Source organism: Anabrus simplex, chromosome 4, assembly GCF_040414725.1.
Source record: "Anabrus simplex isolate iqAnaSimp1 chromosome 4, ASM4041472v1, whole genome shotgun sequence".
NCBI classification, from domain to species: Eukaryota; Metazoa; Arthropoda; class Insecta; order Orthoptera; family Tettigoniidae; genus Anabrus; species Anabrus simplex.
In genome coordinates this window covers 33,204,458-33,276,546 of record NC_090268.1, presented here as the reverse complement: position 1 = coordinate 33,276,546, position 72,089 = coordinate 33,204,458, and the positions used below count along the sequence as shown (strand labels likewise).

General features: G+C 42.4%; 1 protein-coding gene across 1 annotated transcript; it reads right to left on the bottom strand.

The window, feature by feature from the left end:
- Nucleotides 1-29,620: 29,620 nt before the first annotated feature.
- On the bottom strand, nucleotides 29,621-69,860 carry LOC136872372 (hemolymph lipopolysaccharide-binding protein). Its single transcript, XM_067146183.2, has 5 exons — nucleotides 69,746-69,860; nucleotides 59,802-59,943; nucleotides 55,885-56,035; nucleotides 46,363-46,626; nucleotides 29,621-29,995 (listed from the first exon to the last, which is right to left on the bottom strand). The coding sequence occupies exons 2-5, from the start codon at nucleotides 59,931-59,933 to the stop codon at nucleotides 29,817-29,819; spliced, it is 726 nt and encodes a 241-aa protein (XP_067002284.2). The 5' UTR covers nucleotides 59,934-59,943; nucleotides 69,746-69,860; the 3' UTR covers nucleotides 29,621-29,816.
- Nucleotides 69,861-72,089: the final 2,229 nt, after the last annotated feature.

Genomic DNA, 72,089 nt, shown 5'->3' with positions numbered 1-72,089 from the left:
AGTACAACTAGGCAGCCATCCTCTATATAGCACTAATTAGAGGGGAAAATGGAAGGGATCCGACACTTCGAAAAATGAAGACATCGGTCAAAGAAAGACAAGGGCCACGAAGGGCGTGAAAATGAAAGACTCCCTAGCCCTCGCAAACCTAATAGCGTCGGGGTCGGAAAAGAACAAGAGTTGACCAAGGTAGGTCGGATAGGATAGATGAAAGTGAGGAGACTGGCACAAGTAAGTGGAAGCAATGCCAGTACTCAGCTGAGGGCCCCGTGGTCGCCAACCCACGCTCCAAAGTTCAGAGCCCCTGGGGCGGTAATCAGGTTGAATAAGAGCGGAGTAATCGGGTCACCCTGTAGAATACCCCTCGTCTGGATGATAGGTCGTAATGGTTGAAGATTTTTCTTACAGTGATTGTATTATCCTATAAGATGTTTGCCGGTATCTTTGTTCAATAATTTCCTTGTCCTAACAATTGCTCAAGTTCGTAAGAATCTGGCGATCCAGCAGGTCGAAAGCCTTCTTGTAGTATATAAAAATGACATCGTATTTGCCTCCTTTATGTCTCAGAGCTTCTCCGACGTCTTCCAGTAAGTCCTGTATCGCGTGTAAAGTTGATCTGCCTTTCCTGAAACTGTATTGTTGATCGGGGATGATTTCGGTAATTAGCGAGGTGAGTCTGTCCATTAGGATTTCAAAAAAAGTCTTTGAAGGTCGTATTTTCTAAAGTGATGCCACTATACGAATCCGGAGAGTCTGGGTTTCCTTTACCTTTATATAGTATCTTCAGTAAGTAGGTTTTCCAGCTATATGGTATTTCGGTCATCTCTAGACACTTGTTGAAGTGTGCAGCCCATATTTTTTTCAACAATGGAAAGGTGCTTTTCAGGTGTTCGTTATAGACACTTTAGATGTTTTTGGCCCAGTGGCTGTTTTGATAAATAAAATAAAATAAAATAAAATAAAATAAAATAAAATAAAATAAAATAAAATAAGAAATCAAAGAAGCACCATTTGTAGCTGTGATATAGATGATGAGGCCACAAATATCCCAGCTTTCTTCTGTGCTTCGTTTTTTAAGATACGATGATATTCAGGAGAGAACTATTAGGTTCATTGATGTGAATACTGATCGCGCTGTTGTTTCTACGGCTGGACATGTTTTAAATTTAATCAATGAATTCCAATATTTTGACAAATTAGTTGCTCAAACGTACAATGGGTGTTCTGTTATGGCTGGAGCACATAACGGTCTACAACACATTATTCTTGCCAAATATCAGTCACTCTCATTTGTGCACTGCTATGCACACAAGCTAAACTTAGTACTAAAACAGTCTGTTACAGGCATGAAGGAATGTAAAGTATTCTTTTTTCTCTAGACCTTCAAAGAGAAAAGCTGCATTCGAGGCGTTTACTACTTAACATTTTCCATCAGTTGCCCGACCCACTGGATACATACAGAGCGTTTGGTTTAAGTAACCTTCTTCTTCTTTAGCGTTTGTCCCGTCTGGTGGCAGGGCCCGCCGTGTGGATTCGTTGTCTCCATTTAATTCCACCATTGCCGGTCCTAAATCCGGGGTCTCATCTCGCAACTGATGGGGAAGGAAGAGATGGAGGAGTAACACCTCGTTAAAAAACCTGGGTCCATCAGGCTGCAGATGGCAGTACCCTGTAAGGGCCCCTGGGTAGGATTACGAGGTGAAACTTGGTCAACGGTCTCAAAGGCGGAAGAGAAGTTTTAGATTCCCAACGGCGGAGAGAGCGGAAGAGCTGCCTCCAGGACTCACAATCTTGGTTGTATTTTCGTGGTATTCGGGCCACTCTAGAAATAACTTTCATCAGTCATGGAACTGTATCAAAGTTCTTAATGTCAACTTTGGCGGAGATAGAAACCATCGGTACGGTGCAGTCGGCAGATGACGCACTCTATCTTTCTGGGAGTTAATGCAGAGTGGAATGTAGCGTTTGTTCTCCGGAGGAGCGGCTAAAAAAGGCGTCTGTTCTCCAGGTCAGGAGCGGCCTAACTACCAGCTGGCAGCAGCTCTAAAATGCTTGGCGACAGGCTTCGTGACAAGCCGGCCGTAAAGTCATACCGTCACATCTTTATGGAAATGTTTGGTTTAAGTAATATCGGAACTAAAAGAGTAAATGAAGAAATTCTTCAAGTCAGTCAGAAGAAGCACCAAAGAATGGGACGATGAAACGAGGATCTATACAAGAGGTTTCCTTGCTACTGAACAAGATTTTGATTTAAAAATTTTTATTCTCATCTGTACTGCCTCAAGGAAAAATCTTGTTCAACAAACCAAAATTAATTATATAAGATATCGTGCTGTTGAGGATGATGAATTCAAGAGATTTCTGAATGGCAAACATGATACATTTTATTTGTTTTGGAAGCAGTGCACAGACTAGCATGCATCAGTTTCATCAAATGAAAATGAAGTTACAGTTAAAAGGCAGCGAATTGGTGATGTGAAAATCGACAAAAATAAATTATACTGCAGACTCTATTGTGAAGTGCTTGATACTGTGCTTTCCTCACACAAAAAGATAATCACCCAGAGGAGGAGGAGGAAATGAAATGAAACTTCACGTGTTGAGAGGGTATGTATGTTCAGTCTTCAGCCCTAATGTTGGTTGGATGCTCAACAGCTCCGCCATCAGCTGTCATAGATGGCCTAGGCATCTCTGGTGAGGCGTAATAGGGAAATGAGGAGTGGGGTAGTTTCCCGTTGCTTTCCTCACCGAGCCATAAGCCTGCCTCGCCCACTGAAATGCATGCACAAACCGAGCTTCTAAGCAACATTTTCACACCATTCATAGCAGGGACTGGCTGCATAACGGATGGCATTACTAGCATCGCTCATAGCTCACTCACTTTCATATTGTCAAAGCCAAGGATAGGACAGAGACAGATCAATGAAAGTAACAAAATTGCTCTAGCCCATACCAGAAAACATAGCGCACTGTTAACACTTGGTCCTGCCAGCAAAGTCCATGGTGTTATTTCACTGATTACAAAATTGAGTCAAATTTACAAAGAACTTGACAGATTGAGCCCACTTATCGGTTTGACGTTGCATCCAATCTGGCCTGGATGCATGCTCTGATTCGATCGGGAAGGGTATCATAAATCCGTTGTATCCTCTCCTGAGGCAAGCTAGTCCACACCTGTTGTAACTGCTCCTTGATACCCTGGATACTGGCACTGAGACGGAGTTGACTTCCGAGCTGGTCCCACACATATTCTATCGGGGATAGATTTGGTATCTTGCTGGCCGCGGTAGTATTTCAACATCACGCAGACAGTTCATAGCCTGCGTGTGTGGACAAACATTGCCCTGATGAAAATGGCAGTACGATACTGTCGCTTAAGAGGTAACATATGAGGACGCAGGATGTCCGTGACGTACCGTTATGCAGTCAGAGTTCCCTCAATCACTATCAGCCGTGACCTGAACCCACACCATGACGTCAGGAGTAACACCGTTGTGCCTCTCCAAAACATGGGACCTCTCCCAAGGTCTCCCCTATACTCGCAGAGGATGGGCACCCAGGGTACCGCAGATCGGCGATTCATCGCTGACCACAATGCAGCAGTCCATGCTTCCCGGTCACGACACCACTTCAAACGCAGCAATTTGTGTTGTGGAGTTAACGGCAGCCTATATATCAATCAATACTGATCTGCATTTAGGGCAGTCGCCCAGGTGGCAGATTCCCTATCTGTTGCTTTCCTAGCCTTTTCCGAAATGATTTCAAAGAAATTGGAAATTTATTGAACGTCTCCCATGGTAAGTTATTCCAATCCCTAACTCCCCTTCCTATAAATGAATATTTGCCCCAGTTTGTCCTCTTGAATTCCAAATTTATCTTCATATCGTGATCTTTCCTACTTTTATAAACGCCATTCAAACCTATTCGTCTACTAATGTCATTCCACGCCATCTCTCCGCTGACAGCTCGGAACATACCACTTAGTCGAGCAGCTCTTCTCCTTTCACTCAATTCTTCCCAACCCAAACATTGCAACATTTTTGTAACGCTCTTTTGTCGGAAATCACCCAGAACAAATCGAGCTGCTTTTCTTTGGATTTTTCCAGTTCTTGAATCAGGTAATCCTGGTGAGGGTCCCATACACTGGAACCATACTCTAGTTGGGGTCTTACCAGAGACTTATATGCACTCTCCTTTACATCCTTACTACAACCCCTAAACACCCTCATAACCATGTGTAGAGATCGGTACCCTTTATTTACAATCCCATTTATGTGATTACCCCAGTGAAGATCTTTCCTTATATTAACACCTAGATACTTACAATGATCCCCAAAAGGAACTTTCACCCCATCAACGCAGTAATTAAAACTGAGAGGACTTTTCCTATTTGTGAAACTCACAACCTGACTTTTAGCCCCGTTTATCAACATACCATTGCCTGCTGTCCATCTCACAACATTTTCGAAGTCACGTTGCAGTTGCTCACAATCTTGTAACTTATTTATCACTGTATAGAGAATAACATCATAATTCCCAAGTATGGCTGCTGCTCTAGTCTCCGACTAATGGTGCGGGATAACACGGAATGTTGCAGGAAGTCCGTTACTTGTTCTCAGATGGTAGGCGCAGATGTGCTTGGTGCACAGTACGGCGATCCTCCCTTGTGGTGGTCAGATAAGGGTCGATCGGAACCTTGACGAAGAGTATGCCTGCCCTCACATTCCCATACAATCCACCATCGGGCTATTTATCACATCCCAATGTCCCACAAATCTGGATATTCCACGATGCAACCAGCCGGCCAAATGGAGACCCACAATGTGGCAGGCCTCTTTCAAACTCTGTCAGATGCTGTCTCGCACGAGTAGGCGGCATCTCCGTATCCTTCACAATGATCACTCTAGTGATGGCTGGTAAATAACTTAACGAGCATTTTTAACCAGCACGCCCTTGTGGTTACAGCATGTAACGATTAAAAGAGATATCAAGTTACTGAAATAACAGCAGCTCAGCAATACTCAGGTGAACTCGGTTAACAGGGGCAGCGTAACCACCTTTATTAATCAGTATTTTACCAGTCTGTACTGTATTGATTTGTTATCGTGTGTTTATATCGTCACATATGTCATGAAGAGGGCAAAGAGGAGCTCTATGTGGTCATATATTTCCGTGGTAGATAGTGAGTTCGCAAAATATTCTACGTGTGGGAAGAAGTACTCTTACGAATCTTCCACATCAAATTTTTAAGAAAAAGCTCGAAGAAAGGGTTCACCCAATAATCATTTTAAAAGTAGCAGTGCCGGCACTCGAGATAAGAATTATTTGTATTATAAGTAAACATATTTCATGTGAATAAATAATTTTGTGTAATATTTTGTGTTCATACTCCTTAATGTAAGCAAGCAAGGTACAGGGGAGCATTTACATAAATGTCCTGAGTTTTGTCTCTCATTCGCTCTCTTTGCTCATTGTTGCGGGATCCAATCCAGCAGCAGTTATTTGGCATTTAAGAGACTCATGTCGATTCATTAAAGAACCTCTTTTCAGGACGAAATACCGCCATTTCGGCGTCTATCAGAAACCTATAAGAGTTGAATTATTATTATTATTATTATTATTATTATTATTATTATTATTATTATTATTATTATTATTATTATTATTATCATTATTATTATTATTATTATTATTATTATTATTATTATTATTATTATTGTTCCGAGGTATCTGTGGAACAGCAGAGGTGAAAGAAGGTGCGGGCTGGAATAGGTCTCAACTACCAAATTAAAGTTAATTTAAAACTTTAACAAAGGTTATATATTCTCTTCAAAATCAACAAATAACAACAACAGAGAAACAGGTACCAAGTAGCAGGAAAACAAGTTAATAAATTACATTTGCTGGGGTTCAAGCCCCGGGTAAATAATTAATGAGCTCCAAGCTCCACTTTACCAATATTCAACCAGACCTCCTGGAGCAGAATTCGCCTGAAATCAAAGAGCACTTGCTCTCACCAAATACATTCCGGCTTTCAAGAGGCACTCAAAACCTAATTTGAAACAAGCGAACCGGCTCCCAGTTACTCGAGCCTATTTAAGGCACCCTCGACTTTTACAATCACTTGCCTGCAGGCACAACTTACAAATTTACACTGGGGTATCATGTACCCAACGTACTGGGCCTACTCAGAAAAGAAACAGGTTAATTACATGGCCCAAAATACCAAATTGACTGGAGGCGTAGTTTGCACTCCTAATACACTTTTTAAAACCTAAGTGGCTCTAGGCCGATATACAGGGGCTAATCCCAAGCTAGGGAGGTGACACGTATGAGAAAACTTTAATGCATAAGGAAGAGAAGAAACGGTTATGAAAATATAGTCACCTCAATTTCAAAATGAAGGGGAGTTCGAGAGGGTGAAGCACTCTCTATTCCCGCTTTACAGTAAAAGAGATATGAAGTTTTTACATACACAGAAAAGTTAATTTACGTTTTAAAGGAACTGGTTACATATTAAAGGTTTCGAACCATCCCCGAGAGTAGACTGCTGAGCTAGCAAGAAATGAAGATGTTAACAGGCCATTACCTTGTAGATGAGTTGCTGCTTGAAGAAAGAGGCGTTTCCGCCCCCTGCTATATATTCACACACTGAGAAAGATGTTACTGAAGTGGCACCGAGACAAGAAAATCAGCAGTTTATATACCCTCGTGGAACATTCGAGACCTTTCATGAATGATAACAACCCGCCCACAAACTTTTATTGGCTACCAGCAAAAACTAATACACAAGACGATGAAGAAAAACCTTATTGGTGGGAAATTAATTACAGAAATTTATGATTGGCTAATTTCAAAACTGGCGGAAGGAAAGGATTTATATTGCCAACCCACAAACCACAGAACAAAATTGAGTACAAATAAAACTTAGGAATACAATATTTCTTCAAGAAAGTTCATTCCATTGCACCAGAGTGTGTTACCATAGTTTTGGGTAGCGACATCTGTTAGAGAATATAGAAACTTCTTGATATGGAGCAAACAAACACAAATCAAAATAGACACAGTTCAGAACACTTCAAGATTACCAAATTTACAGTAGTGACATCTTCCGAGAAACCGTTGAGTTAATACAGTTTGTTAAAGTTCAGGCTTTCTCCTGTAGAGAGGTTTCAACTGGCGCAATATTTGAATTCGCGGCGTGGAGGTGTACCGCCCGGTACAGTCCTCCCCCCACAAAAGTCGTTCCAAGGGGTGACACAGAAGAAAACAAAAAAAAGTCCAAGTTTTTGCTGAGGAGTTGAAGAATTTAGAAGAGAAAAATATAACATTTCAGTAGTCGAAGGTCACAGAAGTTAGTTTGATGTAAGTGGGATTAAATAAAATCCAGTTTTGGAATTTCTTTGTAGTAGTGTTTGATGAAAGGTCTCTATGGTTGTAGTAGTTGAATTCCAAAGAAAACTTTAATACTTGGAAGAAGAATTTTTTTTTTGCCCACCAGATGTTGAATCCAAAAACGTAGTAATTGTGGATATGGGAAGTCCATGTAGCTGAATAAGTACATTAGTTGTCGATTAAGTTTGACGGCCAGACCAGCCGCCGCGGGTAGTGTCCAGAGGAGGCCGCTCGGAAACCTCAAGTACTCTGAGATATACCTCTCCCGCTACTATGAGAGGGGTAGTGGTGGTGAAGCACGCGACGATTCTTTACAGTCCGCGAGCAGTTTGCAGGTGGTGCGCCGCACATCAGCCTTGGCCGGAAGGAGGACTCCGACTCTCCGTACACCGGCTGCGGGGGGCACTGAAACATTAAGATCTCGGCGGCAGAATTTGTTAGACCATAATGGTTTTAGGGTACAATCTTTGTGGTGAGGCTGAGGGTCCAGCGGCGTGGAGGTTTTTCTTTCATTTAAATTAGCCAGTGGTGTGGTTTAGCAGGAGACGGGAGCGAGGTAATGGCCGTATGGAGAGGACAGCAGAGTAACCTCAAGGAGGGTTTCACAATATTTATACAAAGCAGATTCAACCAAATGTAAAACTATAAGAGGCAGAAAGCCTTAAAATGAAACTAAAAATATAAACTTTAGGAGTCTTACAAAGTTATAAAGACAACGTTAGCACGGAAATTATACAGGTTTCACCTGCGACAGGTGAACCCTAAATATCCTCTCGGTGGCTGGATTGCTTAGCAACAACGTCACCGGGGTTAGGAAATCTAAAATGATGCACGGCCCATTAAATCTGGGGGCAAGCTTGCCCGCGGGAACAAAATTCTTGACCATAACTTGGTCTCCTACCTTTAAGTTGGTGGGCCTCCGTCCACGATCATACCTTTCCCTAACCTTTTCATGATAAATTTTCAGATTGGCCTTGGCCTTCTTCCCAAGATCTCTAATATTATCTGGATCTATTGTCTCAGGTAGAATTTCGTTAAGAGACCAAAGGTTAGAGAGCGGCGTATTGGAAACAAATTTAAACATCAAAGAAGCTGGAGTACACTTATGAGATTCATGAACCGCCGAATTCAAAGAAAACGCTAACCAGTGCAGGGACGTGTCCCACCTAGAATGATCGTCGTGATGATAGGCAATAAGAGCCGACCTCAGGTTACGATTGACCCGTTCAGCTAAAGATGGTTGAGGATAATAAGCAGAAGTAGTCACATGAGAGATGGACAAATCAAAACAAAATTTACGAAAGAGATTGGATGTGAAAGCTTTCGCATTATCTTACCTCGGTGACGTTGTTGCTAAGCAATCCAGCCACCGAGAGGATATTTAGGGTTCACCTGTCGCAGGTGAAACCTGTATAATTTCCGTGCTAACCTTGTCTTTATAACTTTGTAAGACTCCTAAAGTTTATATTTTTAGTTTCATTTTAAGGCTTTCTGAGTCTTATAGTTTTACATTTGGTTGAATCTGCTTTGTATAAATATTGTGAAACCCTCCTTGAGGTTACTCTGCTGTCCTCTCCATACGGCCATTACCACGCTCCCGTCTCCTGCTAAACCACACCAGTGGCTAATTTAAATGAAAGAAAAACCTCCACGCCGCTGGACCCTCAGCCTCACCACAAAGATTGTACCCTAAAACCATTATGGTCCAACAAATTCTGCCGCCGAGATCTTAATGTTTCAGTGCCCCCGCAGCCGTGCGGCGCCGTACCGCCACTGAGGTAGGGTACGGGCCGGCTCCACTCCAGTGAGGTCAACCAGTGTACGGCGAGTCGGAGTCCTCCTTCCGGCCAAGGCTGATGTGCGGCGCACCACCTGCAAACTACCCGCGGACTGTAAAAAATCGTCGCGTGTGCGGCGTGCTTCACCACCACTACCCCTCTCATAGTAGCGGGAGAGGTATATCTCAGAGTACTTGAGGGGTCCGAGCGGCCTCCTCTGGACACTAGCCGCGGTGGCTGGTCTGGCCGTCAAACTTAATCAACAACTAACGTACTTATTCAGCTACATGGACTTTCCATATCCACAATTACGGCGTTTTTGGATTCAACATCAACATCTGGTGCACAATTTTTTTTTCTTCTTCCAAGAATTAAAGTCTTCCTTTGGAATTCAACTACTACAACCATAGAGTCCTTTCATCAAAAACTACTACAAAGAAATTCCAAAACTGGATTTTATTTAATCCCACTTATATCAAACTAGCTTCCGTGACCTTCGACTACTGAAAAGTCATATTTTTCTGTTCTAAATTCTTCAACTCCTCAGCAAAACTTGGACTTTTTTTTTGTTTTCTTCTGTGTCACCCCTTGGAAGGACTTTTGTGGGGGGAGGCCTGTACCGGGCGGTACACCTCCACGCCACGAATTCAAATATTGCGCCAGTTGAAACCTCTCTACAGGAGAAAGCCTGAACTTTAACAAACTGTATTAACTCAACGGTTTCTCGGAAGATGTCAATACTGTAAATTTGGTAATCTTGAAGTGTTCTGAACTGTGTCTGTTTTGATTTGTGTTTGTTTGCTCCGTATCAAGAACTTTGAATATTCTCTAACAGATGTCGCTACCCAAAACTATGGTAACACACTCTGGTGCAATGGAATGAACTTTCTTGAAGAAATATTGTATTCCTAAGTTTTATTTGTACTCAATTTTGTTCTGTGGTTTGTGGGTTGGCAATATAAATCCTTTCCTTCCGCCAGTTTTGAAATAAGCCAATCATAAATTTCTGTAATTAATTTCCCACCAATAAGGTGTTTCTTCATCGTCTTGTGCATTAGTTTTTGCTGGTAGCCAATAAAAGTTTGTGGGCGGGTTGTTATCATTCATGAAAGGTCTCGAATGTTCCACGAGGGTATATAAACTGCTGATTTTCTTGTCTCGGTGCCGCTTCAGTAACATCTTTCTCAGTGTGTGAATATATAGCAGGGGGTGGGAAGCGCCTCTTTCTTCAAGCAGCAACTCATCTACAAGGTAATGGCCTGTTAACATCTTCATTTCTTGCTAGCTCAGCAGTCTACTCTCGGGGAGGGTTCGAAACCTTTAATATGTAACCAATTCCTTTAAAATGTAAATTAACTTTTCTGTGTATGTAAAAACTTCATATCTCTTTTACTGTAAAGCGGGGATAGAGAGTGCTTCACCCTCTCGAACTCCCCTTCATTTTGAAATTGAAGTGACTACGTTTTCATAACCGTTTCTTCTCTTCCTTATGCATTAAAGTTTTCTCATACGTGTCACCTCCCTAGCTTGGGATTAGCCCCTGTATATCGGCCTAGAGCCACTTAGGTTTTAAAAAGTGTATTAGGAGTGCAAACTACGCCTCCAGTCAATTTGGTATTGTGGGCCATGTAATTAACCTGTTTCTTTTCTGAGTAGGCCCAGTACGTTGGGTACATGATACCCCAGTGTAAATTTGTAAGTTGTGCCTGCAGGCAAGTGATTGTAAAAGTCGAGGATGCCTTAAATAGGCTCGAGTAACTGGGAGCCTGTTCGCTTGTTTCAAATTAGGTTTTGAGTGCCTCTTGAAAGCCGGAATGTATTTGGTGAGAGCAAGTGTTCTTTGATTTCAGGGGAATTCTGCTCCAGGTGGTCTGGTTGAATATTGGTAAAGTGGAGCTTGGAGCTCATTAATTATTTACCCGGGGCTTGAACCCCAGCAAATGTAATTTATTAACTTGTTTTCCTGCTACTTGGTACCTGTTTCTCTGTTGTTGTTATTTGTTGATTTTGAAGAGAATATATAACCTTTGTTAAAGTTTTAAATTAACTTTAATTTGGTAGTTGAGACCTATTCCAGCCCGTAACTTCTTTCACCTCTGCTGTTCCATAGATACCTCGGAACATTAATAATAATAATTAATTATTTGCGTATGGACCCTGTTGGATCACGCATTACATTTATGATTCGCCTTTCTAACAGACCATATTGCTTTCATTCTTTCGCTGTCTGCCTGTTTTCTTTCTTCTGACCACTTAGTCCCCGATGTTTTAGGGACTTCATTCTCTGGCTTTACTACCCATCTATGTATCTTGTGACGGTAAATGTTTCTGTCCACTATTTCTGATGGTTCTATCTGGGCCTTTTCCAGATCATTTTTGACATCTTGTATCCATGGTACATTCTTCAGTTTTTCGGTGTAAGTCAATATCTTGTGGGTTAGCCTTGAAGACGATAGTCTATGAACGTGTCCATAGAATTTCAGTCTTCGTTTCCTGACGTCTGCGGCAAGATTGGACAGTCTTTCCGTAGCTTTGCGTGATTTGTGCCTATACCCTTCTTCCTTTTGTGACCGGGCGCGTTGGCCTTGCGCGTAGAGGCGCGCGGCTGTGAGCTTGCATCCGGGAGATAGTAGGTTCGAATCCCACTATCGGCAGCCCTGAAGATGGTTTTCCGTGGTTTCCCATTTTCACACCAGGAAAATGCTGGGGCTGTACCTTAATTAAGGCCACGGCCGCTTCCTTCCAACTCCTAGGCCTTTCCTATCCCATAGTCGCCATAAGACCTATCTGTGTCGGTGCGACGTAAAGCCCTTAGCAAAAAAAAATCTTCCTTTTGATCTGGGCCCAGAATTTTCCTCAAGATCTTCCTTTCCTCCTTGAAGATGTTTTCCAGATCACCTTTATTATTAAGAACCAAGATTTCACTTGCATACAGCACTTCAGGTTTAATCACCGTATTATAATGTTTGATTTTTGTATGTATAATAATAATAATAATAATAATAATAATAATAATAATAATAATAATAATAATAATAATAATAATAATAATAACTCGTCCGCCTCTGTGGTGTAGTGGTTAGTGTGATTAGCTGCCACCCCCGGAGGCCCGGGTTCGATTCCCGGCTCGGCCACGAAATTTGAAAAGTTGTATGAGGGCTGGAACGGGGTCCACTCAACCTCGGGAGGTCAACTGAGTAGAGGTGGGTTCGATTCCCACTTCAGCCATCCTGGAAGTGGTTTTCCGTGGTTTCCCACTTCTCCTCCAGGCGAATGCCGGGATGGTACCTAACATAAGGCCACGGCCGCTTCCTTCCCTCTTCCTTGCCTATCCCTTCCAATCTTCCCATCCCTCCACAAGGCCCCTGTTCAGCATAGCAGGTGAGGCGGCCTGGGCGAGGTACTGGTCATTCTCCCCAGTTGTACCCCCGACCAAGAGTCTGAAGCTCCGGGACACTGCCCTTGAGGCGGTAGAGGTGGGATCCCTCGCTGTGTCCGTGGGAAAAGCCGACCCTGGAGGGTAAATAGATGATGATGATGATGATGATGATAATAATAATAATAATAATAATAATAACTCAACTGTTATAGGTTTCTAATAGACGCCGAAATGGCGGTATTTCGTCCTGAAAAGAGGTTCATTAATTTATTCTCCCTAGTAGCTACAGCGAATACGAGGGTCGAGTCGTAAGTCATGGAACCTATTTCTTTTTCTCGCGAACAGGAGACAACACTGAAAATCTAAGATGTGCATTTGGAAATATAGAACAAAGTGCCTGAAGAGAAATTCTGACTTCAGGAGATTCTCGTAGGAAAGTGGGAGAACACAGGCCATTGGTGATTGTTTTATTATGGTATAGACAGCAAATACACAAGACTACGTACAAAGGACAGTTCTCCACTGCCTATAGACCTTCGAAATAATCACCCAAGGTTTCCACTGTGCGTTGCCAGCGCTATATCTTTGTCCATGGACACTATACGGCCTGGGTGAGGCAAATTTGCAGTTGATACTCTACTCCGTTTGAACGTCTTCATCCACCTTGCCACTGTTCTATAGGGCATGCACACGTAATGCTTCCTGCAGCTCTGCATGGCATTGGCGTGCATTTCTGCCGCGGAGAACTGCTATTTTAATATACGATTGTTGCTCCTGCTTGTTGATTTCCATTTTGTGACGCTCTCACTCACACACTGAAATTGGGGGCATGCTTAGACCCACACTGTTGTTTACATACACCATCTAGTGGCATCATACGCAAGAACATAACGTACGTTTCCAAATGCATATCTTAGATTTTCCGTGTTGCCTCCTGTTCGCAAGAAAAAAAAATGCCGTACTTATGACTCGACCTACGTATTAGAAACCTTTAATAACGGACCGCTCTTGTAATAGAGATTAGTTTTAGCCGTTAACGTGTATTTTTGGGTAACCGCTAGAGTTATAACTGTTAACCAAAAATAACTACTAAGCCCACCCCTACATCTGACGTTGTTCACGCTCCTTATATACCCTACCAGGCCTGAACAAAACTAACGTCATGTCATGTTAACTAACGAGACACGTGAGGGCCTCGAACAACAAGTACGAGAGTGGAAGATACGTCTTGAAGAACTTGGTATGAAATTAAATCTGAAGAAGACGAGTACCTGGAATGTGGTGATCAAACTGATGGCACGATCACTGTGGGTGGGATTCAGCTTAATGAAGTGACCCAGTTCAAATACCTTGGGTCATGCATCACCTCAGACTTCAGTACGATTCCTGATGTCAAGACAAGAGTCAGCGCCACATGGATAAAATGGCGGCAATTTACTGGAGTTCTGTGTGATAAGAAAATTCCATTGCATCTAAAATCTACAGCAAAGTGCTTAGACCGGTGGCCGTTTAGGTATCTGAATGCTGGCCTACAACATCGAAGCACGAACAGGCACTTCATGCAATGGAAATGAATATGCTGCGCTGGTCCAATGGCTTGACTCGACTAGACCATATCAGGAACGATGCTGTCCGGAAGAAATCAAAGATTACCGGGTGAGTTGGCCGTGTGGTTAGGAGCGCGCAGGTGTGAGCTTGCATCCGGGGGACAGTGGATTCGAATGCCACTGTCGGCAGCCCTGAAGATGGTTTTGCGCGGTTTCCATTTTCACACCAGGCAAATGCTGGGGATGTACGTTGATTAAGGCCATGGCCACTTCCCTCCCACTCCTAGCCCTTTCCTATCCCATCGTCGCCATAAGACCTGTCTGTGTCGGTGCGACGTAAAACCACTAGCAATAGAAATTCAAGATTGGCCCAATCACAGAGAAAATGCGTGAATCACGTCTGCGATGGTATGAGTATGTACTCCGTAGCAGTACTCCGTAGCAGTGAAACCTCAGTTGCAAAGACTGCCCTTCAACTAAACGTGGAGGGTCGCCGACCTCGAGGGCGACCTCAAACACGCTGGCTAAATAGGTTTTGAGATAACATGCGGCTCACCAAACTCAGCCCTCTGGACGCTATGGATTGATTGAAGTGGAGGAAACATTTCAAGAAGGCAGACCCCACATGAATGGAAAAATGCAGAGAAGATGGTGATGAAAACTAATGCACTCTGGTGGCCGTTCTGCCTGCCACAGATAATTGCAGCTCTAATAATTTGCATACCCGCCGATGGTGTGTACGTGCACGTAGTGACATTGACATAAAGACCATTCCTTCTGGGTGCTTCAGTTTTTTTTTTTTTTTTTATCAGGCCGTTTTTCCCGAACTGAATAAGTTGGAGTTTCTTGCTCTTTTGGATTTTGAGTTACAGTATTTGAAACATTCAAAGACTCTTTCCCTACTCGGCTATTCGAGTCTCTCGTTAAATCATATGGTAACTACTTCACGTCCTCGTACTCTAAACCGAGTTGTCAGCCCTCTGTGCATCAGCAGAATTTGAAAAGGTATGCATCATCATCTTCTTTGCACTTTCCCATTCATTTGGAATCTACCTTCTTGCAATGTTTCCTCCACTTCATTCATTCCATAGCGTCCCGAGGGCTCACTTTGGTGAGCCGCATGTCATCTCTCACCCTATCCAGCCAGCGTGTTTGAGGTCGCCCTCGAGGTCGGCGACCCTCCACGTTTAGTTGAAGAGTCTTTGCAACTGACGTTTCACTGCTACGGAGTACATACCCATACCATCGCAGACGTGATTCGTGCATTTTCTCTGTGATTGGGGCAATCTTGAATTTCTTCCGCACAGCATCGTTCCTGATAAGTTCTAGTCTAATTAAGCCATGGTACCACCGCAGATCTCAATTTCCATCGCGTGAAGTGCCTCTTCGTGTTTCGATGTTGTAGGCCAGCATTCATATCCCTCAACGGCCACCGGTCTAAGCACTTTGCTGTAGATTTTAGATGCAATGGAATTTTCTTACCACACAGGACGCCAGTAACTTGGCCCCCTTTCATCCATGCGGCGCTGACTCTTGTCTTAACATCAGGAATCGTACTGCAGTCCAAGGTATTTGAGCTGGGTCACTTTATTAAGTCGAACCCCACGCACAGTGATCGTGCCATCAGTTTGATCACAACATTCCAGGTACTCCATCTTCTTCAGATTTAATTTCATACCAAATTCTTCAAGACACATTTTCCACTCTTGTACTTGTTGTTCGAGGCCCTCACGTGTCTCGTTAGCTAACATGACCTCGTCCGCATATAATAAAGTCCTGCATAACTATTTTACATGTTCCGGATTAAATGTGGCACCATCTGAAGTAACCAAACTCTATTCTTTAATTTTGACTATACCTGCAACCAGTGCCTCTGTCGACCGATCTTTCTCGGCATTGAAGGGAATAAAAACGTATTTAAGAAGTACGCAAACACAAGAAAAATGATTAAAACTGCCATCAATTTCAGTTGAGAAGAACCTCCTGGAAGCTGTAAGAAGAATTCGGGGGTCCATGATTCTGTTATAGACATTTTTTCTGCCAAAAATCGCCGGATAGAGCTGTGTTACAAGATGTAATATCTGCAGATGTACAGAGAGGATTGACTTGTGTAAGTTTAAAAGCATGCTTCTTTTTAAGCTGTAATCTCATAAATTGTTTTTTTCAAGTTTCTACAAACTTTGATTGATTGATTGATTGATTGATTGATTGATTGATTGATTGATTGATTGATTGATTTTAGAGGGGCCTAACATCTAGGTCATCGGCCCCTATGGTATGAAATGAGACGAAATGCGATTACAATTTAAAAGTACAAAATTCATCCACTGACCAGAATTCAAAACGTGATGATAAGGAATAAATTGATGAATATTAATTTAAAACTATCAGTGGATAAGACGCGCAATGTCTCACATTCCCAGAAACAATATTACTGACCAAGGGACTGCTTCCAAAGCCCAATCCTGAATCGATGATGCTTGTCTAAATGGATCAATGTCTATGTCAACGATTCCGCTAATGGCACTTATCGCTAGTAAAGGAGAACCATGGTATTTCTCAAGTTGCGGTACTAATCAAAGGTAGCGTAAACTCACGGTGTTCCAAACATTAAGGTACTACTCACAAGTATTGTACCTCGTACAGGTAACGCAGACCTATGGTGGTTCTCACACAATGGCGCCATTAATAGCCAACGCAAACCGATGATGTTCCTCACCTAGGTGTACTAGTCATGGGTGCCGGTATTCCCGTGGTGTTCCTCACATAGTGGGTACTAATCACAGGCAACGCAGACCCACGGTGTCGCTCATATAGTGCTACAACTCACAGGCAACGCCCAGACCCGTGGTGTTGCTCACATGGGTACGACTCTCGGGTACTGGAAACCCACAGTCCACACACACTGCTGCTACTAATCACAAACCTATTGTGTACCTAACATAGTGGTACTACTCGCAAGTAAAGGCGACCCATGGTGTTCCCCGCGTGATGGTACTAATCAAAAGTAGTTTCATGGTTCTAAGACAATCATTCCTTGGTCGCCCCTTTTAGTCGCCTCTCACGACAGGCAGGGGATACCGTGGATGTATTTTTCGTCTGCGTCCCCCACCCACAGGGGGTAGAGACAGAGAAAAAGAAGAAAGAAGGGATCCGTCACTTCGAAAAATGAAGTAACGGACGAAGAAAGCGCGGGGCACGAAGGGCGTGAAAATGAAAGACTCCCTAGGCCTCGAATGCTCTAATACCGTCGGGGTCGGAAAAGAACTAGAGTTGACCAAGGGAGGTGGGACGGGATAGACGAAAGTGAGGAGCCTGGCACAAGTAAGTGGAAGCAATGCCAGGACTCAGCTAAGAGCCCGGTGGTCGCCAATCCACCCTCCCAAGTTGAGAGCCCCTTGGGCCCCATTTAGTCGCCTCTTACGATTTGCAGGGGATACCGCGTATCGTGAAATTGGAAGAGCAGTCAGGAAGACATAACTAGTACCTAACTCGTTTCTTTTCTTATTTTATTGTTGTTATCAAAAAATCTAAAAACCTAAGGTATAACACTTATGACACAATGATATTAAATAAAGGTATAAAACATAGAACAGTCCAAAGAATGATCTCGAGTAGTGTCTATCAATTCCCAACATTATCCCCATCCTGGTCAACCTCTACGGGGATGACCAGCTGAATTGGTCGGGCTATTTTGTGTCCCTGTGGGGTTCGAAGAACCACAGTCCTTATCTTCTGGTCCCTTCCTTCTAGTAACCTCTCTATTCTTACTCTTTTCCATAATTGGCGTGGTCGTCCATCTTCTTGAATCAACGCCAGATCTCCGGGTCGGAACTCAATGGATCTCCCAGCCACACCTCGAGCTTCATGAAAGCTCTTGAGTTCTAAGAGGTACTCGTTGGTCCATCTTCTCCAGAAGTCGTCTGACAGATTTTGTCTCAGTCTGAATTCTCTTGTCAAGGCAAGTCTGGTAGTCGGTTCTGGCCCTGTTGGCACGGTCATGAGTCCTTCACCAACAAGAAAGTGTGCCGGCGTCAGGGGTTCAGCGTCATCTCCATGGGAGATCGGTCTTGAATTTACCGCAGCTTCAATGTCGACTAGAGTGGTGTTAAGCTGCTCTTCTGTAAGTCTTGATAGTCCCAGCACCTTTCTTAGGCATCGCTTAACTGTGCCTACCATTCTCTCCACCAAGCTGCCCGTGGGGCGATGAACTTCCAAGTTACACCGTCTTTGGCGAGGAATCGACGGTTCTCCGAAGATGACAGTGCCTTCCAAAGTTCCGACAGTTCTGCATTGGTGGCCTGAAATGTCCTTGCGTTGTCTGTATATATGGTATGGCAGTCCACGCCTACCAGCAAACCTTTGAAGGGCCATAAGGAATGGGTCAGTGGTCATACTGGAGCATAACTCTAAATGCACCGCACGTGTAACAGCACAAGTGAATAGCGCTATGTAAGCCTTTTCCATCGTCATGCCTATTTTGATATAGAGGGGACCGGCTAAGTCTATCCCGGTAATTGCAAAGGGTTTCGACGGTCTCACCCTATCCGCAGGTAGTGGAGCTTCGATTTGCTGCCCTCTAGGGTTCTTCATGATTCTGCATGGTCGGCAGGCGTGCAAGACCCTCTTAACAGTTTGACGAGCTCTAAGGATCCAGAACTCTTTCCGGAGCTCCGACAGTATTACCCGAACTCCAAAATGATGGAATCTGATATGTATTTGCCGAATGAGTAGATACGTGAATCGATGAGAGCCGTCTAGAAATATTGGGTGCCGTCGCTCCTTAACGAGGCCGCACAGTGCAATCGACCCACGAGACGGAGGAGTCCGCCTTCAATGAAGGGGTTGAAGGGTCCTATTTTGGATTCTTTAGGAAGTGGTCGACCGTTTTGGAGTGCTTGAAGTTCTAGTGCAAAACATTCTCGTTGAACAGCTCCTATCCAGTATGTACGTGCCTTTGCGAACTCCACCGCTGTTAGTTCTCCTGTAAGCTTCTCTCGATTGCGAGTGTTGTGTGTAAAGCGAAGAATCCAACCAGTAATACGCATCAGTTTCCAGTAGGAACTGAACTTAGAACTGTCGATGACGCTGGAATATCTGGTCGTTGTCATTACATGTTTTATGTTTCTCTTCTTCTCCTCGGGAAGTTGCTCGCTTGGAGTTTGAGCACCAGATGGCCAACATTCCTCACGATGTGCAAGCCATGTGGGTCCATTCCACCACTTGCTCTCATTCCGTATCTGGTCACCACGAAGTCCTCGTATAAGGTGGTCAGCCGGGTTCTCATGTCCAGGGCAATGCCTCCACTGACTTGGAGTTAAGTACTATTGAATCTCCGTTACTCTGTTGCAGACGAAGGATTTCCATCTGTTTGTGTCACTGTGTATCCAACCCAAGGTGACAGTAGAATCCGTCCATATTATTGCCTGAGTGATATCGTGGCCTGTAACTGCGCAGAAATAGGACAGCAATCGCGCTCCCACTAGCGCTGCTAGTAGTTCGAGCCTTGGCAAGGTTACCTTCTTGATCGGGGTGAGCCTGTTCTTGCTGCAGGCCAGATGGACGAGTACGTTGCTTCCCTCGTTCGTGCGAATGTACAAAACCGCGTCATATGCCCTTTCTGAAGCATCACAAAATACGTGGATCTGAACTTTGCCCGCCGTTGAAGTAGCTAGCCACCGCGGAATTTGTACCCGTGAAAGAGAGGATAAGGAGGGCGCCCAAGTGTTCCATGATGCTCCGATATCAAGAGGTAGCAACTCGTCCCAGTCAATTCCCCTGTTCCACGTATCTTGTGCTGCAATAGGAAATGTCGTCTTGTATCTGTCGGCGAGATCCTTCAGTGTTGCTGAAAGCAAGAACGGACTGCAAGCCAGGCCGAATGAAAGCCTAGTGAAGCGATAGGACACTACCTCGTCCGTCGTGTGATAACTTCCGTTACTGTCCTGGGTGACCCTGTACCACAAGAATCTAGTCAAGCTCCTGTCATCCTCGTGCAAGCCCAGCTGGAGAAATGCCTGTGTAATATCAGTAATGATGGCTATGGGATGTAGCCTGAATCGTAGTAGAATAGCCAGTATCTCCGGCAGCAAATTTGGACCCACCTCTAAAGCAGCGTTGAGAGACGGAGAGTTGGTTTCGTGAGAAGATGCATCACAAACTATTCTTCATTTTGTTATTCCCAGTTTCTCCTTCTTTACAGCTTGGTGGGGGAGATAAAATGTGGTGTTCTTTGGATCTCCAGTCGGTGTGACTTCATTTGTCCTTTCATGATATGATCCAGCATTTGATTGTAGTACACCTCCTTTAGAGTGCTATTGTTTTGAAGTCTTTTGATCAAGGTATCAAATCGAAGTTCCGCGTTTATCTTCTTACTTGAAGGAAGAACATCCTGCTTTCTTGGTAGACAGACCACTCTCCGGCGACCTTCAACGCGACAGGTTGCCTTGAAATCTTGAAGAATAGCAGAGTCTTTCTCAGTTAGGTCTCGATTTTGATTTGCAACTATTCCCATTGTCTCTAGATCCCAGAATTTTGTTAGTTCATCATCCGAAGATGAGCTAGCTTGTCGAATGAAGTTCACAACAGTAGAATTCACACAAGTTCCTAATCTGCTTCCATTTAAGATCCATCCAAAAATTGTCGGAATCAGAACGATCGATTCAGACATTCGAATCGGTGAACCCTCCTTCACTATTTTCCAATATTGGTCACTGCCAATTAAGATCTCGACGGGCAGGTTTTCTTTCGAATCAGACCTAGGGTCTGCTAACTGCAATTTGCGTACGTGCGCCCAAGTTTTGATGTCTTGTGGAGCTGCTGGTTGAGGTGAGAGTGAGTGTGCACTTTCGTAAGCATTCATGGAAACCGTAAAGTTGGTGTAAACTCCCTTCATACTGAATCTGACGACTCTGCGCTGACATGATGGGTTAGTCTGGGACTCAAATGTGTAAACAGTCAGTTCTCTTTTGTTGGTGGTTAGTAGCTGTAGGTCGTCTATCAGTGAACTTGATATAAATGTTACCGAGCTCGATAGCTGCAGTCGCTTAAACGCGGCCAGTATCCAGTATACGGGAGACAGTATGTTCGAATCCCATTGTCGGCAGCCCTGAAGATGGTTTTCCGTGGTTTCCCATTTTCACACCAGGCAAATGCTGGGGCTGTACCTTAATTAAGGCCACGGCCACTTCCTTCATATTCCTAGGCCTTTTCTGTCCCATCGTCGCCATAAGGCCTATCTGTGTCGGCGCGACGTAAAGCAACTAACAATATATACACACACTGACTGACAGAGCAAATGCAACACCAAAAAGGAGTGGTCAGAACTTTATGCCAATTGCAGGGTAGACTGACGTCACTGAGGTATGCTCATGATGTGAAATGCGCCGCTGTGCTGCGCACGTAGCGAACGATAAATGGGACGCGGCGTTCGCGAATGGCCCACTTTGTACCGTGATTTCTCAGCCGACAGTCATTGTAGAACGTATTGTCGTGTGCCACAGGACACGTGTATAGCTAAGAATGCCAGGCAGCCGTCAACGGAGGCATTTCCAGCAGACAGACGACTTTACGAGTGGTATGGTGATCGGGCTGAGAAGGGCAGGTTGGTCGCTTCGTCAAATCGCAGCCGATACCCATAGGGATGTGTCCACGGTGCAGCGCCTGTGGCGAAGATGTTTGGCGCAGGGACATGTGGCACGTGCGAGGGGTCCAGGCGCAGCCCGAGTGACGTCAGCACGCGAGGATCGGCGCATCCGCCGCCAAGCGGTGGCAGCCCCGCACGCCACGTCAACCGCCATTCTTCAGCATGTGCAAGACACCCTGGCTGTTCCAATATCGACCAAAACAATTTCCCGTCGATTAGTTGAAGGAGGCCTGCACTCCCGGCGTCCGCTCAGAAGCCTACCATTGACTCCACAGCATAGACGTGCACGCCTGGCATGGTGCCGGGCTAGAGCGACTTGGATGAGGGAATGGCGGAACGTCGTGTTCTCCGATGAGTCACGCTTCTGTTCTGTCAGTGATAGTCACCGCAGACGAGTTTGGCGTCGGCGTGGAGAAAGGTCAAATCCGGCAGTAACTGTGGAGCGCCCTACCGCTAGACAACGCGGCATCATGGTTTGGGGCGCTATTGCGTATGATTCCACGTCACCTCTAGTGCGTATTCAAGGCACGTTAAATGCCCACCGCTACGTGCAGCATGTGCTGCGGCCGGTGGCACTCCCGTACCTTCAGGGGCTGCCCAATGCTCTGTTTCAGCAGGATAATGCCCGCCCACACACTGCTCGCATCTCCCAACAGGCTCTACGAGGTTTACAGATGCGTCCATGGCCAGCGTACTCTCCGGATCTCTCACCAATCGAACACGTGTGGGATCTCATTGGACGCCGTTTGCAAACTCTGCCCCAGCCTCGTACGGACGACCAACTGTGGCAAATGGTTGACAGAGAATGGAGAACCAACCCTCAGGACACCATCCGCACTCTTATTGACTCTGTACCTCGACGTGTTTCTGCGTGCATCGCCGCTCGCGGTGGTCCTACATCCTACTGGGTCGATGCCGTGCGCATTGTGTAACCTGCATATCGGTTTGAAATAAACATCAATTATTCGTCCGTGCCGTCTCTGTTTTTTCCCAAACTTTCATCCCTTTCGAACCACTCCTTCTTGGTGTTGCATTTGCTCTGTCAGTCAGTGTATATGTTGCCTGACTTCCACTCTAGTAGGCCTATACATCGAGTAAGTAGGCTTAGCCCTGTAGGTCCAGTGATTCTTACTTGAGCTGAGCCCAGTGTCCTCTTGATTCACAAAAGACGCAAAATGGTTCTGACCCCTTAACCACTTTTTCTGCTAAGCCTTTTGGATCGGCACGGACGTGAAAAGCTGCCACCATAGGGGGGTAGCTTGATGATATGGAGGTTTCACCACGAATCTTGTGTGTAGTAAGCGCTCAGTCAACTTCCTCACCGAGAAACTCCATTAGTTTTGGATGTTACCCTCCGAAAGGTCTTTTCGCTTTGGGTGAATGATCCAGCGACGGCATATATCGTCTGGAAATGCTCGGAGGGACTTCGGTGCAAGTACTCGGCCATAGGCGTTCACATCTTCCCCGAGAGCGCGCAGAGCTTGAGGCGGTGATTGCAGTCAATAAACGTAGAATTAAGTGCGTTCGGTGTGGCAAACTGGATGGGCTTAATACATTCTATATAGTCTAAGTGGGCCTGTATGGTTCTATTCTTGTCGCCGTAGCGAGCTTCAAGAATTTTCTTAGTATCTTCATAAGGCTCGGCCGTCACTGCGATGCCCTCAATCTAGTGCTTCGGTTCCCCCTCTAAATAACCCCTCAGAAATATATGTTTATTAATAGTAGAGAGTAACGTGTCCTTATCGATTGACTGTTCGAACTGTTCCCAGAAACGTGTCCATGTTTCTATATTACCTGAGAAGGGTTCTAGTCTTATTGGGGGGAGTCTTAACGTGGTTGAGGGAACAGCTGAAGCAAGTGTTGGTACCGTCTGTGTGTTCGTGAGTCTAAGATTCGACATCGCGCTTTCAAGTGTTTTCTCCATCCCATGTGAAATGCGGATGATAGCGCGTTTGGCGTTCTCTATGTATTCCTCACATGTTCTTATGTCATCAGCGTACGCGGTGTCATCCGAGAGGTCGTGAACCTCATCGACCAGGGCTCTTAATTTATCCAAAGTCTCTTGTAACCTATCCTTACAGTACTCGTAATCCTTGGGAGAGGTAGACTCAGTAGACTCTCGTGCTTTCTCCACGAGACATGTGACGTTTGCCCTTTCTCTAGCACGTCTTCTTTTCAATTGGTGTAGTCGTGTGTTCGCGTTACCGCCTTCCATACTGGGCCTCTAGACGTGAACTTGCTATAGTAAAATAGTGTTATTGATAGGGACTTCCAATAGCGTGGGAAATATTTCATTCCTGGATCTATTATTAATCGTACTGGGAGGCCTAAGATTCACCGCCATCTAGCACCACGTGTGACGTCACGCAAAGCCGAACATAGCCGACTCCGCTCCGCTCTTACTGCAGCACCCGACAGGGGCCAGCGGCTGCGCGCGCCCTGGTACTCGCATTAATATAATAATTTAAGACAATTCTGAAATATACACTATCACTGTAGTACGCATGATGCCATGAGATCATCCCCAGTAGTCATTATTAAAAGTAACTTGAAGTATACTTTAAAATTCGAAGTTCTTTTTCTTTTCAGAAATATAAATACAAAGTACACAATAAATTTGTTATTAAATATCACTTTGTCATAAACATAATGCTGAACTTCAGCGGGACAAGAATATATCATAAAATAATTTTATTCAGAACTGTTCTGTTAGTTTTGTGTCTTCAGTTAGAATCCTTGGAAAACTCTCTGTAAATAAAGAATAGTCCGCCTCTGTGGTGTAGTGGTTAGCGTGATTAGCTGCCACCCCCGGAGGCCCGGGTTCGATTCCCGGCTCTGCCACGAAATTTGAAAAGTGGTACGAGGGCTGGAACGGGGTCCACTCAGCCTCGGGAGGTCAACTGAGTAGAGGTGGGTTCGATTCCCACCTCAGCCATCCTGGAAGTGGTTTTCCGTGGTTTCCCACTTCTCCTCCAGACGAATGCCGGGATGGTACCTAACTTAAGACCACGGCCGCTTCCTTCCCTCTTCCTTGCCTATCCCTTCCAATCTTCCCATCCTTCCACAAGGCCCCTGTTCAGCATAGCAGGTGAGGCCGCCTGGGCGAAGTACTGGTCATACTCCCCAGTTGTATTCCCCGACCATGAGTCTGAAGCTCCAGGACACTGCCCTTGAGGCGGTAGAGGTGGGATCCCTCGCTAAGTCCGAGGGAAAAACCGAACCTGGAGGGTAAACAGATGATGATGATGATGAAATAAAGAATAGTTGTTCACTGTTTCAAAAAGAATATTTTCATGGCAGCAAACGATACGTTTAAAATTCAGTGTAACTTTATTATTAATGTAAAACGAAGAGTCGTTTAGATACCAGTTCTCAAGAAATAATAAAATTGTACAATAAAATACAGTTTTTAATCGTGAATAGCTAGTTATCTCCCTAGAAATGATGTCTTTAGTTAATCTCCGTTTCAACCCAAACCTCGTAATTATCTCTATTTCTGTTTATAACTCCACGACAGTGAGAAGGTGGTGGTGATTAGTGTGAAAATGAAAGACTCCGTAGCATTCGCAGATGTAATACCGCCGGGGTCGGAAGTGAGCAAGTGTTAACTAAGAGAGGTTCGACGGAACTGATGAAAGTGTGGAGCCTGGCACAACTAAGTGGAAGCAATGCCAGGACTCAGCTATGGGCCTCGTGGTCGCAACCACGCCCCCAAGTTGAAAACCCCAGATACCCCTTTTAGCCTCCTCTTACTAGCAAGGGATGCCGTGGATATTATGTTCTACAGACCCTGCAACCTCAGAGGGTACCGGGCGAGTTAGCCGTGCGGTTACGGGCGCGCAGCTGTGAGCTTGCATCCGGGAGATAATGGGTTCAGCCCCACTGTCGGCACACCTGAAGATGGTTTTCCGTGGTTTCTCATTTTCATATTAGGCTGTACCTTAATTAAGGCCACGGCCGCTTCCTTCCCATTCCTAGGTGTTTTCTATCCCATCGTCGCCATAAGACCTATCTGTGTCGGTGCGACGTAAAGCAAGTTGTAAAAAACCTCAGAGGGCTTCGTGAAAACGTTACATATTACCAACAATAAGCCTATACAGTACTTCAGTGAAAATTTAATATTAAAGATTTCTACATTGGATATATAATTTTGAATTTTTAAAAATAATGTGCATAGCTATAACACATAAAAATGTTTATTTAACACGTATTATTCTACGCTGTTATTAGCTCCGTAGCTTAATGGTCAGCGTCAAGGCCTCCATATCAGAACGTCATAGGTTCGATTCCCGGTCGCTTTTTAACTGCGTCTAGTTAATTTAATTCGGGGACTGGGTGGATTATTTTGCTAGTGGTTTAACGTCTTATTACGCAATTTCAGGGTTGTCGACGGTGGGCTTCAAACCCACCATCCGCCGCATGCAAGCTAACAGCTGCGCGAACCTAACCGCATGGCCAACTAACTCGGTACTCGTAATATTGAATACATCCCTCCACATATATTTGGCGTTAGGAAGGGCATCCGGTCGTAAAGCAGCTCCAGTCCACATGTGTTACACAGTTGGCACCCGACTTCACAAGATGTGGGTAAAACGGAAGAAGAATAGAAAAATTCTATGGCACTATTGGTTTCCTATTGCATCTGTTATAGCTATGCACATTATATTAAAAAATTCAGAAATATTTGTTTGTTTCTTTGTTGTTTAAAGGGGCCCAACAGCTAGGTCATCGGTCAAATTCAGAATTAGTATCCAATCTAGAAATCATTAATATTAAATTTTCGCTGAAGTACTGTATAGGCTTATTGTTGGTAATATGTAACAGCTTTCATGGAGTCCTCTGAGATTTTGGGGTCTGTAGAATATAATATCCACGGTATCTCCTGCTTGTCGTAGGAGGTGGCTAAAAGGGGTCCCTGGGGCTTTCATCTTTGAAGAGTGGGTTGGCGACCACGAGGCCCTTAGCTGAGTCCTGGCATTGCTTCCACTTAGTTGTGCCAGACTCCAAAATTTCATCAGTCCCGTCCAACCTCTCTTGATCAACTCTTGTTCATTTCCGACCCCGGCGGATTACATCTGCGAATGCTACGGAGTATTTCATTTTCACGCCCTTTGTGACCCTTGTCTTTCTTTGATCGATTCCTTCATTTGTTGAAGTGTCGGACCTCTTGCTGTAATCCGTTTGTTAGGCGTTGATGGTTGCCCAGTTGTATTTTCTCTTAAAGCAATGATCACCACCACCTTCTCACTGTCATGGAGATATAAACAGAAATAGAGATAATTACGAGGTTTGGGTTGAAACCGAGATTAACTAAAGACATCATTTCTAGGGAGATAACTAGCTATTCACGAATAAAAACTGTGTAAATGTTATTTGTACAATTTTATTATTTACTGAGAACTGATATCTAATCGAATATTCGTTTTATTTTAACAATAAAGTTACACAGAATTTTAAACATATCGTTTGCATATTCTTTATTTACAGAGATGACTGAAGACACAAAACTAACAGAACAGTTCTCAATACAATTATTTTATGGCATATTCCTATCCCGCTGAAGTTGAGCATTGTGTTTATGACAAAGTGATATTTACAGTAATATCAAAATATTGTGTAGGCGTACTTTATATTTATAGGTATTTCTGAAGAAAAAACTTCGAATGTTAAAATATACTTCCAGTCATTTTCAACCATTTTCAATAATTATTACTACTGGGGATGATCTAATTTCATCATTTGTAAAATGCATACTATAGTGAAAGTGCACATGTCAGTATTTTCGTAAATTATGACATTAATGCGAGTCCCATTGTGCGCGCATCTTCTGGCCTCTATCGGGTGCTGGTGATGGAGTGAGATATTATTTCTTGTCGGAGCGGACTCGGCTATGTTCGGCTTTGCGTGACGTCACGCGTGGTGCTAGATGGCGGTGAATCTTAAGGGCCCCATACACGCGCAGACTTCTGGAATACTTACCTGCACGGACTTGCCTCCGGGAGGTAAGTCGGAAGTATGCAGTTGCCCACACACGCTCAGACTAAATGACTATTTACCGAGGAAGTTGAATACGGTACGTCACGCTCAGCTGTTTTCTGTTTAAGATTATGGGCTTCGGATGGTTGAAAAATGTATGCGGATCGAAATTAATTAGATACCGGTAGTCGGTATAAAAGATGAGTTGTTATCTGGACACAATTTAGCGCTCTGCACGAAAAAGACGCGCAAAAATAAATTTCAGTTTTCATATTTGTAGGTTACCACATTTAGATTTTCTGCCGCAACTCTGAGATGGCGCTTTCGTCGCAAAGTCTCCGGCTGAATTCAAGCAGCGCTAGAATGTCAGAGACTTGCCTGCAGACTTTTTGTCGGCAGACTTGTCGGCCATACACACAGAGACATGTCTGAAGAGACTGGTTTGTGCAGACTTACCTCCGACTAAGTCTGCGCGTGTATGGGGCCCTTTAGGCCTCCCTAATCGTACTCAGACGTATTGTGACGTAGTTCAAGGAAAGCCAGGAGATGGCAGCATTGGTCACTCAGTCGTGCGTGAAGTCTCCTCCAAGTGACGTAAATAAACAATATGGCTACCCTTCCAGCTTAACCAATAAACTATCTATCTATGCGCTTCTTCTACAAATACTATCTATGTGCTCTTTTTATCTTACTATGCCTTATGCGGTATTTGGAAGTTCCTTAAGTATTTCAGATATTAACAGGAACAAAAATACACATCTGAGAAATGTTACCGTACGTTTGATGGCTTGGCGTGATAGGTTTTATTTCCACGGCAGCAATTTTCTCGTAGTCTCTGTACGGAACGTGTAGTAAACCAATGATTACCTATTTAGACTTTAGTATATTGCCCATTCGCGGTGGAGTGTAGTTCTTCCCGTGTTTCCGGCACCAAAATGATATCGTGATATTGGAAGAGCAGTCAAGAAGACATAACTAGTAACTCGTTTCTTTTCTTATTTTATTGTTGTTATCAAAAAATCTAAAAACCTAAGATATATCACTTATGACACAATTATATTAAATAAAGATATAAAACATAGCACAGTCCAAAGAATGATCTCGAGTAGTGTCTATCAATTCCCAACACCACGGGTGTATTCTACATGTGCGTCCTCCACCCGCAGGGGGTCTACAAACTTTGACTATTCCTGCTACCAGTGCCTCTGTCGAACGAACTGTCCTTAACTTTGATAAGGGTCACGCACCGCCACTGAACTCTAGGAACCTATACTTGTGCTGCTTTTTTCTGCTGAGGAATTCACTAGATGTCAGAGTGGTTTTACTTTAGAATGTTTATGTATCTTGGTTGGGAAAAATGGGTGGTATATTTTATCTACCACCATGTTTGTACCATGTAAATGTCGACATTGGGGATTATAAGCTGTTTTTCTTTATTCCCTTGTGATGGATGTTATTTCAGTCAATTTTTGTACAAAACAATCAGCTAGAAATGAAGTTCAGGTAAAGAAACATAGCCTAAGCCACTTGTTCTACAGGATGTACGAATGCAGAGTTCAACAGCACGGCACTGTGCCAAATGCAGCAAATTCGCACCATGTAGATGTACTCCGAATGTACTCCGTTGTAAAAGTTGAGTAAAAATGAAACATGAATTCAAAATTTTTGCAAATATTAGGGTAGTGTTACTCGTAATTTGACATTGCATTAGACATTAGAGATTGCATTGCAATACTTTTTATAAATAATGTATTTCTGTGTTTGATTTATTTTATTTGTGTAATCTTTCGCTGTTAACCTTTTTTCCATAAATGAATATAATTCAATCAAATTTATTACTGCATTAGGCCTAATGTTCACTTAGGGTATAGAACGAGGAAAATAATAGTAAAACGCGACATATTTCTAATCTTTAGCCTATATTGGTTGAAAATGACACAGACCAACTGGCACGGTGGTATGTTATATATACCACCTTATACCAGCCACAGCAAGACACTAAAAAGTTCAAAATCACTATTATGATATTCTGATAAATGCACATAGAGGAAATAAACATGTCCTGGACAATTTCATAATAAATACACATATTTTGCTTAAGGCTTTCTTGCTCGACAGCACTGGGCTGGAAATTCACAGATGTAAGCCATCCTCCAATTACACACGTCGTCAAAGAGTTCTGCTCTGGTGTTAATAGTCGCACAGTTCTGGTTTCTGTTGGCATTAGGTTGACCAGATGCCCAGCGAGTATAGCCCGAAGATGAAAGAGTTTCACCTGAAAATACGAAAATATATCTAATTAATCTTATGTTTTATTTACTTCAACGAGGAACATGATTGGGGTAACTACAACGATTGGTATAAGATAGTTTTGGGAGTCATATTTTTATATGAAACATTATGGCACAAGATTACAAGTATAAGCACGATAGAAAGGAAGGAGTACATTATCATAGAGTTTTCTTGGATCGTTCATACACGGGCTGAAATTCATGTACAAGTATAAGCACGATAGAAAGGAAGGAGTACATTATCATAGAGTTTTCTTGGATCGTTCATACACGGGCTGAAATTCATGTACAAGTATAAGCACGATAGAAAGGAAGGAGTACATTATCATAGAGTTTTCTTGGAACGTTCATACACTGGCTAAAATTCACGTACAAGTAAAAGCACGAGAGAAAGGAAGGAGTACATTATCATAGAGTTTTCTTGGATCGTTCACACACGGGATGAAATTCATGTACAAGTATAAGCACGATAGAAAGGAAGGAGTACATTATCATAGAGTTTTCTTGGATCGTTCACACACGGGATGAAATTCATGTACAAGTATAAGCACGATAGAAAGGAAGGAGTACATTATCATAGAGTTTTCTTGGATCGTTCATACACGAGCTAAAATTCATGTGCTGTAAGGATGGATGATCTGTATTTAGGGGTGGTGAATTTTCGCAATAGCGATACTGCGCGAAATGCTCATAAGGTCTTGTACTTATGTATTTTCATTTTTCACAACCTGTAAACAATTTTTTATGTGTTTAGAAAACGCGATTAAATGCAAAATTTACTCAAAATTAGATACTTAAATTGAAATTTCCGGGGAGTCCACGCCTTTGGTTCAGAGGATTCCGGGTTCGATTCCCGATGGGTCGGAAATTTTAATCGCCTCTGATAAATTCCTCTGTCCCGGAGACTGGATGTTCGTGTTCGTCTCAATACTCTCCTCTTCATACGCTCGCAACAAATTAAACTACTAAGTTCCACCACAGAAAACACGCAGTAGTGGACACGTCCCTGCACATACGGTTGGGATGGTTACGTGCCAGAAGCGATCGTGCCGGATGCGACCAGTCATTATCGTGCCAATAGCGATCGAGTGGATTTGGCATCGTGCCGCATGCGACCCATCAATCACAATTGATCTGCATTTAGGGCTGTCATCAAGTGACAGATTGCTTATCAGTTACTAACTTAGTCTTTACTAAAATAAAGGTCTGACGCCGTGGTTAGCCGGTTCGAGTGTCGTTGGACGAAAACAATAATTGTAAAAATGTTGCTAGCTTTACGTCCCAGTAACTATGTTTCTGGTTTAAGAAGACGCCGAGGTGCCGGAATTGAGTCCCGCAGGAGTTATTTTACGTGCCAGTGAATCCACCGACACGAAGCTGACGTATTTGAGCACCTTCTAACATCAACCGGACTGAGTCAGGATCGAACCTGCCAAGTTGGATTCGGAAGACCAGGAACTCAACCGTCTGAACCACGTAACCTAAATGAAAAAAAAATTCACCATCTGAATGTAGGCCGGCAGGGTAAGAAAGTTGGTGGTATACAATTTGTAATCACTAGATTGCGTGCCAAAAGTCTGCATTCAAGTCCAAACCTCTTCGCATTGTTCAAATGGAATGAGGGAGTATGATGCTGTTGATGGTGATTCGTCCGTCGGATGGAGACGTAAAACTTTGAACAGACCCCTTGGTGTTATTCGAGAGGAGTAGGCTACGTGCCGACACCGGGTTTCACCCTCTCCCTACCTCATTATCATAATCTCACAGCCAGAAGCGCAGGCCGCCCATGGGTGTCAGGTAGAAAGACCTGCACCAGGCGAGCCGAACACGACTTCGGACACTCCCGGCACTAATAGAATATGATAAGTAAGTAGGCCTAAGTCATAAATAATTTCAGAGAATTAGGAAATTAATTGAACATCTCCCTTGATAAATTATTCCAATCCCTAACTCATCGTCCTATACACGAATATTTGCCCCCATTTGTCGCCTTGAATTCTAACTTTATCTTCATATTGTAATCTTTCCCACTTTTAAAAACACAACTCAAACTTATTCGTCTACTAATGCCATTCTACGCCATCTCTTTACTGACAGCTCGGAACAAACCGCTTAGTCGAGCGGCTCGTCTTCTTCTAAGTCTTCCCAGCCCAAGATTTGCAACATTTTCATAACGCTACTCGTGTGTTTTGTTATCAAACTTTATCGATTGTTTTCTGAAAGGGTTTCAACCTTAATTTCGGAGTCCCCGACGCAGCGTAATTAGATTCTGAAAAATATTTAGATATGACTAGTTGATGTGCCCGTACTTCTCTACGGAATCCTACATTGTATTCAGAATTCGAGATTAAGTACTCTACACGTTGTGAGTAAGATTATATTAAATTGCATAGTTCTTAAAGTTACCCAGAAAAGCAACGGAAAAGTCTTTTGTCATGTGACGACTGGGTTAGGGAATTATAATGGCAGGTCTTCTTGCCTACTATCAGTCACAATGAACTTGGGAGGTTTTCATTATGATGGCAGGCTCACTTCCTACTGCCAGTCAGTCGAGTTGGACAGTTTGATGATAAAGGCAGACAATCACTCACCACCTGCCTTTTTACATCCTCAGGAAGGCTGTCTTTGTGGTGTTCCCAACTGAAATCGTCAGTAGGAATGTCACAATTACAAGCAATATTATCATCTGAAATACTCAATCAAATAGAAAACCGCAATTTTCTCATTTTTAACGAACAGTGTTATGCTGCCGATCTAACAATCAAAGTTCCCGACCTGGAATGACCAGGCCGCAGGCGGCCGTGAACACTCCTCTGCCATTATTCCTTTAAGTGTGCACACTACTTATTCCAATCAGCGCCTCAGAGTAGGGATCAAATGAGTGGAATACTATGATAAACCAGTGCGTTACGTACCAGTAGTATCAGACAATTGATGAACCAGAGGAATGTCATGCTAAAGAATAAAGTTATCTAACTCCACATCCCTCTGTGGGTGGGGGCAGTAGAATAACATCCAGGGTATTCCCTGTCTGTCGTAAGAGGCTCTCAACTATGGAGCGTGGGTTGGAGACCACGGGGCACGGAGCTGAGTCCTGGCACTGCTCCCACTTACTTGTACCAGGCTCCTCACTTTCATCTATCCTATCCCATCTCCCTTGGTCAACTCTTGTTCTTTTCCGACCACAGCGGTATTACGACTTTCTAGGCCTAGGGAGTCTTTCACTTTCACGCCTTTCGTGGCCCTTGTCTTTCTTTCGCTGATATTTTCATTTTTCGCAGTGTCGGATGCCTTCCAGGTTTTCTCTCTGATAATCACCACCATCACATTAACACATCTCATTTCTCCTCTAATGGATGGCGTCAAGAAAAACATCCAGCTGTAACAGTCTGCCAAATATGCTACAAACCCTGACCCGCAGTAAAAACCGGATAAAGTGGGGAGTAATAGAAACGAGCCCGGTGGTATCACAGCTCGCTTCTCACCAAGGCAGTCCAGGTTTGATTCCCGGCCAATACGTGTGGGATTTACGAAATGAAATGCCACGTCCTTTGGGTCGGATTTTACATAAGAATGGAGGTCCTGTGGCTTATGATCACAAAAGTAAAAGTCACGTAAAACTAAGCGTATTTACTTTTTAATAGAAAAAAATTAAAACAACATACAAAGCGTTTATGTACCACACTTGATCAGATTGGCCGTGGGAAATTATTTTCATTGTTACAGCAGTGTTCGAAATCACCATTGGCGGTAATACATGCTCGGCACCTTCGGAGAAAATTCTCTTGAATCCGCCTCAGTACCTCGTTGTTTTTGATTGATGTCTTGAGCAGCTTCCAAGACACATTCCCGGAACTCTTGCAGAGTGTTAAACCTTAGATTTCATGAACCCCCAAAAGAAGTAATCTAAGGGGTTTTGATCGGGACTTCTTGTCGGCCGATCCATCGCTGCGGATAGGCGGCGTCCAGGTGACGGCGCACTGCGTTGGTAAAGTGCGAGGGTGCTCCATCATGTTGCAACCACAGATGCCGACGCGTATGGAGTGTAACATCCTCTAGTAGTAGCAGTGGTAGAGTGCCTTCGAGAAACTGTAGATAAGATACCCTAGCCATTCTGAAATAATATCTCAGATCCTCTGATAATGCTCCCCAAGATCACTGTTCAAACATTAATGGGAAAACCGAACCTGGTTGTGTGAACCTCTCATTACATGGGGCTTGTTCTCCGACTACACATGCGTGTTGTCAAAACTGAAGCTGCCATTTCTCGTAAACGAGACCTCAATTGTGAACAAAATATGATTCATGAAGTCTTTGGGTTGAGGATGGACCTTTTCGCAGAAGGCTATCTGCGGTACATAATTTCTTTCCAATAGTACTGAACACTCTGCAAATGATACTGATGTTGCCGGTCTTCCCGTTATGTTTTAGGACGGTCCACTCCTACAACTGCCGCGATTTGGCGAGTATTGCTGCTGGGAGTCCTCTGCAGTAAATTCTAATATGCGGTCCTCTGTACGAAGATCAGGCTTCACGCATGGGCATGGCGTTTCCAATGTCAGCTATTCCCTGTAGGTCCTATACCTGCTACAACACTCCTCACTAGAAGACACAACAAATCATTGACTGATAAACATTTTATTTTTTAGCATCTGGCTTTTAGTGCCTGGAGTGTCCGAGGATTTATGCTGTGTGAGGGTGTTGCCTGTTAGTGTAATTGCACGATCTAGAAATTGGAGAAGGTGCCATCGAGGCATTTTCCTGAAGATTAAAATGGGAAACCATAAGAAATCATTTTCGAGGATAGCCAACCGGGTATTCGAACCCAGCAGCCTACCGAAGTAGCTGTAACTAGTCGTGCTGAAACGCACTGACCTAACCTGCTTGGTACCTTCTTCCAGACATGGAAACGCAGCTCCATATATGGACATAGTTTAGGAAAATACGTAAACGCATCACCATATTTCATGTTGTAAGACAACGAGTTTCCCCCCGAAGTGTTACATAAAGTAGGGGCAGCAGCTGCTTATAGGACTTGTTGAAATGATATTGCACTCCGTACTGATACTTCGCAGGAAAGTTCTTGAAAAGCAACTGGAGAAGATGCTGCTCTGTCATATTGTACCGTACCCAGGGGTAAATACCCTCTAGGACGATGCCTCCATTCCTGTATGAACATGCGACTAACTCAGGGTTGGGCAGAGTGTGGGTTGGTTGTCGATTGGGTGAGGATAAAAAGTCGAAGTTCTACTCTAAATAGCAATCAATGACAGGAAATGGAGGTATAACACGAATGAGAAACAATCATAGGGGGTAAGATGGATTTATTAATAAATATCCCCGATCAAATCACACGAAAACAAATTGAATCAAGAAAAATAAAAATTTGTAAAAAAATAAACTCAAAGTATAGAAATAAGTTGAAATTAAAAACGTTAATTGAATGATTGTACAAATTTGACATTAAAAAAACAAGTTCAACAAAGAACATTTATATAAATCAAGACTGATTTTCTTCTTATAGTCCAATGTTTATGTTGTATGGCAACAAGTGTACGCAAACACTGCCATGTGGTATTTCCGTATGGAGTTTCACACTATCGCATCCCAACGATACGGTTTCAAAGTTAAGTTACTCCCGAGAGTCGTCAAACTATTTCCGTAAAATAAAAGTTACATAATAAGAAAAATTACGACGGAAAGAAAAATAATTAAGACGCACCGGACGCTATGTAAGTTATGCAAAATACTAGGGGCAAATCCTACACTATATTTACAGCAATTCAAATAATCAAACTAAACATATATATATACATCGGATATCGAGTAAAGTCTTAAATGCTACACTGCTTCTAATGTGAATCCCGGTTCACTACAAAAGATCTAGACAGAACTAGATAAACCAACGATACTTCAGCACTCGGGCTGTTCCCTTTAACAACAACGAGACAAGGTATACAATCATAAATAATAATGTAAAACCATCCTGTAAGGGAAAAACATATAAATAATCCTTGATATCATGAAGAAAGCAATGGGCAACATTGCCTCCTTCTGCTGCGTTTGAGCGCTCAACAGCGCGGTCATCCGTCATGTACTTCCGGGTAGATTACGAGCTGTAAAGAAATGTTGAACTCCACTATGCTAAAGATTGGATTTTGTCTCCCGAGGCCGCCACAAGGAAATACTGTCTCTTTCACATATATCGATAACACAGGCCAGGAATCAGCTTGCCATGAGATAACGCCCATCATCGGCTACACGGAAACTCACGTATATTTATTCCTTCTTGGCATGCTTGGGCCATTTAACAACATCAGACTCAATAGTCTGGAATTAACACTGTCCATTCTGATCACAATATACACTCAGAAGACACTAGGCAGGCACACACATCTGCACAATACTCTTTATCTTGTCAGGCATACCATCAGCCTGCACCAATACATTATAATTCAGCATGCAATTATTATCTCATTATTCCTCATGAATCCCACTGGTCTTTCCACATAATGAGACGCAGTTCGAGTCCTTGGCAGACCATCAGGCAAACAGAATCCAACTTAACTTTAAAGATCTTATTTTAACAACGACGTTCTGCAGCTCCTTCTGGCAGCTTCAGTAAAACCATGCATCATGCAAAATAGCTATACCTGTCTCTCTGAATAACCGAAATAAAATGAATTGATACGTGTTTGACGTAATATAAAAATGAACTTGTCGATCTAGCCCTTCTAGCATATATTTAAGGAAAACTCGGAATATCCTACGCTAAGTACTATATTTACAACAATAACTGATCCTATCAATCCCTCATTTTCCCAAACATCTACTCATAAAGCAAAATGAAAATAAAATAAACATGCATTATTCTCGTATCCGAATCTATCATAGTAACAAAATTAAACAAACACATGCCGTCAGGCTTACTTTAAATGAAAATTAAAATTCTATCTACACTGCCCTAGTACCTTAACATAACTTACATATCATGCCGTAAATAATACATGCGTCTTACTTTACATGACTCTCGGGAAACCAGGATAGCAGCTTACATCCCCACTGATTTATGGGTCCACTCCATGTTAATCACAGCATTAACATGTGGGAATGCACTTCCTTCCTCTACAGGCGTATCCATCATCTTGCTGGAAAATAATTCACTGGAACACAGAAGACTATTATTGATAATCTCTTCGCTGCTTAATGCTGCGAGCCGCAATACCCTTTCTTTTACCAGATCAGCTAACACACTGATTCACATATATATAACACACTTCACTTAAAGGGTAAAAACACAGTTTAAAAAGCAGCCCACGGTTCGGTACGGAAGTTCCACGCGAATACGCGCCCGTCGCGAAATAGTGAAACAATAGCACGTTTCCACTACACTTGTTACTCAGCGGTCACTAAACACCGTCTTTATCAATTGAAAGTAAACTCTGCCAAAATTGTACTATTTCATTTACTCAAGTACATTAAATTATTGCGACTGCACAATTTACAGTATCAATGATAACCAGTTACTATTACTGGAATAACACCAGTCACAGAGTTAATGCATCCGCACTATTCAAATCTTTACCACAGAGATACAGAGTTGGTACATCCGTACTGCTCAAATTTTTACTACCGAATGACGCTCTCCAGAGCTAGGGTTATTGAGGAGGCTTCGGTGACGCCAATAATGCTGGGGTTCCCGGGTGTCTGAACCAACCACCAATCAGAGAGTTCGTCATGTATGATGACATAATACTTATTGTAATATATTTACAAAACACAGTTCAAACACTAGCAAATCTCTTCCACCAATTTTTATAATACATTTCCAAATATATCTGACTTCAGAAACTGTGGAAAACCGATCTCTTACAGAAACTGACTTTATCCACAGAGCACGTTGGTCATCCTGGAATTAATATTTGGCGCGGTGTAGCCTCCAGGTTTGCCAAATCCTTAAGTTCCCATTGGCTGAAATTTATTGCTTGGTCAGCATCTAATCGTTGCCTACGAGATAAGTACAGGCCTCTGCATGCGCGGTGTTTTCAAGCACTAAATTGGCAGAGCAGTAGCAGTTCAAATACCGCCGCTAGATGTCAGGCGAGCCCTCCATTCTTTAGCACGATCCCAATTGGCATTACGAGAATAATTTGCACATAAAAGCACATTAAGGAGGTAAAACATTGAGTTTTGAGTAGAAAAGCGATATTTCTATGATTTCTAATAAATAAAAATAAATGTATCACACAGTAATTCAAGAAGAGCTCATACAATCACGTCGTATAATAGCGACCGGAAAGATCACATCCAAGTAGAAATGAAAATACTCCACTGTATATTTAAAACCACTTCAGTATTCACATAGCAGGATTTAATATTATGAAAACTTCACTTACCGATATGTTTCTTGTGGTAATTGCGTCACGTCGTGTAGGCTACATCTACAACTTCATAACTTTCCTGTTGAGTGGCTTAAAACTGTACTGCTTCGCACGACCGTGTTTGTCCGTCACTTTTCTGCCAACATTGTCCAATAGAGGATTCAACAACTTGATGAGCAAAAGAGAGCAAAGTTTATCATTGTCACATTCACTGCATTTCAGTTCATTAAAAACCGGGCGAGTTGGCCGTGCGCGTAGAGGCGCGGGGCTGTGAGCTTGCATCCGGGAGATAGTAGGTTCGAGTCCCACTATCGGCAGCCCTGAAAATGGTTTTCCGTGGTTTCCCATTTTCACACCAGGCAAATGCTGGGGCTATACCTTAATTAAGGCCACGGCCGCTTCCTTCCAACTCCTAAGCCTTTCCTATCCCATCGTCGCCATAAGACCTATCTGTGTCGGTGCGACGTAAAGCCAATAACAAGAAAAAGAAGTTCATTAAAAAACCTGGTTTTACAGTACTTAAACAGTTTTGCTCTAACATTTCTTCTCGGCTAAAGTGGAATAGCATTAGAGCAAAAATCCACAAGAAGTAGCACCAGAGAGACAAACGATGGCTTAGGGTATATAAGTCCGCCTCTATCTTGTCTCTGAATCAGCATATTCAGTGGTGCGTTTGTGCTGATTGTTGTGAGCATGTCCAGGCAGTGATCGCAAGTTGTGTTCTCTTCAGCCACTCTTACAAGATAACCACATACAAACGTCACGGATGCTGCTTTCAACGTTGTTGGACAAGCTGAAAAAAAATAGGAAAGAAAATTTTTGTTTCAAAAAACATGTTAACATTGGAATTAATATAATGTGATTATTCGTACTTACTACTTAAAGGGCGCATTAATATTTCCATCGCAGCATTTGGTAGCTGAATTTCTGACATCTCCATCTGAGTCTCTTTATGCTGAGTTCCGAGCCAATTTTGTGAAAAATTATCAGGATTCATCTCGATATTTGCATGCATAGATGCACGTATGATTCCACTTTTCAGCGTGGTCTCAATTCCATGCGTACAAGCACGAGCATCCATCATATCATTAAATCCTCCCAATTGCCTGAGGTGACTAAAAAACAGTTCAATATCGTCACTGGAGAAATTTCGCGTTAACACATAGTGGAAGCCCATAGTTAACAAGTACTTGATACATGCAACCGTCGACTGTGTAGTAATGACAAGAGCACGGTAAGTCTCCGTACTTAACGTCTCATTTTTGTTTCTTCTTGCGCCCTGAAGTTTCTCAATATAAGGCAAAAAGGTATCAGTTAGCCATTCAAGTCTTTCATCACTAACGGAAAAGAAATGCAACTTATCAGAATTTCGTGAGAATAGAGCATGAGTTCGATTGCAAACATCGTGGATATCGAACCACTTTCTCATTACATTCATGAAGTGTACCGTAGCATTAAGACTCTCCTTATCGGGAAAATGTTCACTTGCAACAGAACTACAGGTTTCCAGAGCAGCTGTAATTGAGACTGAAAATAAAAGTTTCGCACGCTTAACGTTCATTTTCTCAAAATTGGAGGGGTATACCATCTTTCTGGTCAAGTAGCGAACTGGAGAAAAAATTAAGTTCCTCTGTAGTCTGTACAGAGTTTTTACGTGCTTTCCTGAGATTTCTTTTCCGTCATCTTGAAATGACTTTTCTAGAAACTGTGACCGAACATTCTTGATTATGTGACTTTGATCATAGCTCAGAAATAGTTTGCGAGTTTCATCTAAAGGATGGGCCGTTTCTGGTTTAACATGCCCACCACATAACTTTTCATACATAGACACATTCACTTTGGCATTATCGGTCACGATTCTCAACACCGTAAATCCTATTTCTTCTACGGCTGCTTTTACTTGCAGTGTTCTTCTTTGGAGCTCAGTTCCGTCCAAATTACAGCAAAAGAAAAACGCCACGGGGATTCGAAATCTTGCTGCCAGACCTCTGAACATAAAGCAAAGCAATCTGTTAGCTAATTCTCCTTCCGTAGCAAGTTCATTACCCCCATGAAACTGGTCTAATTGTCGATCATATATAAGTTTAGGCTGTATTGCCATTTCGTCGATAATAAGAGAGCCAACCTTTTCCTGTTCCGTAGAAAGTGTCTGTAATTCTGCTTCCAACCTATCTTTTATCTCCTGTGTAACTCCTCTTTCTCCAGATGATCTGCCAATATATTTCATTAGCGTACTTTTGTGTGGCAAATGCAATATTTCCATCTGCCTAGCAAATTCGTAGCCTTTTGGCGATTTCCTCTGCCACAGAACACAAATTTTTATAATATCTTCTGTATACTGTATCTTTTTCTTGCCAAATGCCTTCAGTTGTTCAAGTAAAAACGTAGCTTTCAAGTCCTTCGCTTCACTAGAAACCTGAAGTGTAGCAAAGAGTTTATCTGCATACAATTTTCTCTTTCGTTTCTTCACTTCAGCAAGCAACTTCCTATTCTTGCACCTCAATTGTTTTATGATAAGGTTTTTCCTTTTGAGAGTACGCGATGCCAGTTGTCTCGCATTTACCTTAGTTGTGGAAGTTGACTGTACTTTATACTGGGGGGTCATGTCAACTTGGACTGAAAGTGAGATGGCTTTTTCGTCTTCTCTTTGCTCTACTTGTACGTCATGTGAAACATTTAATGTTCGCTACATACTACAGATTTTGAGGAAGGTTGCCACATGCTATTTTTCTCGTCACCCCGACGAGAAATAACTTTGATCCATTTTTCTTGTAATTCTGCATTTACTGGGAACTCGTGGAAAGAAATCCCACTACCTTTCTGCAGTTTACTTTTGCAGAATGGAACACAGCAATAAACCATTGTTTATCACGTGCAATAAACATCCTGTGAATAGAATGTTTACAGTAAATAACTCTCTCGGCGCCAAATACAGAACCTTGTATATTCATGAATATTCATAAAAAATTATCTTAATTTTATGTTTAAATAGAAACTATGTACTCACCACAAGCTGAATACACAAATCAACGCTTTATATAATTAATTTTAAGGCCTATATCACCTAAAAACTCACTAACTTAACTTTTTGTTCACTATTTCCGTATAAGTCTATTTTAAACAGTGGAGGAGTAACACGCAGTCTAGCGGCGAGTCTGGAACTAGAACGTATTGCACGCTGCATAAGCTGCCACGCGGAGGCCTTATTACTAATCACGTAGGCAACGATCTAATACACGTGTCGATCCTTGCCAACGCTTGGGTACGCTATCCTATCTCACGGTCATACGGAAATATGAATCAACATCCAGCGAACCACTGTCTTGCTCAACATCCGGTATCAACTATCTTAGGATACGATGCTTTAACATGTTAAGACTGTAACTTTTATGAATAAATTTTACATATTTGGTCAAATAATATTCCAATTATTATTATGGGCCGGTAGGATACGGCTCAATATGTGTTTTCCGAAAATCCAGGGACTGGTCCTGATGATCCCCCAGAGCTGTACTTACAGATCAGATAGCTGTAAAACAAATAATCCTTGTTAAAATGTAACCGTACTTGTGTTATTCTAGTATTTAGCAGAAGATTACCTGGTTGTACATTTCCTCCAAGTTTTTAGGAATTTGTCCTTGAAATATCTCTTGCGTTATGCCTATTTATGACCCATCTATGTTTTCTTTGGGGAAGGAATACCTCGATTTATGGCATTCTAAATTATGCATTACACTGACATATTTCAACGAGTTCTTGAATTGGGTTTAGATATTACGCGCGCGCGTGTGTGTGTGTGTGACGTAATGTATGTTTTACTTAAACTTTCGTAAGAAATGTACTCATGCATTATTATTTGTGAGCCTTCCATGCAATCGTTCGAATTGTTCTCCGTAAAGAGCTATATAGGTTGTATTTCCCGATGACTAATTCAGTGTACATTAATGTTGTGCACAGTTTGCGGTTTAGTAGTTGAACAGAACAAAGACAATTTCATTCCCTACCCCGTAAGCAATGTTCTCAATTTTTTGCCATTTTTTTTAACTTTTTCTGGTTCTGATTTAGCTTACCTTATCTTGGGTGATGACAAAGCTTATCAAATGACAATTTGCTTGTAAACGCCGGTCGCATCCGGCACGGTTACAGATTATGCGATCGCTAGTGGCACGGGTCGCATGCGGCACGGTCGCATCTGGCATGCCACCGTTGGGGTCCGGAAAGGCGGTGGAAGATATTTACACTGAAATACGATGTAAATGTGTAACTGACGATTCTTTTGAAAAAAAGCTTTTTAAAATACACTGACTGACAGAGCAAATGCAACACCAAGAAGGAATGGTCAGAACTTTATGCCAATTGCAGGGTAGACTGACGTCACTGAGGTATGCTCATGATGTGAAATGCGCCGCTGTGCTGCGCACGTAGCGAACGATAAATGGGACACGGCGTTGGCGAATGGCCCACTTCGTACCGTGATTTCTCAGCCGACAGTCATTGTAGAACGTGTTGTCGTGTGCCACAGGACACGTGTATAGCTAAGAATGCCAGGCCGCCGTCAACGGAGGCGTTTCCAGCAGACAGACGACTTTACGAGGGGTATGGTGATCGGGCTGAGAAGGGCAGGTTGGTCGCTTCGTCAAATCGCAGCCGATACCCATAGGGATGTGTCCACGGTGCAGCGCCTGTGGCGAAGATGGTTGGCGCAGGGACATGTGGCACGTGCGAGGGGTCCAGGCGCAGCCCGAGTGACGTCAGCACGCGAGGATCGGCGCATCCGCCGCCAAGCGGTGGCAGCCCCGCACGCCACGTCAACCGCCATTCTTCAGCATGTGCAAGACACCCTGGCTGTTCCAATATCGACCAGAACAATTTCCCGTCGATTGGTTGAAGGAGGCCTGCACTCCCGGCGACCGCCTCAGAAGACCACCATTGACTCCACAGCATAGACGTGCACGCCTGGCAGGGTGCCGGGCTAGAGCGACTTGGATGAGGGAATGGCGGAACGTCGTGTTCTCCGATGAGTCACGCTTCTGTTCTGTCAGTGATAGTCACCGCAGACGCGTGTGGCGTCGGCGTGGAGAAAGGTCAAATCCAGCAGTAACTGTGGAGCGCCCTACCGCTAGACAATGCGGCATCATGGTTTGGGGCGCTATTGCGTATGATTCCACGTCACCTCTAGTGCGTATTCAAGGCACGTTAAATGCCCACCGCTACGTGCAGCATGTGCTGCGGCCGGTGGCACTCCCGTACCTTCAGGGGCTGCCCAATGCTCTGTTTCAGCAGGATAATGCCCGCCCACACACTGCTCGCATCTCCCAACAGGCTCTACGAGGTGTACAGATGCTTCCGCGACCAGCGTACTCTCCGGATCTCTCACCAATCGAACACGTGTGGGATCTCATTGGACGCCGTTTGCAAACTCTGCCCCAGCCTCGTACGGACGACCAACTGTGGCAAATGGTTGACAGAGAATGGAGAACCATCCCTCAGGACACCATCCGCACTCTTATTGACTCTGTACCTCGACGTGTTTCTGCGTGCATCGCCGCTCGCGGTGGTCCTACATCCTACTGAGTCGATGCCGTGCGCATTGTGTAACCTGCATATCGGTTTGAAATAAACATCAATTATTCTTCCGTGCCGACTCTGTTTTTTCCCCCAACTTTCATCCCTTTCGAACCACTCCTCCTTGGTGTTGCTTGTCACTGTCAGTCAGTGTATTTTAATACTTCTTCTGAAAACTGAGGCGTTCGGGTTCAGTGACGCCGACTTTCGGGGCAAGCCGTTTTCTGCCCCCCCCCCCCCCAAATGATGTTAGTAGGGCAGAGTGTCTTTTAGACCTCACCCCCCCCCCCCCAAAAAAAGAGAATATTCTTCTCCTAGGTGATAAGTTCCTTTACACTGAAACGTGAAGTTCGGGATATACACAAGGAGGCTGCTAATGCGTTAAATCTGGAGAAGGTGGCAGATCATTTTATATCAATAAATGAGATTAGAAAGCGGTAATTCCTTCATTTCGTAATGGAGACTGCTAAGGCGGTGCATCTGGTTGTAGAGCTTTACACATTTCGTATCATGAAGTGAACAATACACAGTAATAGAACATTTACTTAGAAAATGTATTTGTGAAGCACGTTCTAACTTTTCTGTTTACTTGTGGTTATTTTTGACAACTCCGTACATAAGATTTATTCAGAAAATGTACTTGAGAAACAAGTCCTATTATTGTTCTTTTCCATTGTTTGATTGTTAATATTGTTAATACACTCATGTTCATAAAAAAACAGAACACCTTGAAAGACTAGCGATAGGAAGTTCATATTCACAAGACATGTCCATTAGAATGTTATGCAAAAACTATTAAAATTTCAGTCACCTAGGTTCAGCATGTGTCCTGTTGCCTAATAGGCACTGGGTCCTCCATGGGCACTGATAACATGTTCCATGCGTGATGGCATCAACGTGTATATGGCGCGAATAACATTCTGGGCTATAGCCATTCATGCTGCATTCACCTGGGTCCACAGTTCATCTTTGGTGGTTGGCATTGGGTCACAGCGCCGCACCCGTCGTTTCACCATATCCCACACATATTCTATTGGCGACAAGTCCGGTGATGGTGCGGGCCAGAGCAACAGTCTGACATCCTGTGACAACAAGAAGGCACGTGTTCGTGCAGCAACATGTGGTCGAGCATTGTCCTGCTGAAATATGGTGTCTGGGGTGTCGTGCAGAAAGGGTATGGCTACGGGGCCCAGGATGTCATTCACGTAGGTCAAACTGGTCACAGTGTCCTGGACAGGTACAAACTCTGATTCGTCGTTGTAGCCAACAACAAACACCCCACACCATAAGGCCTTGATTTGGCGCTGTATGTCTTGTGCGAATGCACTCAATGTGATGCCTCTCCCCATGTCTCCGGCGAACCAAAATGCGGCCATCATTTTCAAACAAACAGAAGCTGGAATCGTCCGAAAACACTATCTGCTGCCATTCCTGTCCCCAGTGAATTCGTTTTGTACACCATTGTATTCCAGCATGTTTACGCACATTTATCAAAAGTAGGCGGAGAAGTCGACGACATACCGGTAACCCAGACCGTAATAAACGGCGACGGACTGTCACTCTTGATAGTGTACGATGTGTTCCACTGTTCCGCCAGAGCCGAGGAGGACGCAGATATCTCCTACAATGCCATTCGGATTAGGCGTCGATCTTCTCGAGGGGTTTCCTAGGTGGTGCGACCAGACTCACCTGGTCGTGTTCTACGGCCTTCTGTGAACCATTCTGTACACACCCGTTTCACTGCCGACACACTTCGTCCCACATGAGCAGCAAAATTTCCCGGATGGATGCATCACGTTCTCTCATGCCAATAATGCGACCTCTTTCAGACTCACTCATTTTACGATACGGTTCTTGCATACGTCTGCGAGGCATCCTGCACGTCTGCTCCGGTTTATAGCGACAACGAGAGCATCGGGCACATTTTACCAGTCGGTGGTGGTGCGCCGAGATATCGACGTGGACCTTGAACCTGAGGGCCGACATGGTTCAAATGCTAAAAATTTCTTCAGAACATATTGCATATGTCCTGTGAGTACGAATTTCCTATCTCTAGTCTTTCAAGGTGTTCAATTTTTTATGAACATGAGTGTATTATCAAACTTGGTTAATTTAATCAAACTGTGAACTCGAAGGAATGACTCTCTTAATTGTAAACGCAGCGTTAAAGTGAACTTCGTTTTAATGATTTCACTGAATAAGGGAGTGAGTACAAAGTGTGCAGAATTATTTTCAAATAGATCTCGTCTCAGACCGGTAATGCTTGAAAGTGCTCACACATGCCAGCCTAGTGTCAAAAGATTTACCGACATGAAAAGAACTTCTGTGGGGAAAAAAGATAATGGACATAAAACCTCATTTTCAAGTACTTTATTATCCTATTATGAACTTAATATATGCTTTACCTGTGATAGTTGTATACTGTCCTTCGTGATACAGATCATGGAAGCCAATTTGCAAGTAGTCAGTGTAGTCTGCTCCAAATATGTCCGGTTTCCGAGCGAAAAATTTCCGTACAACATCCGCTTCCCGTTCGGAATTAAGGACAAGCAGATGCCCACCTTCTTTTGCACAGATAATTACAGCATCCAGCCACGTAACAGGGTCGGTGTGGAACTTGTAGTACCCCAGACCGTCAAAGAATTCGTAGTCGGCAGGAGGAGAAGAACCTACAACAAAACCAAACGTTAATGTTAAACTGCATGATGAATGGGAGAGTTCAAGGCGTACGATTATTAATAATTATTTATAATAATGGGTCAGAACAAGAAGCGACCAATATCCGCATCCGAAAATTAGAGCGAGCGTTTCACTTGACAAAAAACATCTATAATAAGATGATGCTGAGTTTCAGAATCAAACTAAGACATTACAGCACTGTTGTCAGAGCAGAAGGTTTATATGCTTCATAATAATAATAATAATAATAATAATAATAATAATAATAATAATAATAATAATCGTATGGCCTCAGCTACCGTGTGCGGACTTTCCTATTTGACGCCATGTGGCTGTCCGCTCGTCAGTTTCGACACGGCCGACTTGATGCGTCGCTCTAGCTACAAATACAGTAGAGACAGTACGCAACACTCAGCGAGATATCGAGGGACAGCTATTAGAGCTCTCTCTAGTGGGTAGACCTGAGAACTACTGATTCTGCCATAAGAGCACGTGCATTTGTGTGTGAAGTTTTTGGTGTTATTTATGCGTTTTCAGTGAGTTGACATAATTAAATAGTAGCGTGTGTCATTCCTTGATATCTCCTCTCAATTTGAGGGGAAAGGTATGTGCTGTGTTTGGTTGCAGTAACTATGAAGTAGAGAAGAATGCGCGGTCTTTCTTTCGCTTACCTCGTGACAAGAAAATTTAAGTAATATTGTGATTACATATATATTCTTCCAGTGACAAAGAGATTTTTATAGTACTTCATAATCTTCTGACCTGCTCGTCCCATATTTTAACTGGCTTAAAATATAATACTCATATTTTATTGTATAGTGCAGCAATTAGCCTTCAATACCGATGTGTTGTTGTAGGTGTGATCTGTGGGTTTTGAAATGTCACAGAAGTTATTTGGATAAGGTGTACAAATAAGAAGGGACGTTACGCTTATATAAGAATTATAAGATCTGTTCAGATCAGTTCAGGCTAGCGACTTTAAAAATCCTCGACTATACAGCCAAGGGTATGTTAATATTTTTACTCTAATTGTACGCAAATATTCCTCAAAGCATCACAATCGACAACATTTTCATTCTTTTCTTTCTTTTATCCCTCTTCTCGGAGTAAAGCCAGGATTTTATAGATTTTCTTTCTGTTATTAGGCTTCATGTTAAGAGGAAAATAGTACAGCTTTTAAATGGTAATTCATTGCATCATGTGTGTAAGGAATGTGCCGATATTTTTATTGGCAAGTGTCTTAATGTGGTGATACAATGTTTTTTAAAGAGAAAAAAGACAAATTTAACCGTAAAAGTTCAGGCAGGAATGCTAAAGGAAAAGAGAGTAATGCATAAATGAAAGATCAACACATAACACAGCAGTCCATTTCACATCTTGTTTATATGTATAATTTCAGTCTTTAAATAACAACCTTTTAAATAATTCTTCATTAATTTATCCAGAATTGCTTTAGCAACTTCGAAGTTAATATCTCAATAACACTTTCGTTCTAGACGTAATTTATTTATCCATTTTCGTATATGCATTTCCATTGATATTTGAATTTAGCGCGACCTTTCAGGTCAAGACACTGGAGCGCCACCGTCGAATTGTCTCCCATTTTAACAAGGCAAAATCCGTAAGTGTCGCGTATTGTCTCTACTGTATTTGCTAGCTAGGAGCGCAGCGAGTGATCAACGTTCTGGTTTACTCTAGGCCCACTAGATGGCAGACCGAGTAAACCGAAACTACTGTGACTATATATGTACAGTGTGGCCAAGGCTAGTCCAGCCGCCATGTTTTAGCCAAGTGCTCAATCAGCTGATAGATGAAGGAGAGTGATATTATTATTTCAATAAAGAATAGAGTAGGTCAATGTTTTAAGATGTTATTTATTTTGCTTATCCTGTATGTATGGCCTATCAGTATTTGTTATATTCAGACGTAAGACTTCAAAATTTAGAGTTATACGAGGTTTAGGCCTACAAGTCACAATTATTGAAGAGGTTAGAAATTCTGTGTTAGTATCTAGGCCAATCATAACATTTATATTATAATACATATGGCATAATATAGTATAGTCATTGTCTTGAATAATGTATGTGATGACTGTAAAGTCAGTTACATTTTTGCTATTTGTTTTACGTCGCACCGACACAGATAGGTCTTATGGCGACGATGGGACAGGAAAGGCCTAGGAATGAGAAGGAAGCGACCGCTGCCTTAATTAAGGTACAGCCTCAACATTTGCCTGGTGTAAAAATGGGAAACTACGGAAAACCATCTTCAGGGCTGCCGACAGTAGGGTTCGAATCCACTATCTCCCGGATGCAAACTCACATCTGCGCGCCCCTAACTGCACGGCCAACTCGCCCGGTCATTCAAATTTAAAAAAAAATTATAACATTACCATATATCAGGTTACATGGTTTTACATATCAGAATATACAACTCAGTATCATAAAACTATACAGAGAAATGTACTTTTTTATATATGACTTATCGGTATGTATATAATCTGAACACGCGCAGAAGATAGAAAATAATATGACTAGTTAACCAATGGGTAGACAAAATTGTGTTACCTAGCTCCATATTTATGTTAACGTAATATAAGTTAACGTAATATACTGTACCATTTTACTCGTGGTACTAATAGAAATAATAGCGAAAACCTGCTACTCTTTAGTGACGAAAACAAGCAACTGCCGTGGTCCCCGGGTTGTGTATAGTGCTTCTTTAATGATGGCTACGGTTTGATCCCCGCAACGAGGAATTAAATATTAGTATCACTATACAACATACCTATCGTTTGGAAAATACTACTTGTTGCTCGGTGAAAACAAGCAGTTTTCCTGGTCCCAGTGCACTGGTATTCAGGACTCAATTATCGACCACCTGCTGTTCGATTTCCGTGATGTGCGACTAATTCTGTGCCCCGGTTCGGTTAGTATTGGTAGATATCTGCTGTATTTTAAACATTCTGTTTGCTACTATCGGTTTTGCTAATGCATTGTTATCACTGTTATCAATAGCTTCTTTTTCTACCGCTCTTCCCACAACTGTGGGGTTGTGGGTAGGAACTGCGTCACACATGTAGATTTGGTCCTGTTTAACGGCCGGATGCTATTCCTGACGCAAATCGTATATGGAGGGATGTAATCACTATTGCGTGTTTCTGTGGTGATTTGCAGTGTGGCATGTTGTCTGAATATGAAGAGGAGAGTGTTGGGACAAACAAAAACACCTAGTCCCCAAGCTTGAGCTATTAAAATGCCCCACCCGACCGGGAATCGAAACCGGAACATTCTGAACCGAAGGGCAGTACGCTGACCATTCAACCACAGAGTCAGACTATTATTGTTATCATTATAATGTAAGAGAACTCTCAATTTGATGCTAGGCGGCACTTATAATCACGTCCTTTAAGAGATGAATAGCCATAAAAGTTTGAATTCGAGAATATATCAATCATAATACCTCATACGGTGAAAATGAATGAGACTTACAGTAAATGATCGGGAGTGACCTTTCTTGCATGTTTTGTTAAGTACAGTTTTCAGTTAAAACAGATATTTTCGGGGATACTTGAAAATTTGTGAAAAATAATATAATCGTGAAAATCTCTGTTATTTTCCTTACACGATATAATCGCACAAAACTTAAAATGACGGAAATTATATTCTAAACAACTTTCGTTATGTACAGGTTTTCGATACGGCGAATATTAACACAGAAATATGAATTTACTGTCCTGGCCTCTATAAAATTACTAACACATTTTGTTATTATTGTTACCATTATAATGCATGAAACAACTCTTCTAGTTGTTGGGAGCGTCTTATAACGTGCTGAAAACAAGCAATTGCCTAATTTCGTTTTAAAAACCTTTCCTGATCTGTTTCTGCAACCATAAGCATAACAGCCTGGCGTAATTTTCTTCAAAACTCAGACCTCGGAAATACGTAAATAGTAAATTCACACACATTTCTTAATTAATAATACTAAATAATCTTCCGTGTTTAATAAGAACATATTTTCGGTGTATTAAGGTCAAAACAGGTAGCCTGTACTTCGCTGAAATTACATAAAGAGTAATCCTATCCTGTGCTGAATACATACATTTAAATCAGCTGACGGGACATTTGGCTAAAACATGGCGGAGCCAATCAGAATGAAGCACGCGTTGGCCACACTGTACATATAGAGTCACTGTGACCGAAACTCTCTTGTGCGTCTGTGCACGGCCGACTGGATCCCTCGTTGCGCTCCTAGCTAGAGCGACACATCAAGTCGGCCGTGGTCCGTGGCTTCAGAGACTCTGTGCAAGAATCGAAAAGGGCAAGTCAATCAGCTACTTAGAACAGAGCGCAGGCTGCTGCGAAAGATCTTGGACAGCAGATGGGTTGACGGGCAGGTTCGACTGAAATCCTATAAAGAACTATACTGCAAGATGGAACCAATAATAAGAACAATTACAAAGAGAAGATTGTTGTTTTATGGGCACATCTTTCGTATGAATAGGCCTAATGACCGGCTCACAAAGAAAATCTGGAATTTTCTAAAAGCAAAGGCATCCAAGTTGAGATGGTTCCAAGAGTGTGAGAAAGATCTGAGAAGAGGTGTGCATTACGGAGGATAAAACCAATGACAGCGTTAGTTTCAGAATGACGGTGAAAACCTATCAGGGTTTTATGGTGGAGAAGAACCCAGAAGATGGTGGGGCCCTTCACCACAGGAGCGAAAGAAAGCGCTGATCGATAGGCTCAAGAGATACTGGCAAGATGTCAAAGCCGGCAGACGAACAAGATACAGACACTGTTAACACGCAGTCCATAGAGGCTCAATTCAAAATAACAAAAACAAATAATAACAATTATAATACTATTATTATTATTATTATTATTTTAAAGAGGCCTAACAACTAGATCTCGGCCTTTCACCCTAATCCGGCTTGTAACGCACGACGTGTTCACGAAAAGTCAGTGGAGCAGTCTTTCACATATCCCCAACCGATAATATTCAATATCACTTTTCCAAGTTTGGGTGAGGTGGGCGAAGTACTCAGGCTGGCTTTAATTCCAGGCCAGGGATATTACTGTATGACCGATAACCTTCCTGCCACCAGATGCTGGTCCTAAAGAAAATTCTTCCCGAAATCGGTAAGTTTCAAATTCGATATCTGGTTCAGAGTGGAGTAGCTAAACCAGGCTAAACCACTGCACCAGCGCGGCCCTATTATTATTATTATTATTATTATTATTATTATTATTATTATTATTATTATTATTATTATTTAACGTCGCACCGACACAGATAGGTCTTATGGCGACGATGGGATAGAAATGGGCTAGGAGTGAGAAGGAAGCAGCCGTGGCCTTCATTAAGGTACAGCCCCAGCATTTGCCTGGTGTGAAAATAGGAAACCACGGAAAACCATCTTCAGGGCTGCCGGCAGTGGGGTTCGAACCCACTATCTCCTGAATACTGGATACTGCCCGCACTTACGCGACTGCAGCTTGCGAGCTCGGTACAGGTAGGTCTTATGGTGACGGTGGCATAGGAAAGGCTTAGGAATCGGAAAGAAGCGGCCGTGGCCTTAATTTAGGTACAAACCTAGATTTACCTGGTGTGAAAATGGGAAATCACGGAAAACTATCTTCATTGGGGTTAGAACCCACCATCTCCCGGATTATTATTATTATTATTACTATTACTATTACTATTATTATTATTATTATTATTATTATTATTATTATTATTATTATTATTATTATTATTTATTTATTTATTTATTTACAGAGTTTACGCCCACATTGGAGCACTTAAATCAGACTACAACAAATTTGTCTTCCTTTTCTTCTCCCAAAAATTCTTGAGTCTGGTTGACCTGGCTGCCCTCTCCGCATCCGTTATAACATATTGTTTCCTCTGTACAGTGGTCAGAGGAAGCCTGATGCATTTATTCTTCAAAATACTTTTCTCGCCTCTTTAGACTTTAAACCAATTGTTTTTTGATTTACTATTCCAAAAGTAATTAAATAATTGTTTTAAAACTCTGTTATCACTTAGTCGAAATATATGACAAAAAAAGGCAATTCTTCTTTTTCTCATCGTGTCTGTGACGGACTCACTTTCCCGATAGATAACCTCATTCGGCAACAATCTCCACTGTCCATCCACCTGATGTTTCTTGTTTATGATCGTCCTGAGTATCCTTCGATCAACTCGTTGTAAGCGTTCTGTTGTTGATCTAGTATTGAGTTTAAATAATGTTTCACAAGCATAAGTTGCTTCTGGTTTAATAACAGAGTTATAATGCCTAAATTTAGTATTAATCGAAAGACATTTATTTTTGTAAGTAGGCCAAGTTATCCGTTGTGCCTGCTTCAGTTTATATATTCTGCTCTCTATTGATGGTTTTTCATTGCAATTCCAAGTGAGATTTTCACCCAAATATTTAAATGTACTTACAATTTCAATTCGTTTATTATTATTTAATAATAGCTCTGAATTTAAAGTTCTGAAAGTAAGCATTATTATTATTATTATTATTATTATTATTATTATTATTATTATTATTATTATTATTATTATTATTATTATTATTATTATTCGTCTCTGTAGTGAAGTGGTTAATGTGATTAGCTGCCACCCCCGAAAGTCCGAGTTAGATTCCCGGCTCTGAGACGAAATGTGAAAAATGGTACGAGGATTGGAACGTGCTCCGCTCAGCCTCCGCAGGTCAGCTAAGTAGAGGGGAGTTTGACTCCTACTTCAGCCATCCTCGAGGTGGTTTTCCGTAATTTCTCACTTCTCCTTCAGGCAAATCCCGGGATGGTGCCTTATGTAAGGCCACAGCCGCTTCCTTCACTCTTCATTATCTATCCCTTTCAAACTTCTCATCCCCTCACAAGGCCCCTGTTCAGCATAGCAGGTAAGGCCGCCTGGGCGAGGTACCGGTCCTCCTGCCGACTTGTATCCCTCGATCCAAAATCTCACGCTCCAGGACACTGCCTTTGCGGCGGTAGAGGTGGGTAGCCTCGCTGAGTCCGAGGGAAAAACCAACCCTGGAGGGTAAACGGATTAAGAAAGAAAGAAAGAAAGAAAGAAGGAAAGAAAGAAAGAAAGAAAGAAAGAAAGAAAGAAAGAAAGAAAGAAAAATTATTATTATTATTATTATTATTATTATTATTATTATTATTATTATTATTATTATTATTATTATTATTATTATTATTATTATTACGGGGTTACCCGTGGAGAAGAAAGAGGTTAAAGAATGTGCGGGCTTGAATGGGTCTAACTACGATATCAAGAATTGATTTAAAACTTTAACAAAGGTTATATTTCTTTTAGAACAATTTTTCACAACAATAACACATCAGGTACAATGACAATCTTCAGAACAGTCAAGGAAAATACAAGGTTAGAGAACTTTACAAATCCTGGGCTTCAAGCCCCTCGCTTCAAAAATTCCTGAGCTCCCAGCTCAAATTTACAAAAGAGCACAAATTTCTTCAAGGGCAGAAATCCCTTAATTCACAGAACCACTCGTTCCCCAACATACAATTTCGAGCCTTCCAGAGGCACTCGTTAATCTTACAAAAACTTTGAAAAAGAGCGAACCGGCTCTCAGTTCCTTACTGCCTACTCAAGACAACCTTACATCAATCTCTTGCCTCCCAAACCACCATTATAAATTGAACTTACTTTACAGGGGTATTTAATACCAAACCTACTGGACCTTCATGGAAAAAGAATAGGTTAGATAACTAGCCCAAACACACTGCGTTCCAAGATAATGAACACTAAAAGTCCTAAAGGGCTCTAGGCCGTAGAAACAGGGGTTATTCCCAAACTACTGAGGTGACAAGTATAGAAATTACTTTACCACCTTAATGAAAAACAGTTATAAAACCTAGTCACCTCAAACCAAGATGAAGGAGAGCTCGAGAGGGTAATTCACACTCTATCCCCGATTTACAATTAAAGGGTTAACGAAGTTTTTACATTAGCCGAAAGATGAATTACATTTTAGAAAAGTAGGTTACATAGTTAAAGACGCGACCTTTCCCTCGGATTAAACTGCGGAGGTTGCAAGAAAGAATAAAGTTATGTGGCCATTACCTTGTAGATGTTCTAGCTACCGACGAAAGAGGCCGTCCGCCTCCTGCTTAACACACACACTCAGATAGACGACGATCAATTGGCCAAGAAACGTAAAAAGCCGCAGTTTATAAACCCTCAGGGAAGGTTCGAGATCATTTAAGACTAAACCAGCCACACCCTCTCAATTTTATTGGTTGAGTTCAAAAGTAACACACAAAATCGAACAGGAAGCCTATGATAGGTGGAAAATTAATTACAGAAATTAGTGATTGGCTAGATTCAAAACTGGCGGAAATAAAAAGGAAGTATTGCCAACCCAAAAATAAATGAACATAGATCAGTTATGGAAAACCTAGGAATACAAAACTTCTTTAAATTATAAGTTCTTCACCTCATACCAGGGTGCATGATCATAGTTTTAGTAGTGCCATCTGTAGAAAAATGTCCAAACTTCTTGATGTAGAACAAACAAACAATGAGAAATTCAGTCAGTTTAGGAAACTTCACAATAACAAAATTACTTAATATTTCGGTGGTGACATCTTCTGATTAAAGTTCTAAGTTCCAGTTGTATTAGTTTTGACTTTAGTTCGATAGAGGGGTTCATTTAGGCGCTAATTTTAAATGCGTGGCGTTGAGGTGTACCTCCCGGTACAATGATTATTATTATTATTATTATTATTATTATTATTATTATTATTATTATTATTATTATTATTATTATTATTATTACTACTTAAGAGTGATTCGAAGATTTTTCGTAACGTTAGTTCTTATGTTGGAAATAGTTTGAAATGTATTCTGGACAACAATGTACATTCGAAAAGAGAAACCTACTATTGAAAGGATTACTGTTTTAAGAGGAAGTACAACTAGCCAACCATCCTCTATGTAACACTAATCAGAGAGAAGAAAAAGACAAGGGCAACGAAGGGTGTGAAAATGAAAGACTCCCCAGCCCTCGGAAACCTGATAGCGTCGGGGTCGGAAAAGAAGAAGAGTTGACCAAAGAAGGTCGGCTAGAATAGATGAAAGTTAGGAGCCTGGCACAAGTAAGTGGAAACAATGCCAGGACCCAGATGAGGACCACGTGATCACCAACCCACCCTCCCAAAGTTCAGAGCCCCTGGGGCCCTGCTATTGAAAGCTGTTACCTCTAGGTCCTAGTGCGCTGGGGATGATCGGTAATGTAGAGGAGTCGTTGCTGATTGCCGATGCGCGGAGGATTACAGCACTCGTAGTTCCACATTTTTCTTTCAACTGGTCCACTGCCAGGGTAACCGCTTCCTCAGACCGCACCTCTGCCTATAACAAAAAATATTTCATTGGTGTATAAAGATGCTTAAGGAAATCAAATGCAGTTACATGATAATTAAGTTGACCTCCCGAGGCTGAGGGGACCCCGTTCCGGCCCTCGTACCGTTTTCAAATTTCGCGCAGCCAATCCACCAAGTACACACAAACACACAAAAACCAAGAACACACAGCAATACAGACAGACGACACACTGACACAAAACACTGACATTCCACTCACATCCCCTCTCTCCCCCAAACCTTATCCCGAACCCGGGACTGAGATCCCATCCGTCTCACAAAGGGCATGAGCATACAACCTCAACCAAACACAGACACTCCCCCCCCCGCACGCGAACCAGGGACCGAGACCCCATTAATCTCGCAACCGGGCACGGGCATCCACCAATACACAGACACTCCCCACATATGCTCCATCTCCACTCAACCAGAAACCGAACCCAGAACCGAGACCCCATTAGTCTCTCAACCGGGCACGGAAACACAGTCCAAATACACCCAGGCCGAGAGGAGACGTAAAAAACCTGCTCTCAAGTGTAAGAAGACACCAACACATAACACCATACCAACAGAGACTCGAACCCGCACCTCCCACATCCCAGCACTAATCACACAATGCTCGAATTGCCTGAATCTAAATAATTCAGCAGCTACGTGCTCCGAACCCACCCGCTGCAATAGGTGTGGCGGCCCGCACCGTCACCCTGATTGTAAGGTGCCGAAGGACCAGGCGAGTTGCGCAAACTCCCACGGCAGTCATGCCGCCTCATTCTCTGGTTGCCCTTTCATTAAAAAGGCAATTAAAGGACACTATACCTACAACACCTACACCCGCACCCAAAACCTCCCCCATTGTTAAGCCTGAATATCCTGCCACCCTCGAACTCCAGTCATTTCGCCCAAGAGTACACAAACCAGCCCAACCAAAACACCTCCACTCTCCTTAATATACTCCTGTTTAGACTACTGTCGGCCCAAAGTCAGCCCCCTCACCCCCCCCCCCCCCCATGCCCAACAGACAGCTAATCATAACCTACAAACCCACCCATCAATAAATCCCGTCAAGCAACCATGAAACAGTCCTCACTTCCTAATTAAAAGCACTGGAACACACGGAAACCGAGGTAGGTGCACCGCAAACCAACTGCCCAATTACTATGCTGTTTTTCAAAATTTAACACCGTACATCCACACTAAAAGTTAACATTCAGTGTGAGTCACTGCTAATACGACGTCGGTAAACACCCACTGCATACTTGCAAACCGGGCGTGGTTAACTCCTGGATGAATGACCACCAAGTCTACCACAGCCGACACACTCGTAGCTGCCGTCAGCAAACACTGAATGATGCAAACGACCTGGTCACACGCATACCAATGCACACAAACACACACAACTTTCAATACACACACATACAGAAAATATGAAATTACAACAATACACAACTGTTGATAAGCAATATTGGGCGTGGTCACCTACTGGATGGGCGACCACGCACCCACACACAACTGTTCATAACCAAACAACTGGTAATACATACACACAATCATGCACACCTGACTTACAATCACTACAGGCCGACAGAGGAGCTCGAAAGAGACACCGGTATCGGTAAGTCACAAACCACCTATCCGTTCCATCCGTTTAGAAAGTAAATAATAATAATGTTATTTGCTTTACGTCCCACCAACTACTTTTACGGTTTCGGACACGCCGAGGTGTCGGAATTTTGTCCCAAAGGAGTTCTTCTACGTGCCAGTGAATCTACCGACACGAGGCGGACCCCTTCAAATACCACCCGACGGAGCCAGGCTCGAACCTACCAAATTTGGGATCAGAAGGCGAGCACCTCAACCGTCTTAGGCACTCATTGTCAGCGCGGCTTTAGAAAGTGATGTCCCATGTCTCCCTCCATCAAGGTGCTGCATGTTAACTTTTGCTTAGGACAAGATCAACCAGATTTATCATGCAACTTGTTTAGTGATGAGGCAACATTTTACAGATCATGGCCAAGTAAATATCGGAAACATGCACTCTTGGTTCATAAACAAACTCCCTTGGCTTCGTTAGGTGGAACACCTGATTCTCAAAAGCATCTGAACCTCCTAACAAACCAACTTCCACAAATCACTCCAGACTAGGAGGAGCAAGTAGTATCAGCATGATGGTTGTCCACGCACAGTGCACATTATACAGTAAGTAGCCTATATGAAAATAAGGGTGAATATTTGTAATCGCTAACATTTTGTCCTATAGAATGAGAATAGACCTTCAGATTCAATTACTGCTGGATCTAATGTGCACGCAAACTCTTACCGAATAAATTAAGTAGCGTCTTCGGTTGAACTCTATTCGTTTCACTAGAAATACAATAGAATTTAAAATATAACATCCGTACAGGACTGTCTTTTCTAAGATAATTTTCCATCAGATAAAATGGGTCCGTCTCTGTGGTGCAGTGGTTAGTGTGATTAGCTGCCCGGGTTGCATTCCCGGCTATACCACGAAATTTGAAAAGTGGTACGAGAGCTGGAGCGGGGTGCACTCACCCTCGGGAGGTCAACTGAGTAGAGGTGGGTTCGATTCCCATCTTAGCCATCCTGGAAGTGGTTTTCCGTGCTTTCCCACTTCTCCTCCAGGTAAATTCCGGGATGGTACCTAGCTTAAGACCATGGCCACTTCTTTGCCTCTTCCTTGCCCATCCCTTCCAATCTCCCCCGCCCCCCCCCCCAAGTACAGGGCCCCTGTTCAGCACAGCAGGCAAGGGCGCCTGGGCGAGGTACTGGTCCTTCTTCCCAGCTGTATCCCCGACCCCACGCTCCAGTACACTGCCCATGAGACGGTAGAGATGGGATCTCTCGCTGAGTCCGAGGAAAAAAATCAAACGTATTTAAAAAAAGAAGATAGAAAGAAAGAAAGAAAGAAAGAAAGAAAGAAAGAAAGAAAGAAAGAAAGAAAGAAAGAAAGATAAAATGGAACTTCACATATTGCCTTCAGTTTTTTGTAGATAATTCTAAATGAAATCTTGCGGCTTGCCTTCAAGAGACTTATTTCCTAGCTATAAATATCATTTTTATTTATCCAAGGGGACACTTATCTCCGCGAATGATGTTCGGAGATAGGTGACCATAATATTTAACCATCCTCCATCTTGTCCAACTCGTTGACTGAATGGTCAGCGTACTGGCCTTGGGTTCACAGGGTCTCGGGTTCGATTCCCGGCCGGGTCGGCGAATTTAACCTTCATTGGTTAATTCCAATGGCCCCAGAGCTGGAGGTCTGTGCTGTCCCCAGCATTCCTGCAACTCACACACCATACATAACACGCATAACACAATAACACGCAGTTACCTACACATGGCAGATGCCTCCCACCCTCCATCTTGAACCCCCACTTAACGAGAACGTGCAGATTTTCTAGTTTGGCGTTGGGTGTTATAGCCGAGTGGCATAGTGGCTAGCTGCTCACGAAGGTAGTCGCAGCTCGAATCCCCGCCAATGGACGTGACAATTTAAAAATGAAAAGCACGTCTCGGTGGCAAATATTAAATGTAAAATTAGGGACACATGCCTGTGGTAACAATATCTACAGTTACGCGAAACTAAAAGCTTACTTTGTTTTTCTCATGTTGGGCGTGCTGGGTAGACCTTTTTAACCTCCAACATCACTAGCAAAGTTGTGGACGCTCTCAGAACAGTGATTGTAATAATGGAGAAGATGTAAAAATAAGAGTACAAACACAGAAAAACTTACCGTGATAAGTCTGTGTCCCGTCAAATTCTTTCTACTGGAAACACTGAAGCTAACATCTGCAGATCGATCACATTGGTTCGCAAGTGTGGCTGCCAGACAGACGGACAGCAAAAATGGATGCAGTAACGTCATTCTCACTACCCTGCGATAAAAGCAATGACATAGTATTACAACCTTTGTCTGAGATAAAGCTACAGGTATTAATTATGTTAGAAATGCGTCTACCATTCTTTTTTATAAACAAGTTGTTTTAGGTCACACTGACACAGATAGGTCTTATGGCGACGATAGGATAGGAAAGGGCTAGGAGTGGGAAGGAAGCAGCTGTGGCCCTAATTAAGTTACAGTCCGAGTATTTGCCTGGTATGAAAATGGAAAACCATGGAAAACCATCTTTAGGGCTGGCGACAGAGGGTTTCGAACCCACAATCTCCAGAATACTGGATACTGGCAGCACTTAAGTGACTGCAGCTATTGAGCTCGGTACCATTCAGTTAACTAGGGCTACGCCTTTTTAGAATTCCCTAAACCAAGAAGGGACTGGAAGAGGTATAGACGATTTCATTGTTGAAGTTAGGTGCATGTCAGGTAAGACACTTCCATATACTTCGTTCTGACGAGGAAAGAGTATCCATCATTATCATCATCATCATCATTATCATCATCACTGGCACGACAGCCCTCTGTGGGCCTTGGCCTTCTGAAGAAGATTCCCCCATTCTTTCTGGTTAAGTGCAGATCTCCTCCAATTCTTGATTTCAATTAGGCTATCTTTACATACTCTCTCAACCCCTTCTTCCGCCCTTAGCTTTAGTCTTCCAAATTTCCTTGTTCCTTCTGGCATTGCATTAAATATCTTCTTTATCATTCTGCCATTAGCACGTAGTACTATAAGCTTCTGTTCTTTACGCAATTCACAATGTTTGGTTCGTTATATAAATTATACAATCATCATTCTATCCTCTTCTCCAGACACCGTTTTCCTCCACTGGCCCAAAAATTTGCCTCAAAATCTTTCTTTCAAATATACCAAGCTGTCTTTCATCAGATTTTGAGAGTGTCTAGGTCTCAGCACCATGCGGAATATAGGCTTTAATAAAGCTTTATACATTAGGACTTCAGTTTCCCTGAACAACAGCTTAGATTTCAGATAGCACCATGATAGCACTTGTTAGCAGACAGTATAAGTTTCTGGATTTAAGAACTAACATTGTTCTTGGAATTAACTTATGATCCAAGGTAAGTAAAGCTACGCACAACATCTAAATTTTACGACTTATCCACTGAACAAGAATGCTGTATGATGGACTGGACTCAGGCGAGCGACTGTGTAGTGTAGTGGATGGGAGAATACGGAGAAGTGTGTTCGAAATAATTCAAAAAGAAAACAAGGGAATGAATGAAAACCTACAACCTGTTTTATAGTCAGTGACCGGGTCAGGGATGGAATGAATGAGACTCCATCTTGCGGCGAGGATGTGAATTATGCCAGCTGCCCAGGCCTGACACACTCCTCTGGGGCAATGATGAATGACTGACAGATGGAATGAAATGATAGTGGAGAGTGTTACTGGAATGAAAGATGACAGGGAAAACCGGAGTACCCGGAGAAAAACCTGTCCCGCCTCCCCTTTTTCCAGTACAAATCTCACATGGAGTGACCGGGATTTGAACCACGGAACCGAGCGGTGAGAGGCCGATGCGCTGCTACCTGAGCGACGGATGCTCTCAAACAAGGGAATGATTCCAGCATATTGCGTTATAGAATCACTCAAAAATAGAATGAGGGTATGGAATTTTATAAGTAATATATGAAAATCGACACCCTGTTTCCAGTCCTTCACCGGTCAGGAATGGAATGAGTGAAGCCCCCATCTAGCGGCGAGGATAGGAATTGTGACGGGTGCCAATGCCTGTCGCACTCCTCTGGGGCAGTGATTAATGAATGACAGATGAAATGAAATGATATTGGAGTCATTGGACAGTGTTGCTGGAATGAAATATGACTGGGAAAACCGGAGTACCCGGAGAAAAATCTGACTCGCCTCCGCTTTGTCCAACACAAATCTCACATGGAGTGACCGGGTTTTGAGCCACGGAAGCCAGCTGTGAGAGGCCGGCGCGCTGCCACCTGTGTCACGGAGGCAACGTTCACGTCTGGTAAATCTTAAGTTTTTGAGATATAAGTATGCTCATAAATAGAATTCATCCCCGTTTTTATTTCTTCTCACCCCTCCTCCACCTTAAATGGATTTTCCGAAAACAAAATATTTTTTACAGGAGATTCCAAATACCAATTTTCACGTCTGTAACATCATCAGGTTTTCTAGATATAAGTTTCCTCATAAAATGAATTCAATATTTTTCACTCCCCCCCCCCCCCCCCCAACCGCCGTTAAGTGGATTTTCCAAAAACAAATAATAAGTGTTTCTTTATTTTAAAAGGTGATTCCAAACATAAATTTTCACGTCTGTAACATGTTATGTTTTTGAGATGTACTATAGATATACTCACTTTAAAACTTCACTCCCCTTTTTCACTTTTTTCAGCTCCCTTAAGCACATTTTCCGAAAACAAAAATATATATATGGCTCTCTTGATTTTCAAAGGAAATTCAAATACCAGTTTTTACGTCTGTAAACTGGCAAGTTTTTGAGATACAGATAGACTCATTTTAACATTTAACCCCCCTTTTTACCCCCTTAGCGACGGAATATCCCAAAATCATCCCTTAAAAGCACCTACTCCGGAATATAAATGAATCCCCAAAGTTTCTCTTCTTCATGTCCAGTAGTTTTGGCTCGGCGATGGTGAGTCAGTCACTCAGGACATATTATTTTACGTATATAGACTACTAGTTGATGTACCCGTGCTTCGCTACGAACTTCTACATTGTATACAGAATTCTAGGTTAGGTATTGTACACGTTGTGAGCAAGATTGTCTTAAATTGTATAGCTCTTAACGTTACCCTAGAAACGCGATGGGGAATTCACCAAACAACTTTTCTCATTTGAAGACTGGTTTAGGGAATTATCATTGTAACGGTAGGCCTGCTTGCCTACCATCAGTCACAATCCAAACCCCATGGCACTACAGCTCTTGGCTTTCTATACCGGGGCCCCTATCTCACCGTCAGATAGCTCCTCACTTCTGATCACGTAGGCGGAGTGGACCCAAACCAGCCCTCCGGTATACGTAAAAATCTCTGACCTGGAAGGGAATCGAACCCGGGGCCTCCGGGTAAGAGGCAGGCACGTTACCCCTACGTCACGGGGCCGGCATCAGTCACAATCAGGTTAGGAAGTTTTCATTATAATGGCAGACACTCACTCTCCACTTGCCTTTTTACATCCTCAGAAAGACTGTCTTGGTGGTTTTTCCCATCTGAAATGAACATAGGTTATTACAATGGCGTCTTTTGGAATAGCGCGATTAAAAGCAATGCTTTCATATGAAATACTCGATCAAATGAAAAACCACGCATTTTCCCACTTTTAACGAACAGTACTATGCTGCCGATCTAACAGTCCAAAGTTCCAGCCAAAGCCGCAGACAGCCGTGATCGGTGAACATGTTTCGTCTTTTTTCGGTGGGGGGGGAGCGGGGTTCAAATAGTGGAGAGTCCCTGGGCAAAAACGATGTGCCCTTTTACTAATCTGTTTCCTAGGAGTACCCGATGAGTCGCAAAATCTCAATTCACTACACTGTCGGCGGAATAATCTATCTGACTTGGAGGCAATTTTTCCTCCAAGCCAGAGCAGAAACCCCCTCTTCACTGCTAATTTGGAATAAAATGAATGTGGAATTTAATAATAGTGAAGAGGAAGAAGTTTTTCTTAATAAACGACTCTTTTCAGGGTTAAATTTTGAGTTATTTAGTAAATTGTGATGCTATCATTTGGAATAGGCCTAAATTGTAATTCTAGACCAGGTCATACCTACTACTACCAAGCCTCTGCCTTAGATGTGCCATCGCCCTCTGCTATGACTGCGCTAATACGCCTTCCCAATACAGCAATATGAGCGATATGGGCCTAGTTCCCATTTCTACCACCGAGCGCTGCTTCCCTGGCATTAAAACACGATTGTTCATTACAGCACACGTTAAGTGTTTAGTATATTTCTGTTCAAATATATAGCCAATCACTCAAAAAACATGTATGAATCACACCTTACACCTTAATAAAGAAATTCAGAGAAGAACGTACCCCTCCGCAGCGGAAAAGCTGTACAAAATAATGTTAACGGTTGGTAGTAAATACTGTAGAGAATTATATTCACACAATTTTCTGTTGAAGTGTTTCGCGTTCTCGCGTTCAAATCTTTCAAAGATCTCTGTTATTTATGTGGCTATGTTATTTAAGAATACAGGAATAGCACGCTCGCAAATAACTTCGCTTCCGGGCGAGTTGGCCGAGCTGTTAGGAACGCACAGCTGCGAGCTCGCATCCGGGAGAAAGTGGGTTCGAACCCCACTGTCGGCAGTCCTCAAGATGGTTTTCCGTGGTTTCCGATTGTAACACCAGGCAAATGCTGGGGCTGTACCTTAATTAAGGGCACGGCCGCTTCCTTCCCATTCCTAGGCCTTTCCTGTCCCATCGTTGCCATAAGACCTATCTGCGTTGGTGCGACGTAAAGCAACTAGCAAAATGAAAAATAACTTCACTCAATAACTATGAATGTCCGATTTCAGAACAACTGAAGTGAGGAAAATCACGCAACACAGGCACTAAATAGTCACACTCATAGATGCAAGAGGATTTTTATGCACAAATGGTTGTGCTTTCAATACAAAATCATGAATAACTTTCAAAATCCACAGTGGCAAATCAGATGGGCACTGCAGCCTGCTGTTTTAATCTCTTTTATAAATCAAGTCCATTAGCACTGTTGAGCACCTTGGTCTTGTCAAAAGCATCAAGCATCTTGTCCGGCTGCAATGTTGCTACATTTGTGCTACGGACACGTATGTCGAATCAATTTTTTATCGATAACTTGTATTTGACAGTGGTACCTGCATTAAAAATCGTGAATATATGTATACGAATGGTCTTTTAAATATTATAAGGCTGTTATTACTTCAGTCGCGAAAATATCTTTCGGGCGCAGCACATTCATTTTCTTAAACTTAGGCGGCTCGATGTTTTTGCATGTAAGAAAAATGAACCTGTTTCACAGTTTAATTTGATTGCATCTGATACAGTTTCTTGATAAAATCACCATTTATATCCTGAGAAACATCAAACATAGGCATTTTTTGTGTGGGGGGATTTCTTACTTTTCAGCATGTGCCATTTGTCAAAACCAAGAGGCATTTCACTATCAACAGGATAACAGATCTTCGGTTGAATGTGTTTTGAAGAAGACATTCTTCTTATCCTGCTAACATTAGTCTTACGATTGTCACTCACAATGCGCAACACGAAAAAAACTCAAGCTTCGAATTCCTTTATTGTTTTGAGTGTTAATATATAGCTCTGTACCTAAAAGCCTCCTAAACAAGAAAAATGCTGCTGTAACCTTTATTTTGTAGTCACAGCAAAAATTATAAAACAGAAAAGGTTATTGACTAGGGTAATTCGATTTCTACTTTCGCTTGCACGACAATCATCTTGAGTAGTATTTATTCGCTCAACATGGAATGAAGCGTCTTGCTGTTGAAAGAAGGTGTCGAGTTTCTTGTCATATAACAACTGCTGTTCGATGGACTACCAACAAACACAATCTCTCTGCTTCATTTAGGCGCTGACTTTCTGCTAAGAGGCGCTCCTTTACTGAGAGTGTTATTCCAGTCTCGCAGTTTATATCTCCTACGTAGCATGAAAGTGTGGATTTATTCGGTGTGCCAAACATATCGTTTCGATGATCTTGAATTGAAATTCGACGAGAAATTCTGTTTTGAAGTAACATTTAGCCATTGATGACGTTATTCACTGAAAGTAAATTCATGAAACCAAATCCCACTTGCCGATCTACTTTTCATCTTACATTAAGGCACACAGTAATGTAGTAAATAATATTATGAACATAAACATTAAAACGGTTCACGACCAAAGAAACAAGCCAAATAAGGAAAACACTGGCTCAAATTACACCAGCACTATTAGCAATGATCACTGAGTGTGTCTCGTCAAGCAGACTAATGCCAGCTTCTCAGCGCTCCTAGCGCCTGAACTTGTAACTACGCCGTGTTCGCTCGTTTACATGTGTGACTGGGCGAATGAGAAGGCGTATTAGCGCAGTCATAGTAGAGGGCGATGGATGTGCACACTGCTCATTCAAAACAGCGCGTCAGAGTAGGGATCGAATAGCTCGAATACTATGATGAACCAGTCTGTTACGTACCAGCAGTACCAGAAAATGTATAAACCAGAGGAATGAAATGCTAAAGAAGAAAGTTTTCTAACTCCCTAGCCATTTCCAGCCAATATTCAGTCACGCTATTAAACTAGGTACGCAGCAGTAATCCCATCTATCGGAATTGAGTGGCAGCATAACAGACAAAGAACATCACAACAAACAATGATCAATGTAATGTTACTGTTGCTCAATGTTATGCGCTTTCGATGTTGTAGACCTTCACATTTAGTTTTCTTCCGACTCTGAAATACCACTCTTGTCATAGTCGGTACGGTAAAACTGAATAAAACATAAATGATCGGAAATTGTGTTATCTATAAATTTTATTTTGTAGTACGTTTCGATAGGACCAATAACATAGGTATTGTATTTATCAATTAAATTTTAGGCGCCTTCCCCTAAACTACAATTTTATCCAGGGTGAATAAAATTGTTTATAGCTTAGACTATAGTTTCTTATTCCCCGACTCTATATACTGATTTTCATTAAATTCTGTTAACCCATTTTCTCCTGGCTCGACGTTGATGTGGACCAAATACAGTAGAGACAATACGTGACACTCTGCGAGATATCGAGGGACAGCGATTAGAGCTCTGTCTAGTGGAGTGACCTGGGAGTTACTGATTCTGTCATAAGAGCATGTGTACTTGTTTGTGAAGTTTTTGGCGTTATTTATGCTTTTGCATTAAGTTGACATAAGTAAATAGTAGTGTGTGTCATTCCTTTATATCTCCTCTCGATATGAGTGGAAAGATATATGGTGTGTTTGGCTGGTGGTGGTGGTGATTATTGTTTTAAGAGGAAGTACAACTAGGCAACCATCCTCTATATAACACTAATCAGAGGGCAAAAGGGAAGGGATCCGACACTTCGAAAAATGAAGATATCGGTCAAAGAAAGACAAGGGCCACGAAGGGCGTGAAAATGAAAGACTCCCTAGCCCTCGCAAACCTAATAGCGTCGGGGTCGGAAAAGAACAAGAGTTGACCAAGGGAGGTCGGATAGGATAGATGAAAGTGAGGAGCCTGGCACCAGTAAGTGGAAACAATGCCAGGACTCAGCTAAGGGCCCCGTGGTCGCCAACCCACGCTCCAAAGTTCAGAGCCCCTGGGGCCCTTTTAGTCGCCTCTTACGACAGGCAGAGGATACCGTGGGTGTCATTCTACTGCCCCCACCCACAGGGGGATGTGTTTGGCTGCAATGACTATGAAGTGCAGATGGATTGGCGGTCTTTCTTCCGTTTCCCTCGTGACAATAAAATGTAAGTAAATATTGTGTTTGAATAGATATTCTTCCAGTTACAAAGAGATTTGTATAGTACTTCCAACATTTCTGACCTGCGCGATCCTTATTTTAACTGGTTTAAAATACAATCTTATTTTATTGTACAGTGCAGCAGTTAACCTTCAATACCGATGTGTTGTTGTAAGTGTGATCTGTGGGTTTTGATTTAATTCAAGAAAATGCATATGCATATGTGTGTGGCTGGTTGTGTTCCAAGTTACCCCATTTGGAATGCCATAATGCGTTGTCAAGCACTGAAGGAAATATGGGTGATTTAAGAAATGTACATATTTTGTTGAAGTAATATGATGATGCAAATATGCTTTACCCTAATGTAATGGCAAGTATTGCTTATAGGGAAATTTTGAATGTTCTTGAGGGTAAATTTATAGAGTTTCTTTCTGTTAGTAGGCTTCAAGTTAAAATGAAAATTGTCCAGCTCTTAAATATGAATTCAATGAATCATGAGTGTAAGGAATGTGCCGATATTTTTATTGACAAGTGTCTTAATGTGATGACACAATGCTTTGAAATGAGAAAAAGACAAATCTAGCCATGAAATTTCAGGTAGGAATACTAAAGCTACAAAAGTAATGCATAAATGAAAGATCAAGCCCTTTCACAGCAGTCCATTTCACATCTTGGTTATATGTCTAATTTCAGTCTTTAAATAATAACCTGTCAAATAAATTTACTGCTTTAGCAACTTTGAAGTCAATATCTTAGTAACACTTTCTTTCTAGAAGTAATTTATTTATCCATTTCCGTACGTGCATTTCGATTTATATTTGAATTTAGCGCTAATTTTCAGGTCTCGCCACTAGGAGCGCCACTTGCGAATTGTCTCCCATTTTAACAAGGCTAAATCCGGAAGTGTCGCGTATTGTCTCTACTGTATTTGTATGGACTTAGCAACAAAAGTACAAATTCATGAATATGTGTGTTATTATTATCGGTATGGTAAAATGTATAAGACATAAATGATCGGAAATTTAATTCTCTATAACTTATGTAGTGTTTATCGATAGGACCACTAATAATAAAAATATTTGAGAATTAAATTTTAGGCCTTCCCCTAAACTACCATTTCATTCTTCTTCTTCTTAATCTGTTTACCCTTCAGGGTCGGTTTTTCCCTCGAACACAGCGAGGGATCCCACCTCTACCGCCTCAAAGGCAGTGTCCTGGAGCTTCAGACTCTGGATCGGGAGATACAACTGGGGAGAAAGACCAGCACCTCGCCCAGGTGGCCTCACCTGCTATGCTGAAGAGGGGAAGAGGGATGGGAAGATTGGAAGGGATAGACAAGGAAGTGGGAAGGAAGCGTCGTGGCCTTAAGTTAGGTACCATTCCCCCATTTGCCTGGAGGAGGAGTGGGAACCACGGAAAACCACTTCCAGGATGGCTGAAGTGGGAATCGAACCCACCTCTACTCAGTTGACCTCCCGAGGTTAAGTGGACCCCGTTCCAGCCCTCGTACCACTTTTCAAATTTCGTGGCAGAGCCCCGAATCGAACCCGCACCCTATCAAGAACATGACCCTTACTAACTTAAGAATACCTTCCTGGAAATTTAGTCGTTATTTATTTTAAAATAAATAAATAAATAAATAAATAAATAAATAAATAAATAAATAAACATGGCATACACAAACTACATTGAAATCCTGACCATTGAACTCCAGAACAATAGCTGTCTACAAACTACCATATGACATATTGATTCTTATTCATTCGTCTTTATAGACATGCAGTCCGTAAGTCTCTGTGAAATAACTAAGCGCATCCAAACTCCTTTACAGAAGTGTTTGAAACTTCCGCTATGGCCTTATTTGGCTCCACATTTATTACCGTGGCACACCGAGCGAGTTGGCCGTGCGGTTAGGGGCGCGCAGCTGAGAGCTTGCATCCGGGAGATAGTGGGTTCGAGCCCCAATGTCGGCAGCCCTGGAGAACGTTTTCCGTGGTTTTCCATTTTCACACCAGAAAAATGCTGGGACTGTACCTTAATTAAGGCCACGGCTAATTCCTACCCAGTCCTAGCCCTTTCTTATCCCATTGTCGCCATAAAACCTACGTGCAAAGCAAACTGCAGAATATTATCGTTACATCACTAAACACTCAGTCTTATCATCGCTGCCTTAGTCTTCCTCTACTTGTCTTACCCTTAATGGCAGTACATTTCAAGCGTATAAAATATGTTTATGTCTTAATAAATTAAAATAACACATATGAATACATAAATGTAATAAAATCTCTCTTCCATATGGGAATATAGTATTTGGATGTCTACGCACTTTTTATCTTCGTTCCTTCAGGTGTAGTTAAGCTGAACAAATCTTATATAAAGAATGACGTAGATGGAGTTGTTCTTGATGTTGCATACCGTCTTTACCAGGCATTGTCTATATATACAGGATAAGCGAGCCAAAAGGATCCCCGCGGACTCTAAAGCCGCTGGCATAGCTTCACGCTTATCACACGCATATTGCGATGGATTGAACTTCGACCTTCTATTGGCTTTACTCCAAGGTTTAGTTCTGTTAAGCCTTGATGATCTAGTCAGTTTTACTAACAGGAGAAGAAGTCCTTCCATCCTCATGTGTAGGTTTTAATTGAGGACCGTATTTTGCAAAACTCAACAACAACAAAAAGTAAACTTTTTAGGAAACAAATTATACTGATTATCTTCCGAAAAATTATATAAAAACTGAAAATTCACTTGTAATAGAGCATTAAGACAAAAGTTAATACTATAACGCACTTCTCAAAATAATTATTAACAACAGTAGAAAATAGGGTTGAAAATTGTGGATTTTCTACAAAATTCAACATCTATAGGAACAAAAGGTAACACAATTATTTTCAAAGGTCATATTTCACGTATTATGTATAACTACACATTGAAAATTAGTAGAATGACTCACGGATACTCAGCATCATTATTGTCCTCACTTCCCTCTGAGCAACCTTGCAACACTGCCGAATAGAACAGTTTTGCCTCCTCAGAAGATGAATAGAAATATTTCATGTTTCTTAACATTCCCACTTTTCTAACATTGACGTGAGTTGATAATTTGATAGGCAATGTATTGTCCTTACTTCTGAAGTTAGCTGTACCACTTTTCAATACCTCAATAGAAAAATAATATGTTTGAACTTTGCAGTGAACTCGATTTTTTTTTAATTTTACATACCGGTACGTTAAAATCCGCACTTCTGTCAGTGGTGGTGGGGATTATTGTTTTAAGAGGAAGTACAACTAGGCAACCATCCTCCATATAACACTAATAAAAAATGGAAGGGATCCGACATTTAGAAAAATGAAGGTATCGGCCAAAGGGAGACAAGGACCACGAAGGACGTGAAAATGAAAGACTCCCTAGGCCTCGAGTGCTCTAATACCGTCGGGGTCGGAAAAGAACAAGAGTTGACCAAAGGAGGTCGGATAGGGTAGATGAAAGTGAGGAGCCTGGCAAAAGTAAGTGGAAGCAATGTCAGGACTCAGCTAAGTGTACCGTGGTCACCAACCCACGCTCCAAAGTACAGAGCCCCTGAGGCCCCTTTTAGTCGCCTCTTAAGACAGGCAGGGGATACCGTGGGTGTCCCCACTCACAGGGGGAGCACTTCTGTCATCTTGAAGGATAACATGTGTTTCAAAATCTGTCTGCTTGCTGATTTCAAGACACGCACTTCCCAGCTCTTCCCAAGAACAAGACATCGCCTGTGCTGATTCAGAATTTTGTGATTTTGAGACGGGACTGATATAGTTCCCACACGTCTTCGTTTATTCTAAAAACTAGCAAGATACCCGTGCTTCGCTACGGTATTATACTGAAATTTATAATTGAATGCTTATTGTTTTAGATATATAATCCGACGAAATTCGCGATCTGACTCGTTTTCTGCGAGAATCCAGCAAAATTCCCGATCTGACTGGTTTTATATTATTTTACGGCACGTTTCCTCCCATTTTTCAATCTTCCTTTCCAGCAATCGATTACGTACTTCCCGGGCTAGGCTCAGGTATTCCTCCCGGTCAGATGGGTCCGTAAATCTTTGCCATCTTTTCCTATAATCATTTTTAATATGGATAAAATCCTTCAGGAGATCCGGCGTGGTGTCATATTGGGTGCCTTGGTGGCACTGAACCCGTGGCCGGACTGCATTCTTAGTCATTACCCATCCTGGAGCCGTTACCAGCGCGGTCCGCACATTTGACGACGGTCCGGAATATTATGATTATGAATATTATTATTATTATTATTATTATTATTATTATTATTATGTGTTGCTGGAATGGCTGATGACAGGGAAAACCGGAGTATCCGGAGAAAACCTGTCCCGCCACCGTTTTGTCCAGCACGAATGTCACATGGAGTGACCGGGATTTGAACCACGGAACCCAGCTCTGAGAGGCCGGCGCGCTGCCGCCTGAGCAACGGAGGATCCTTATAAGTACATTAATAACAGTAAAATCAATTGGTCTCACCTCCTTCTACACCCCACCGCCCCCAAATTAAAAGAACGCTTGTTTCTTCATGTTTAAGGGAGATTCCAAACACCAATGTTCACGTCTGTTACCTTGAGTTTTGAGATATAAGTATCCCAATAAAAATAATTTACTTTCTGCACTTCATA

What these genes read in the sequence shown, in the direction of transcription:
- LOC136872372 (XM_067146183.2), bottom strand. Translation starts at nt 59,933, where the DNA reads ATGACGTTACTGCATCCATTTTTGCTGTCCGTCTGTCTGGCAGCCACA. An exon ending in CGGGACACAGACTTATCACG is followed by an intron (nt 56,036 to 59,801) that starts GTAAGTTTTTCT and finishes TTTTTGTTATAG; the next exon opens with GCAGAGGTGCGGTCTGAGGA. An exon ending in ACAGTATACAACTATCACAG is followed by an intron (nt 29,996 to 46,362) that starts GTAAAGCATATA and finishes TCGTATTTTCAG; the next exon opens with GTGAAACTCTTTCATCTTCG.